Below are 72089 nucleotides of genomic sequence, written 5' to 3' on the forward strand. Positions count from 1 at the left end.
GCTTTTTTATAAACTGAGACAAGTCGGAAGTGATACATTTTATTGTATATTGAAAAACATGTATGTTGTTAATTAAATATGTGTCAAATTAAGACTGATTTTTTTAAAATTCAGTTAGGGTAAGACAGGGAGACAATTTAAGCCGAAGTTTATTCAAGTTAATTTTAACGAAATAAAAGAAGGAGCACAATCAATGCTGTCATGGCAGGAGTTGGACATTTACCAACACCATTGTCTATTTCAATCAGCATCCTTATTTAATGGATAACTTTAGAATAATATGAAGACATTTTACTGAAAGAAGCACTGGCACTCTATTAAAGCCTTCAAGAAAAAGGTCATACATGGTATAGTTATATTATTAAAGTTTTGGAGCTTCTGGGTCTCACTCCCAACAGTTTACTACATAAGAGTAAATATTGGTTTAAAAAATAAGAACAAATATTCGTTTAAAAATATACTAGTAGTCACAAGAAAACTAAGGAGGATTGTATATAAAATAATGGAAGTTTGACATGTTCAATGATGTAAGAATTATTTTAATTTTGAACTCTATTTAAACCTGTTAAACTTTAAACAAAGAATTGCATTAACAAAATTCATAAATGAGGACCAGCATCTTGCAATTGAGACAGGGAAACACAAAAACATCCCAGCTCATGAGCGTATTTGTTAACTTTGTCTTTGTGTGGAGTATGTGGAAGATGATATCCACTTTCTCCTTTTAAATGCAAAAAAGAAAAAAAGAAAACATTTATTAAGAACTTTGTATTACTTATCCTATCGAAAAAAATGTAGCACCGAAAATATGCTCCCATGGCTAGTGGGATATGATAATCAGACGTTCTAAAACGCCTACATTCATGTAATTTAATAATACGTGTCTAGACTGAAAGGAATATTATGTAAAAGAAGGAAATGATGCCAGTTTACTGACCCAATGAATCATTCATAGGCCAAGTGATGGCAGGAAGGAGTGATGATAGCGAAAATGAGTTATTTCCAGTAACTCCTACGTACTGGACTCTTACACATTTCTGAATTTTTGAATTACACAAGTTTTAATTACAGGATTAGATAGGATGTATAAATACGCAGTCACGTTCAAATATTTAACCTTAGTCAAAATGTATTACTCATTATTCTAATCATTATGAAGCTGCTATTTATTTGGGATGTTTGAATAAGCAGTATCTGTTGTACATGTTGGAATTGTTCTACCGCTTTCAGATTTGAAATATTACACCAAATTATCTCGGTCAGGGCTGTTTATTTGGACTGTTTTTCAATGCAGTTGTTGTAGGATTTTAACTGTCGTCACCTTTGGAATTTCATAGTTGTGCCAGTTCCTATTGCAAATCACTATTTTTGTTTTGGCATATCTAGATCTTTTAGCATAATACTTAAATGCCATCTTATGAATATTGTTATGTTGCCTTTATAATCTGGGATAAAGGAATGTAAGGCATGCTGAAAAATGTGAAAAGAACTTTATTATCAAATTTTATGATTTGGTGGTTAAACTGTTTCTTTCCGTCAGATTAACTAGCAATGGAGTTGACAATCCAATACAAGTTATTCCTTCTGAATCATCATGTTTTACTTCTGTGTTGATTTGAAACATCATATATTGGGGTTTTGTTCACTACTTAAGTGAAAATAGTCAGATGAAAAAAAGTGAAAATCTGCGTAGGGGTGTAATCATACATTCCTTTTGGGTAAAAAATAAATGCAGACTAATATTCTTTATTTTGATATGTTTCCTATTAAAGAGTCTATTCACAATAGTAGTCATGACTTGTTTCAAGTTATATCTTTGTTAAGGTGGCACAGTAGTGTTTGCATTCCAAAATTTAGGTTGCTTTTCTGTGTACCATATCTAAGTCAATGTATATAAACAGTAAGAGTGTACACAAACTACAATATCAACTGAACATACTTTCACAAACTGAGAGTTGCATCAGGTGTAGAAAAATATGAAATAATTTTGCAAACAGGTGAAAATGATTTTTTGAGATTTTTTGAGATTTTGTATTCACTGCGTGATAAAATACATAAAACACTATTGGCCGTAAATTTTTAAATGATAGCCAAAAACGTAAACGGTCATGATAAATATTCAAATTCAATTCTGAACATTATAATGGAAGTACTTCTGTTTACTGTGTATGTAGAAATTTAGCCAGTTTAGAAAGTGGAGAAAAAGCTATTATTATCCCATCGGATCAGGAAATACTACCGTGTCTCCTTAATTGAAAGTTTAAAGTAACATTGATTTAACCGGAAGTAGCTTCGATCATCTTATTATTTATGAAGAAAATTTATACGGAGAGACCTCTAACGCTTTTCTTTATTTTTGTTTTGAATCCAGGTTTAATGTCAGTTATTTTTTAGTTTTACGTGTTTAAGACAACACATTCAACTCAAGCACCTAAGATCTTTTACGATGAGATTATTGCCCATTTGTATAGTATTTTCAAATTTTATATCATAATTGAAAATGGTTGTTCTTAAAGAATCAGCTTCGTCGTTCTCGAGAATTGTCGAATTATTTTTAAAGGAAATTGAAAGTTTATATTGACTTCAGAATTAACAAGCTGAACATGACTATACACACCTGTTGAGTCTGAATAGGGACGCTACGCTCTGATCATGCTGATTATGTACTTATTTGTTCGCAAGTTGTCTTTGATAAACTTTTATAACAAATGGGATTATTTAATATTTGGTGCACGTTATAATGCTAATATGAAATATAATTAATGTTTTCCTTTCTGGTTATTCTCTGTTCCTATAGAGTGTTGAAATATTCAAAACGTCACGTTTTCTACTTTAAATTGCATTAGTTCTATCTGGCACAACTCTATGGAAAGTTGGTTATTAATTTTCTTAGACTTGACCTGGCTTTACAAGAGATTTATGCATGCCACTGATGTAGAGGAGACGCGTGTCTATAAAATTAAATTATCAACTATATATCTTTGATACGTTTTTCCACCCACTCGACCTAAACGAGGATTTTACCACCCAAATATTCAGCTCTTATGTGTTTACATGAAATATTATTTATATTTCGTTTTTAGTTTATTTAATGTTTTAGAAATATTAAAACTGTAAATTGTCTATCCTCTGGTATATATTACAATGGTTTAGGCAATGGGTAGTTCATACTGTTAAAACTTTGAATTTTTGATTTAGTTTTCCAAGTATTTCACATTGAGCGCCACTGGTGAGTCTTATGTAGACATTGTTCACATTATAAGCCTGATATATTTGTAGAGTTCAAAACTATGAACATAACATCCTAAAGTTGTTGCATTTCTTATTTTATGGTCTGCTATTAGTCGGCAAAAGTATATCTCAATACCAAAATGTTCATGATACTTTAAATCTTTGCATATTTGAAATCAACAATAAACGAATTACATACATTCATGAACATTATATATTGATAGTGATGGAACGTTTTGTTTTAATAATCTAGTGATAAGGCTAAGCACAAAGTGGTGATCTTTGCACTGGCAAATATTTTTCTTATATAGCATCATGCAACTTAGTTAATATTTACGGAATACAGTTTGACCACTTGGTGAAATATGCGACAATTTTGAGGTCGATTATCCGATTACACCTTAGTCCCCTATTACAACGCCTATCGGGATGTCCGCGTGTTTCCATTTACTTACCCAATATATATAACTAATGGTGTTTTTTTATGAAAAGAAAAGTAGTTATATTATAATGTATATTTTTTTCAGACAAAAGTGATACGACACCAATTGATAACAGTAGATTCTCAGAAATTCAAATGTAAGTCAGAATTATACGAATATATATTTTACAATACTCCTTCAACACACTATTTATAGACCCTCATCCAATCTATTTGTCCCATTTGATATTTGCCAAACAACATTTTGTAGCTGTTCACAACATTCTTTTGCTCTTCAAGATACAGTAGACTGTTAGATGTTACAAGAAATATTTTGAGTTTTGTCTTGCATATCATTTTTTGAAGGTGCTTTGAACATGTTGACCTATTTAAAAAAAAAAAAACGAAAGAGCAAGATTGACATGGCCATAGAAAAAAATATTATCTCATTAAGAAAAATGCCAAACACCTAATTGAATGTGTATTAAAAAGGCCAGAATGTGATTGTGTATATTTATACTATTTGAGGTGATTATAACTATGTACATTAATGTGTGTTCGTGTGTTAAAAATTGGCTATAGAGGTTGAAAGGGGTTGAGATCTCACAACATCTGTTCATGTATGCGTCTGTCCTACGTCAGGATCATCTGGCTATTGTTTGTCTTGTATATGAATTTGGATCCATCTATATGTTTCGGAATTTATTATCACGTATAACACAATTTTAACCGCTGTACCCCTATTTTTGACATGTTTACCTATTATGTCTGCTTGTTCACACATCATTGTAAATACAATGGAATTGTATGCGACTTTCATACAAGTGAGAAGATTAGCTCGATATAAATTAAGGTTTAATCCACCATTTTACTTAAGGAAATGCCTGTGTAAAGTCAGGAATTGTGACAGTTTTTTGGCATAAGTCATTTCGGGGTCTTTTATAGAACCAAATAAGTTATAGGTTTTTCACATTGTTGAAGATAGTCCCATTACTTATAGGTGTAATAAAACCATTGATTTTCCCTTATTACGCTTTGTTTAATTTGCGGAAAAATTGTGCAGATTAGATCTTTGTTTCAAATAAAGCAATACTAAGCATGAGTTCAGTATTATAGAAAAAAATCACAAAACATTTCATTACATATAAGAAAATAACCATCACTGGAAGTTAACCAAACATTAGAATTTAACCAAGAAAATTTCTCCCTTATTTAACCTGTTTATAAGCTTTAGTAACCATGTAACCTCAAGTTTCCAAAATATTCTATAGAAAGATAAAAATAAAATAATGCTGCTTTGAAATACCAAAGACACATGTTTATTACTTACAAATGATTTACTGCAATAAAATGTAGGATTAATTACATACAACTGTCAAGTTCAAGGGAATATGTTTGTCGACCTATTTTTGTATGTAATCGGATGTGACGTCCCATGATTAGGTGGTATTACACTTTATAGGTGCTAATATCTACTTAAGTTGGTTTGGTGGATAATATTATGACAATACTAACTTAATTATTGATCTTCGTCGATAATCCAATATCCCACCAAAAACATTATCTGGTATTCCGTAAATAAAGGCAACAGTAGTATACCGTTGTTCAAAACATAAATCCATGAACAAAAAAACAAAATCGGGGTAGCAAACTAAAACTGAGGGAAACGCATTAACAACGACACAACATTAAAATGTAACACACACATAAACGGACTAAACATTAGACAAAATCCTATGAGAATAACAACTATAACATCAAAATCAAATACAATAATTTGGGATAGATAAGTACCGTGACACGTCTTATAGTAATGTGAATTCACACTCAAAAATAAGAGAAAACAAAGGACACAACGGAAAAATATCGTTAAAATGTAACACACAAAACGACCTAGAATATAACAATGGCCATAAAATACCCTTTCTATATCAAAACCCAATTCATATAATAAGATCTTATAAATAATTTGTCAATGCTCCATCAATACCGTGTAACATTAATAAATTTTAGGAGTGATATTATTACATAGACAGTAAAAGTATTTTCTACAATATCTTATTGTATATTTTTAAATAGATAGAATATACTTAACTCTATTTTTGTAGTACATTTTTCCTTCGTATAATTGCAAATAAAGTTTTGATAGGTGTTATTTTCCTTCTACATAAAAAAAATAAATGACCCTCTCTCTCTCTCGATTACTATAGGCCGATAACATTGCTTAATGTTCTTATAAAGATTATAGCTCATTCATTACCACAACTAATTAGTAAGATTTCCATAAATTATCATGGGGATCAAAACAGGCATGTTAAAAATAGATATATTGGATATAAAATTAGACAAAGTCAAGATACCGTTGATTTTGCAGAAACATTTATCAAAGACAGCGCTCTACTTTTCTTAGATTTTTCACAAGCTATTGATTCTTTACAGTGGGATTTCATATTTTTAGCTTTACAGAAATTTGAATTCAAAAGTTCAATGGTGAAATGGATTGAAGTTTTATGTACTGATATTAAAAAAGCTCAGTTATAAACAATGGTTGTATTTCAAAACATATAAGCATATTTCGAAGGATTAGGCAAGGGTGCCCATGCAGTGCGATAATTTTTGTAATTGCTGTTGAAATATTAGCATCTAAGATCAAGCAAACCCACGACAGTTACTAAATTATTGATTATTCTAGCATCTTTATCGACCATAGTTAAATAGTATTTTAACCAGTTTAAAACAATGCTATATGAATTATCATTAAATAACACAATGTAAAAGGTTAATTGTTCTGTTCTAAGTTATGACAAATTAAATGGGGGATTAATAATGATTAATTAAAAAAATTACATAGAAACTATGAAAACAGGTTGGATATAATGATTAATTGCAGAGAAATTTAAAATTGGACTGCAATACCAAGATTTTATTTAAACAAATTCGGACACAATCTACTTATGAATCTAGATAGTGTTAATTCAATACAGATATAAAAAAATCTACCAGAGTTTTATCTTGATAAAATCAAAGTTTGACTTAAGAATAAAAATAATAATGATAAAATAAATAAATAGCCAAATAACTACAGACTAACCCGCGAAAAGTTATTGGGGGAAATCAGTTGTTAGAATTTCAGAAAAAAAAACCAATATTATTTCAAAACTGGATAGACAGCAATATTATATACATAAATGATATCATTGATGGATATGGAAATATAATTGAAAGAATTATTAGACAAAGGCTAAATAAAAAGACAAATTGAATTACTGAATATTATCAATTTGAAAAAGCTATGACCAAAGAATTGGTTAATATATAAGCTGCAAACTGTTCAAGAGCAACTAATGTACTAACAGATAAGGTCTTGTATATTTATGACAAAGATAACTTTTAACAAAATATTTATAAATTAGAAACAAGTTTAATTAACAAAATATCATTTAAACAAGATAAAGAAATACCAATTTGCTTTTACAAATGAAAGAGACTACTAAATTTTAAAAACAGAAAATAAGCTCAAAATATACTTAAAATTGTTCATAATTATTTGAAAGAAAATTAAAAAAAAATGTTCAGATGGAAACTATTTCCTTTTATTTTCCCAAACATAGTTTTATTTCAGAATATAATAAACACTTTGTTATTACATGCCACTCTCCTGATAAATTTTGGGAAGACATATTTAATCTGTTAGAAACGGTTAAACTTGGAAAACACATTTTAACACTGAACATTTTTATTTGGGGTTACAAACTAAGTTATATAGAATACAACTATACTTTTTTTTCTGACAGTGATTATATGTTTTCAATTCACAAACACACTATCTGTCAGAGTTTAGAAAAACGAATATCCATATATTTTCTGTTTTTCAAACCGAGCTTAGAAATAGGCCCATTCTACAAAACATTTTTGTTTAACCTTGGAAAAAGGTATATTTAACATTTAAACGGTTTTGGTAGACGTAACACTATGCTCGAAAAATGGCTAAAAAGGAAAAAGACAAATAGACACATAACAGTACACAAAACACAACATAGGAAACTAAAGACTTAGCAACACTAAGCAACACGAACACTTAATATGTATCGATATTCGATTCCTAAAACAATAGACACACATCAGAGGGACTGCATCACAAGGCATTCGGAAAATCCATCATCATAACCTGATTTTGTAGAATACATGTAATTTGCATTTCCATAACAATAAAACAGAACATACCTATCCAATTGTCATAATTTCCTTTTTGATAAGTGTCAAAGGTATATGTTAGGTTTCAAAGTGTGATATAACAAATGTAATATTCCAATATTGTCTATTTAAATTTCTACAACCTTTATTACATTTCAGTGCTGGTATTATAATTGGAATTATTGTTCCTGTAGCAGTTGCAGTTGTGTTTTTTGTAATACTTTTACTGAAAAAAAGGAAAACAAACGACACACGTGAACTTGGTAAAGGTATATTGTGTATGATACTCAGCGAGGATTACTAAATTATATTAGAAAGAACTGCATGACGAAAAAAAAAACAAATAGTATTACTAATTCCTAGTGTTTGATATTCTACCATACATGTAGTTACATAATATCATTTGAATTAGTTTAATAAAAAAAGATGATGTGGTATGATTGCCAATAAGACAACAGTGCACAAGAGACCAAAATGACACAGAAATTAACAACTATAGGTCACCGTACGGCCTTACACAAGCTTACTTTAACGTGCTCATTTGAAAATACTTTTTTTAGTAAAGAAAAAACTTATCAAAGACAACGACAAATATAATAAAGTAGCTAATAGTGAGCTTTCTTACGCAGAATATACACATTATGATCCTATGTGCAATATCATTAGAATAAGCTTTCATGATCTTCTTATCCAGTAATATTAGTTAAGTCGTCAAAAGCAAGGATTAGTAAAAAGAAAAGAGCTATTCAAATTTCTGAAAGTTTGTTATTTCTTGAGCTAAAGGTTTGTTTTATTTTTATCACATATATCAGCATTATCGACAGTAAAACCATTTCAACCTAAACTTTAATTTCAGTTAATGTGCCATTACTCCCTGAAGGTACGTAATTATTTTGTCTAATCGCAATGTCGTGTTTAACAACTTTAAAGCTTCTAGGTACACCAATATATTGATACATTTGGAGAAATGTTGGGAGAATTTTTAGCAAAACAAATTAAAGTAAGAAAGTATAAAAGTGGAAATTTAATCATCTTAACAAAGTTTGCTACAATCATAATGTTTTATGAATTGAACTTGGAAGATGGTCACGTTACCATAAATATATTTCAGGTTAGATCTAAATAACATGATTGTTTTAAAATCAGTTAAGCAAACTGTACAGCTATGGGATCTGTAAATTGTTTTTATAAAACCATTTTATTCAACAAAAGTATTGTTTAAATCATAATGATCATTTTACCATTGGAAAGAAAAGGAGACAACCTTTGCAAATATGTCTAATGCTTGGTCTTTCAGACGGAAACCAAATTGATATAAAACAAAAGAAATGATTTTTTTTGTTTATAGAGAAGGTAACAAAGCCAAATTGGTATATTTGAATAGTTGAAGCTGTGTCTATAGGCTTTAATAAAAATAATAAAAGTTCGTAATTTAGAATATAATGCTTCTAAAAAACGTATTTGAAATTAGATTATAGTATTGGACTTTTAAACTATAGATTACTTGTAATTTTCATAAAACAGTTGATTGTGGTAGGTTGAAATTCCAGTGGAATTTTTTTTTTGAAAGCCTGCATTTAAATCTCTGACCCCGACAACAGTGTTTTGGTGAAAACTGGGCAATTATTTTATCAAACGGAGATGGTCCAGTGCATGTCCTGAAGACGTACAAAGTTAATATATGTAATACATCATCTCTATTAAGATTTTATCAATGTTTGGTGCGTCTGAATGATAATACAATTAGAAGTACTTTACCTAAGGCTATACGTGATCTAAAAAATGTATTACTTTAGAAAACTCCATTTTTGTGTGTAATATCTGGGATTACGAAAATTTTACTAGAATGTTTTAAAATGCCATCTGAAAACCGAACAGACAATAGTTTTAAGTTGAATAAATGCATAACCAAAAGTCAACGATACTCAATAGCTAGTAAATTCATTTTTTTTAAATACAACTGGCATACATGTATCAGAATCGTAATGGTGCTATTAGATAAATTTATCGATTTACAAGATATAGATTAGTAACGCGTCATCTCTAGAATGGATTTCATTTTTACGTTTCTAAAAAGTAGCTGGCGTTATGTAATGGGTATATACTATTGGCGAAATAGAAATCTGACTGCTAATAAATTGTTCTGCTCTTTGGTCGAATTGTAGTCTCTTTGACACATTCCCAATTACCATTCTCTTTTTTTTTTAATTCAATGAACAATTTCAGATAACAAAAGGATATATTGCAAAGAAAATTTGATTCTAAACGAAACTAACAATAAAAATTGGTTATAATGAAACAACTCATATTGGTCAGTTATATCTTTGTGTAGTTCTCTGTGCCTTACTCGTATGCAAGTTACTAGCTGTCTAATGTGGCTTACAATCAGTAATATCCACAAAATGTTGGGGTTTTGTTTTTGCTATTTTAGGTGTTAACACATTAATAGTCCCCAGTCTGGGAGAACATTATAGCTTTACAAATAAATTGAATATAATTTATTTTTGATCAATTGAAAGCTGAATGACTGGTATTAATCAACGAACACATTTGGACTTTAAATTTTGAACGATATAAATTGTGTAAAACAAGGGTTTATTTTGATACTTTCGAAGTTGGGGGAACCAGTACTCATAAATACAATAAAAGGTATGTATATTCCATAAATCCAGATTTTCATTCACAATTTTACTTATAACTCCTAGACACAATAAGCTGTTGTCTTGGAATGCAATGTACCAATCACTGTCTTAATGAATATCCATATAAATAATTTGATTTTCATTGAAGTAACCAGTGAAGCATCTAAATTCTGATTTCAATATGTTATCATCTCTTTATCAAGATTTTCACCAAAAATAGACTAGAAGTTTTGTTGATTTCTTGATAAGCTCCTTGATGCAATTTGTATGGTACAGCTAATAAAAAAACAAAATATCCTTGAATCCATTGAAATTTGTTTTTTAATGTACGATATTAATCCAGTGCACACAACACATTTATTTATGGAACAACATACATCAGTCTACACTATATTCAGATGGATCCATATGTTTCTTGAATATTGATTATAATTGCGAGGGCGTAAAGTAAACCTCAGTTTTTTTTGGAATCAAAAGCATCCTATAACAAAAATCAAAAAAGGAACATGTCATACAGTAACAACTTACATTGTCACCTTAATATTCAATCTTTGCACTGTTATTTACAGAACTCAAAAAAATATGTGTAATCAAGATTCAAGATTGTCGTTTGGTTTTTTGCTCACTCTAGTTTTTCTGTTGTTTCGTTGTTTTCCTCTTATAGTTGATGATTATTTTAGCCAAACTGATCGTCAGTGCTTTTATATTGAATCAAAATTTAATATATAAAAACATTCCAATTTTCGTATAATAGTCATTCAAAAAATTCGAGCATGATGGTCGTAACTAAAAGAACAAAAATGTTGAGGGATGGTCGTAACGTCGGTTGTGATTGTCGAGCCCCTTATCAAATAGGACAGAATAGGCAAGTCAAGATTTTAAAAGTGGCTTTTATTATATGAATATATCATATGATATTTTTGTGAATTTATTTTTTAATTGTTTCATACAACTTATAATAAAGCAATTTTTGTCCGTGTTACACTTATCAAATCAATTTAAAAGGTATGAAGAGAGAGGAAACTGTAAAGTGCGAAACGAGAGAAAAGTGGAACGAATCGAACGAAACAATACAAGATTAAATAAAAAGACACTGATACTCAAAATATAATGTATAAAAAAATCAAGAGGAAAAAAGTTGTAAGCGGTTGAATTCAATAACCATATCAATTTCGCAAATTGAAGAATTCATTTTAAAACAAGAAACACAGCTCTGGTTATGATCATTTTAACTTCAACAAAATGAACATCACAAGAAATAGGAGTATCCTTAACATTGTTTTAAGGTTTTGCATCTATTGAAAAAAAATGTTTTAATAAAATTGAGAATGGAAATGGGGAATGTGTCAAAGAGACAACAACCCGACCAAATAAAAAAACAACAGCAGAAGGTCACCAACAGGTCTTCAATGTAGCGAGAAATTCCCGCACCCGGAGGCGTCCTTCAGCTAGCCCCTAAACAAATATATTCTAGTTCAGTGATAATGAACGCCATACTTATTTCAAAATTGTACACAAGAAACTAAAATTAAAATAATACAAGACTAACAAAGGCCAGAGGCTCCTGACTTGGGACAGGCGCAAAAATGCGGCGGGGTTAAACATGTTTGTGAGATCTCAACCCTCCCCCTATACCTCTAACCAATGTAGAAAAGTAAACGAATAACAATACGCACATTAAAATTCAGTTCAAGAGAAGTCCGAGTCTGATGTCAGAAGATGTAACCAAATAAAATAAACAAAATGACAATTATACATAAATAACAACAGACTACTAGCAGTTAACTGACATGCCAGCTCCAAACTTCAATTAAACTGACTGAAAGATTATGATTTCATCATATGAACATCAGGCACAATCCTTCCCGTTTTAAAACTATTTGAGGATGTACTTACTAGCTGAAATTAAAAAAAAATCTAAAATTGAAAATTGACAATTTAAGTCGAAAGAGCATTAGTAAGTAGTCGAATTAAGCTAAAAATATTGATAGGTTATGAAAGTCGTTTTCGAGACTAGACCTTATCCGCGAGCAGGCCCGTACCTGAATTAAAAAACAGCCTTGATCTTGAGAAGAGGTATTGTCATTTGGTAAAGTTAAGCTGATAATCATAGTTATTCCTGATACAATGACGAAGTTCAGGCATGACTATTAACGATGGTTATAGTATATCCTGAATACGTCTATTGGTACCATGCCAAATAGCCTTCGTTGAAATTATACAAACAAACAATAGAGCAAATAACACGGATGATTATTATCATAGCCGTGTTCTAAACGTCACGTACATGTGGGTCATCAATTTATTTGTTGAATGAAATCAAATCGGTAACTACTGATTGTGCCGTATATAAGGGGTCCAAATGAGTTTTGAGCGAGTATTTCTTGGCATGGAATGGAATACCGAACCAATTGGATCGCAATGAACTTTGTGTAAGCTTTTAACGTAGGAGGTTGTTGATATCTATTCTACACTGCTATCCGCTTTTCACACTGGACGTAAGAATGAAATCAAATGCATGTATCAGTAACTTGTAGACAGGATCATATTAAAGATAGAACTTTCTGCTTTAACTCAGCGTGCTGGTCTTTCAAAGCTGAATACATTCATACAATATATATAGATGACATGAACATTATTTTCAACCTGTATATGTAGTTGATAGTTGCCGAAGTACATGAGGTTCTACCTTATAATATTATCCTGTCTACAAGCTACATATATTTGATCTTACTCTTCAATTTAGCGCGTGAAGTAGTGTAAAATATATATCAACACTATTCATTCTTTCGAGGTTAAAACAATGTTTATTGCGACACCATGGTTTCAGTTCATTCCGTACCAAAACTTAGAACTAATATCAATGATGTTCCGACATATATGATCGTCATGCAATCGATACAAAATAAAATAACACGTTGAAAACTGCAGGACTCTGAAGCGCATTTGTGGATTTACGAACGTAATGCCGAATATTTGAAAGCAAATGGTGTATAAGAACTGCAATAGTTGACTAAAAGTTGATTGTTCAAAATTGTACGTTCAATAATTTCATCTGCCGACATGTTTTGTCTTATAGGCATGTTTTTTTTTTTATTAGTTGCTAGTGGCTTTGAACTAGCTGTCAGATAACTGGGAGTACTCTCAGATCTGTTAATAGTGTCTTTTTGTGTCGGGAGGCATAAGTACCCGGCAACGTCCACTTGTATTTTTTGTCTATCTGATGAGTTAATCCTTTTTCAACTGATTGTTATAGTTCGTTCTTATGTTGTACTGTTATACCACGGTCCCAGGTAAGGGGAGGGTTGGGATCCCGCTAACATGTTTAAACCCGCCACATTATTCATGTTTTTGCCTGTCCCAAGTCAGGAGCCTGTAATTCAGTGGTTGTCGTTTGTTTCTGTGTTACATATTTGTTTTTCGTTCATTTTTAACATAAATAAGGCCGTTAGTTTTCTCATTTGAATTGTTTTACATTGTCTTATCGGGGCCTGTTATAGCTGACTATGCGGTATGGGCTTTGCTCATTGTTGAAGGCCGTACGGTGACCTATAGTTGTTAATGTTTGTGCCATTTTGGTCTTTTGTGGATAGTTATCTCATTGGCAATCATACCACATCTTCTTTTTTATATGATTGTAGTTAATAAAAATTTCGTAAATAAAAATTAAAATAAAAAACAAAACTGAGGGAATACAGGTGTATTGAACTATTGTATGCCTTAACGTACAGAAAAAAATATATTAATACTCAACCCAACATACTATTTGGCTGACTGCGAGTTGATCAGGTCGCATTGTTACTCCTAAATGATGGGCGTTTGGAATACATCAGAACTGTGTATATCTTATAACACTTCAACTTAATTTCTGCATACCATGATCAGAGTAACAAATAATAATGTTTGTAGAAAACCATATATGACATCTGAGTTTATTCACATTGTTATGTGCACAGTACTTTTGAAATACTATCAATCACACATTTAAAATTACGACCATCATGCTCGAATTTCTAAATGACTATTCTACAAAAAATGGAATGATTTTATGTATCAAATTTGATTTCAATATCAACGCACTTATGATTAGTGTGTATGAGATAAACGGTTTAGCTCAAACAAACCTTTTACTCCACAAAAATTGGAAACGAAAAAATTATCCATAGAGTTCTCTCCAATTTTCGGCTGACTGCAACTTTACGTTTCGACCATTTGCTTACCACCAGAGATCTTATTAAGTCTGTTTAAAGGTTTGGTTAAATTTTGAGTTGAAAGGCAATCTTTGTATGCTGTGTTTATGATATTACTCTTACAGATGAAAAATTAAATACCTGAACGTATAATATGCCCTAATGATGCCTTGTACCGATGATAACACATAGTATAGAAACAAAACACAACCTTATTATAAAGAACATTAAATCAGATAACAGTGGAGAATATTGTGTGAAAAGTGGAAACTTTTCCAGAACAATACAGCTTATAATTAAAGGTATTTGAGGTGGTTAAGAATTGTAATAATAAATAAGATGTTGCTCTATATTATATTAGTTTTCAAGTATAGTCAATTTGCAGCAATTTTGTTTTGTACTAGCTAATGTGTTAATGAATTTTCATTTCAAACACATAATTTGAGTTAGAAACCAGTGACGCGTTTTAAATACAATTTCAATATGTTATCATTATTTCAACAAACATATACGCTGTTAATAATTTTTTAGAACCTCTTTAAAGAAATCTGTCCGCTTATATAGAACAAAAAAACCAATATCCTTGAATAAGTTCTTACTTAATGATAATCATTGCAAAGGGGTAAAATAAACCTAAACTTTTAAAAAGCGTCACCATTCTATCTATCAAAATAAAAAAGTATCATTTCACTGATATTTGAAGTTATCATGAAACTGCAGACCACCCGGATCGTGACGAAACGGCCATTAGCAGTGGAATGGACCCCAATTAATCAAAGATACCATACTTAAAATGATGTATAGAAAATGCACATTAATGAACTAAAATAAAAATCCATACAAGGCTCAAGATTTGCAACAGGTGCAAATATTCAGCGGGGTTAAACATCATCTTGAGATGTCAACCCTCCTCTATACGTATATTAAAAAGTAAAAACACAAAAATACTGAACTCCGAGGAAAACTCAAAAAGGAAAGTCCAAAATCAAAAGGCAAAATCAAAATTCCAAACACATCAAACGAATGGTTAACAACTGTCATATTCCTGACTCGGTACAGGGATTTTCTAATGTAGAAAATGGTGGATTATACCTGGTTTTATAGCTAGCTAAACCTATCACTTGTATGACAGTCGCATCAAATTCCGTTACATTGTCAACGATTCATGAACAAAACAAACATACTCAAAGAGTAAAAATGTCAAAAATAGGGGTACAGCAGTCACTAGTGTGTTATCATCTTGATATCACTATAAAAACAACAAATGTAACGAAGAAGCACAAAAAGGCATACATCAAATTTAACATACTCATTTTGCTTATCTTATACGACTTTATTTGAATGGGAGATAATTGGCCACTTCCGGTTTGTTTTATGTCATTTTGAGTCTTCAGTAATCGGTTTATGTATCTAAAAGACAAAATATATGGATTCTGAGTAATTTTATATGAAAAAAAATGCAAAAAAAAAATACCGGTTTTCTCGAGGTCACTTGCGGTTATATTAAAATAATCTCATATCAAGACATTGCAGGGGCATCATCTCCTATAAGATGCATTTGATTGTATCAGATTTAATGTAGCATACCTTCATGACAATAAAGCAGACATTTTGTACTTGTTCTTTTATATGTATCTTACAAAGTGTCAGAGAAAATGCAAAAACGAGCAAAAGTCGCAATTGAGAACTTGACCTTGACCTTTGACCTTGTCCTAATTTTCTAATTTAGGACCCATGGGATTCAAATAAAAACATTCCATGGTTATACGGTAACGGTTTATGAGTTAAAAAACATACCGACAAATTTTTTCCGTAAAGGTAGATAACTCCTATAAAATTTCATCGAATCGTTTCGATCCAAATTAGCCAAAAAATTCTGAGGATGTTACGAACAATGTGTTAAAAGAATTTGGTCGATATCTTTTTTTTTACGAAGGAAATGCACACATTTGATGATAAAGAGTGAATAGCGAGATAACTTTTACAAAGATAATAGTTCGGCTTAGCAGGGTGAAATTTAAAAGCATATAGGCTATACGATACAATATGAGAAATATCTGAGCGACATCTTGCGAAACAAACATTTATCGCAAGAACAAAATTGTTGGCGGTCTTTCCCCTCTAAAACATGATTGATAGATTGATTGATTGATTGATTGATTGATTACACACGTGAGATAGGGTAGCTTGAATCAAGCAAACACGAAACAAATGAGATATTGCACCCGAATTAAGCACAAGGGACCACAACATGCATGTAATAGTTGGTTGGTTGTCGGTTAAACACATGGACAACGCGAAAAGGGAATTGAGAGTCAAGTGCTCGTGTTTTAACACGGAATACGTAAACTAGGCATTGACAGCTTAGTGTCCGTGTTTAAAAACTAGAGACCCAGCCTCTAGGAACACGTGGAAACGGCATTGACAGCCTAGTATCCGTGTTGAAACACTAGGGATCCAGCCTCTAGGAACACGTAAAATAGGCATTGAGAGCTTAGTGTCCGTGTTTGAACACTAGAGACCAAGCCTCTAGGAACACGTGAAAACGGCATTGACAGCCTATTGTCCGTGTTTAAACACTAGAGACCCAGCCTCTATGAATACGTGAAAACGGCATTGACAGCCTAGTGTCCTTGTTTAAACACAAGAGATCCAGCCTCTAGGAACACGTGAAAACGGCATTGAGAGCCTAGTGTCCATATTTAAACACTAGAGACCCAGCCTCTAGGAACACACGAAAACTGCTATGTGAAACATTTTAGTTCTATTCAAATTATGACATGTGTAGGAACATGTAAGGATATATACACGATTACAAAAAAAAATCCTTGTATCTTCCTTTATAAAAGTTTTTTTTAAGTAGGCTTTCCAGTATGTATGTCGTGTACTATAAACTTGTTGATCTTATTGTGTGTGCATTGTATTCAATTTTATATTTAAAGGAAATCGGACCTGACATGCATGGTTTTAAATGTACGTGCACATTTTATATTTTTTCGAAAAGGGGAAACCCCTATTTCATTTAAGGAAGTACCGGATGCAGCGATTGTGACGTCACGTGCACCAAGCAGATATACTCAGACAGTTTATTTTAATCCTTTTCAGAGAGAGACGAGTTCCTGACCACACCTATGTATAAAGAATATGCTCACGGATTAAATTTTCTTTCATTAACAGGTCATTGATGTCGGACCATGCATGCGTTTACATATTTACAGGTACTCACAACAGATTTATTTAATTTAAATGCATGTTTGATTCTAGGATTTTACTACTATTTTCGAACTTTGAAGGGAATTCTATGTCATAGATTTTAATTTCTCAACCCAGATTAGAACGTCAGGCAGACTGCACGTGATTTATACTGCTAACGGAAAATATATTTTCTAGATTAATTTTACAGGTAAACTTTTGTCCAATCGCTGACCACTGGTCGACTCATTCATTGCATGCACACAAAAGTAGTGCTGGTGCTGTAGTACTTTAACAAAACTTGTTTCGATTATTTGTCAGAAAAACATGTACATGATTTGGAGCAGCATTTATTTTGCAGCAATAGATTTGTATTTCAGAAAGAAATTTATTCATAAAAAGAGAAGGATTAGCATTTTTATAATAAAAAAATAATGGGATTCCTAAAAAAAAAAAAAGGCGGAGGCGGTGGTGGGGTTGGGAGAGGCTAGATTTTTAGTTGTGGGCATTGGATGATTTATAAAGATAAATTGAATGAACGCATCACGAGAGCTGTAAAGTTTGAAGCTATAATTAGTCAATCTGTTCGTTTTTTTTCATTTCAGTGGCACGAAAACCCCCGAAATACTATGCGTATGATTTTCACAATTTTTCTCGACTACGTTTATGTCGCGACTAATATTTTGCTCACATTTCTTTTTTATTTTATCCCTAACTTTTTTCTGAGAAAAGCAGTTTGAAGTGAAAGTTTAAATTTAAAACATGACTTGACATTTGACCTTGACCTAATTTTCAAAGTTGGGACTCAAGGACCTTCAATATAGCGATTTAAGGTTGATACCGCTTACGGTTTAGGAGTTTATATGCATATCACTTATATTAAATGCATAAGGGGAAATAACTCTCATGTGGAGACTCCGGAGTACTTTGGTGCATACCAACTCGTCATCTTGAAGATACAGCAAGCACTTTGGTCAAATAAATTTGTCGTAATCTTTTACGGTTGCGAAGGAGTCGTGGACACAAGAAAAACAGTGTTCGGGGAGATAACTCTTACACCGTAAAGTGTACGGTTTGACAGGGTCAGTTTCAAAAGCGCAATAACTGTTCGATATCATACGCGAAAAAGTCAAAGCGACATCTTGCAAAACCATCATTTTATGCAAGAACAAAATGTGCCGGAAGAACAAAATAAAAATTTCAGAAGAAAACCAATAGGTTTTTCCACGGAAAAGTGGAAAGACCTAATAATATTTAAAAAAAAACTAATTGATCAGAGAACAATTGAATGTCTTTCCACCACAACACTGTATTTAAATATGAAAGTTGTGAAATTAAGTTTAAAATGTCAAGCAATTATAGCTTATTGTACGCTGATTCCAAAAATATATGTTTTCTATACAATATTTTGTTTAAATAGGGGAGATTTTTTCTTACTTCCGGTTTGAAAAATGTATTTCCGATAATATTTGAATGTTTTCTTGACACTGATTCCAAAAATATCTGGTTCTATAAACTTTTATATTAATAAAGTACAATAAATAGCTACTTCCGGTTTACAAGGTTTAATGGTTTGATACCGTTTGCCAAAGGTCTTATGGCTTTATATTGTATACATTTGAGCTAAAAGCAAAATTCAGAATCTAGAACGTCAAATTCAACTATGACCTTGAGATCAAATTCAAGGTCATAAACCAAGGACCTGAAATCAAAAGACCATAGGTATAAAATATATTGGTTAATCAGTTATATCACCATATGCGTATTTTTAAATACAAGAGGGAGAAAACTCACATTTATGCCAAAGTACCCTTGCAATCAAAATTTACGTGTTACTTCATGTCGCAACTAACAATTAAGAAAAAAATAATTTGTCGATATCTTATACGGTTTCTGGAAATGAGTGGAAATAAGCCAAATTCAAAAATAAGAATATGACCTTGAGCTTTGACCTTGACATAATTTCCATTTTTTTGGACCAAGGACCTCAAATCAAAAGATCCTAGGTCTCTATGACTTATGGTTTACAAGATAAAAATGCATATCACGTATATCAAATGCATATAGAGAAATAACTCTCATATCGCTTCGGTCAAATTAGGACAAATCATGCGGAGGATATAACGAGCAATTTTGTAAAATGAATTTGTCGTTATCTTTTACGGTTGCGATGGACAGGTGAACATAAGCAAAACAGTGTTTGAGGAGATAACTCCTACAAAGAAAAGTATTTGGTTACGCAGGGTAAATTTCAAAAGCGCATAAACTGTTCGATATCATATACCAAATATTTAATCGACATATTGCGAAACAAATATTTATCGCAAGAACAAAATTAGACGGAAGAAAAAAAAATAATCAGAAGAAAAACAATAGGTCTTTCCAAAGAAAAGTGGAAAGACCTAATCCTAATAATCAGAACAAAAACAATAAGTCTTTCCACAGAAAAGTTGAAAAACTTAATAATCAGAAGAAAAACAATAGATATTTCCACAGAAAAGTACAAAGACCTAATAATATCAGAACAAATACAATAAGTCTTTCCACAGAAAAGTGTTAAGACTTAATAATTGTGTGGTTCAAAGTATGACGGGATACATAAGTACAGTTTCATGTCAAATGTATAAAACTCAGTAAGAGTAGTCCATATCGCATGTAAGAATAGGTAACACATACGACAATATTTATCTATGTCAAGTCTACCCGTAAAGGATGCAAGGTTTTCAGTACTGGTGTAAAATTGCGCGTTTGAAATTCGCACAAGAAGACATAAGATAATGGTGTCGTTCAAAGTATAACGGCATACATAAATGCAAAGTCACGTAAAGTAGATAAAACATATCTATCATATCGCATGCAAGAATAGGTAACACATTAAACTTAGCAAAATGATATTAATACATATTTTAACAAAGGACTGCTAGCAGTTACTAAAATACAAGGTCCAGAGCTCTTTTTGAACGATTATATCTTCATCTGATGAAAATCAAACCCCTTCCGTAAAGACTTAGTTTTATTAACTGTTACAGTAGAAATTTTCTTGTAAGATTTAATTTCGTTCATTTCTTGGAAAGATAATATCCACGAAATTAAAAAAAAATCATAAGAATTAACGTACTCATAATACCACTACCATTTACTGAAAACTACAAAATTGATTCCCCATGAAATCTTACATAGAGACAAAACCACGAAACTTTAACCTCAAGAAAATTTTAAATGCTTCTAAAGTAATAACAAAATGTATAAGAAAGCATACCCGTATCTTCCTACCAACTGGTTTTAGAATAAATGTGTTTATTTTCGATACAAAGAGCATTTGAGTGAATCAATATTAATACCAAAACATGCAATTTATAATTACTTGACAACCATATCGTAACTGTATCCCTTCTAACTAAGTCTGTTTATAGGTTTTGTTAGCTATTGATTTGAATGGCGACATTTTCATGCATTGGAGATGATATTACTAACTAATGAAGATTAGAAATGACATACCTTAACGTATAAGATGTCTTTATGTTAATTTATTTCTACTAATTATGTAGTTGTACCCATAAAAATAGTTTATGTTTTGACTTATTTGTGATATCGAAAACCCTAGTGTATTAATTTCCCAGTGAAACTAACATTTCTTACTTTAAATCAAATACGCTGTTACACACATGCATATATGGCTGAAACAAACACATTCTCTATTATTTATGATAATTATCTAAATAGATTGTTTTCTGGAAGGCCCTTCAAATGTTAAGAACATAGAACATGTAGAAGGAGACGATGCAATATTAAGCTGTAAAGTCAGCCTTACAAGTCTACCTGTGGAATGGTTTAAAGATGGCAATGCTGTTGAACTAGACGATAATTGTACAAAGTCCATTGAAGGGACAAAACACATTCTCAATATAAAACACGTTAAATCAGATGACAGTGGAGAATATTGTGTGAAAGTTGGAAACGTTTCCAGAAAACTACAGCTGACAGTTAAAGGTATTTATGAGTGGAAAGGGGGGGGGGTACAAACTTTATATCAAATAAGATGCTTTTCTTTATAATATTATTTGTATAAGTAATCGTGTTGTACCAATATTGTTTTGTACCAACTAATGTGTTAAGTAACTTTTTCAAACACTTAATTTAAACAAGAAACCGGCAAAGCATCTAATAGATATAGAAAGATGTCGTGAGAGTGCCAATGAGACAACTCTCCATCCAAATGACAATTTATAAAAGTAAACCATTATCATGATTATTGATGAATTTACGGCTTTCAACACGGAGCCTTGGCTCACATCGAACAAAAAGCTATAAAGGGCCCCAAAATTACTAGACTGTATAAAACTATTCAAACGGGAAAACAAACGGTATAATCTATATAAAAAACGAGAAACGAAAAACACGTATAAATAACATAAACAAACGACAACTACTGTATATCAGATTCCTGACTTAGGACAGATGCAAACATTTCAAGCGGGATTAAACGTTTTAATGGTACCAAACCTTCTCCCGTTTAAGCTCACCTGGCCTGAAGGGCCAAGTGAGCTTTTCTTATCACTTTGCGTCTGGCGTTCGTCGTCGTCCGTCGTCGTCGTCCGTCGTCGTTAGCTTTTACAAAAATCTTCTCCTCTGAAACTACTGGACTAAATTAAACCAAACTTGGCAACAATCATTATTGGGGTATCTAGTTTAAACAATATGTGGCGTGACCCGGCCAACCAACCAAAAATGTCCGCCATGGCTTAAAATAGAACATTAGGGTAAAATGTAGATTTTGGCTTATTACTCTGAAACCAAAGCATTTAGAGCAAATTTGACATGGGTAAAATTGTTTATCAGGTTAAGATCTATCTGCCCCCAAATTTTCAGACAAAGCGGACAACCGGTTGTAGGGTTGCTGCCCCTGAATTGGCAAATTTAAGGAAATTATATCCGCTCCTCAACTACTTTTTACATTAATATTAACTTCTAAGTTGCCTTGTCTGGAAATCTTGTTGTGGTTCCAGTTTGGCAAGCGTTTTGGAGACGTATCCCGTCCGTCCTCTGTTGACTTGTAATCTGTGGTGATAAATCTTGCCGCTTAACGTTGTATCCTTTCAAGCTTGTTTATTCTTGTTACCGTGAGGGGGTCCCATACTATTGCTCTCTATTAAACTATAAGATCCATTCCTAAATATTAAAGGTATAGATCATTGTTCTAATCTGACACAAATTTCAATAACTGCAATGCTACACAAGTTGAATATATATCATGTATATGGTAACCCACGAGAACAGCATTATCTCTTTTGAAACTGTGTTTAATAACATGATTGGTCAATGTCATTAACTTAGATGGAGACAGACATTTGACCTGAAAGCTTGTTTGTGAGTGCAAAAGTAACCACCTATGACATATGGTTAAAAAATGAATACCAATTACATGGGTCAACATTGTCAAGGGCAGAGTTGTCATAAAAACAATATGGCAGAGAAGTGGTTTCAGGTTTCATATAAAGCGACCTGAGTGACATAATATAAAACAATCAAAGAAGTGTTCATATTTTTCTAATCTTTAAGGAGAAATAAAACTAGTAAAACAATATTACACTGTTTACTATTGTCTAAATCTACAGAAATATAAGTTTCTTCAAGTAACAGAAACACATATGTCACTAGTAACTTATTTTATGAGTTTGTGGGGTATAAGAGCTTGCTTACAACAGGCTCTTCATAAGCATTTGGTTTGAAAAGGATACTAGTAGTCTGTATTCTTGATTTAGAAAAATGTAATTGCAAGAAAAAAAAATACTTAGAATACTTAAGATCACTCAGGTAGCCTTTATAAGTACAAAAGAACAGCCAGTAGTCATTGGATATTGTACATGTATATCATTCAAATAGTCATGGCCTATTTATTAGTACAAGAAAAAAAGTCAGTAGTCATTGGATAATGTAGATCATTCAGGTAGTCTTGACCTATTCAATTGTATTAAAGAAACAGCCAGTTGTCATCTTCACTTTACACACACAAACATACAAATATCAATTATATGCTTCCGAGACATGTTGCAATGTTAAACATTACGGAACGTGAAAATCAAGACTTTCTTAAAAGATATCACAATATTTGGGAGAGTGCCGTAATTTTTTCTCAGAGCTTTCAGGTCTTTGATTAAAGTCATATACTATATAAAGTATATCCAAAAGTAGCATATAACATAGGTTTTGCCGAATATAATGATAGTAGCAGGACTATAACACCTTTTCAAATAGCCGCTTTGATTGGGCTAATTTAAGAATAATGTCCGCCATTTTTAATTTTACCGGAAGAGTTGCCTTATCTCCCTATTTGAAATCTAAGATAAATACTAGATGAAGCTTTGTGCTAAATGTCATGCTAGTAGCAGGATTTGCACAATTTTTCACGATGCCGTCATACTACAATTAACATGCAAACTCAAGAACTCAATTAAAATTATTGAACGATAATGTCTTCATTATCAGTGATTGTGATATATGGGTGTTAACGGAAAAAAGAATCCTATAACTTTCTCCCATTTCGGTAAATCTATATGGGTACCTTTTAGGTTGAATGGCGACATTTAAAGCTTGTAAATAATATTATTTTAAACGATTACTAGTAACTTACCTTTACGTATAAGATGTCTGCATGTTAATTTATTATAACAGATGTTGTCCTGGTACTGATGATAGAAAAAGTTTTGACTAGTTTGTGACATCGAAAACCCTTGTGTATTAACTTTCCAGTGAAACCAAAAGTTCTTACTTGAAAACAAAAACGATGTTACAAACATGACTGAAACAATCACGTGCTCTTTTTTTAATGATAGTTTATATAAACAGATTGTTTTCTGGAAGACCCTTCCAATGTTGAGTACATAGAAGGAGAAGATGCAATATTAACCTGTAAAGTAAGCCATACAAGTCTTCCGGTGGAATGGTTTAAAGACGGCAGTGGTGTTGAACTAGACGATAATTGTAAACAGTCCAATGAAGGCACAACGCACATCCTTAGTATCAAGCATGCTAAATCAGATGACAGTGGCGGGTATTGTGTGAAAGTGGGAAACTTTTCCCGAAAACTACAGCTGAAAATCGAAGGTATTTGAGGTTGTTAAAAAACTTAATTTTAAAAATATGTCGTTATATATTATATCAGTTTGTAAGTGTTATCGTTTTGTACCAATATTGTTTTGTACCAATAATGTTTTATACCAACCAATGTGTTAAAGACCTTTTTCAAACACATAATTTAAGCTAGTAACCATCGAAGCATCTTAATTCTGAATTCAATATGTTATTATGTGTTTATTATGATTTCCCTTAAAAACGATCATTTGTTACTTTATTGATAGCCTCTTGTATGTAATGTGTATGAGTCCGATTACACAGAAAAATAAAGTAATAGTTACTGTAGTAATTCACATGCAAGATCAAGAATTAGAATTAAAATTATTCAACGATTATGTCTCCATCATATGCAAATCACACCAAATCAGTTCCGTTGAGGACTTAGTTTTATACAATCATAGATAAAGGCAAATTATCTATAATTATTATCAAATGATCTATAATTATTTACATGAGAAGAAAATAACCTATATTATATTATGGCTTGAGAATTTTTTTTATTTGTCTTCGATTAAGAGACCCTATGAGTGGTCAATATTTATACAAAAATATGCTTTCTTTAATGAATTGACACTATACTATAACTTGATTCCATTTTACTTACTAGTCTGTTTAAAGAAATGGTAAGCTTTCATGTTGAATGGTGACATTTTTAAGATTGTCAATAATATTATGTCAAAAGATAACAAATAAAAAACCTTCACGTATAAGAAGTTTGTATGTTAATTTCTAATTATGGATGATGTCCTAGTACCGATGGTCAAAAAACGTTAATGTTTTGACTGGTTTGTCAAGTCGAAAAGCCTCGTGTTTTAATTTTTCAGTGAAACCAAAACGTCTTACTTTTAAATCAAATACGATGTATCACATGAATGAATCAAACATGTTCTCTATTTTATATGATAATTTATCTAAACAGATTGTTTTCTGGAAGACCCTTCCAATGTTGAGTACATAGAAGGAGCAGATGTAATATTAACCTGTAAAGTCAGTCCTACAAGTCTACCTGTGAAATGGTCTAAAGACGGCAATGCTGTTGAACTAGACGATAATTGTGAACAGTCAAATGAAGGCACAAAACAAATCCTTAGTATCAAGCATGCTAAATCAGATGACAGTGGAGAATATTGTGTAAAAGTTGGAAACTTTTCCCGAAAACTACAGCTGAAAATTAAAGGTAATTGAGGTTATTAAAGTACTTAATATTAAGGAAGATGTTGTTACATGTTATATACGTTTGTAAGTGTTATCGTGTTGTATCAATATTGTTTTGTACCAATATTGCTTTCCACCAACCAATTTGGTAATGGAACTTTTTCAAACACATAATTTAAGCTAGTACCCATCGAAGCACCTTAATTCTGAATTCAATATGTTATTTTCTCCTTATAATGATTTCCATTAAAAACAATAATTTGTTGCTTTATTGATAAACTCTTTTTATGCAATTTGTTTGAGTCCGTTTACACAGAAAAATAAAATAAAAGTAGTAATTGACATGCAAGATCAAGAATTCAATTAAAAATTATTGAACAATTATGTCTTCATCATACGTAAAACAAGCCAAATTCCTTCCGTTAAGGGCTTAGTTTTATACAATCAAAAAGGAAGGCAAATTATCTATGATTATTATCAAATGATCTTTCATAAATTAGATGAGACGAACATAACCCATACGATATCATGGTTTTAGAATACATTTCTTTGTCTTGGATGCAGAGACCATGTTTACCTTGTTGAATTTTACATATCATGCCCGACGATAAATAAAATGTTCTTCCTTACTTACCTACTAATATTAACACCAAAATATACTTTCTTTAATAAATTGACCACACTATACTATAACTTGATCCCATCTTGATAAATCTGTTTAAAGGTAAGGTTAGCTTTTATGTTGAATGGTGACATTTTTAAGCTTGTCAATATTATTATTTTGAAAGATAACAAATAAAATACCTTCACGTATAAGATGTTTGCATGTTAATTTCTAATTTCGGGTGATGTCCTGGTACCGATAATAAAAAAATAGTTAATGTTTTGACTAGTTTGTGATATTGAAAACCCTAGTGTTTTAAGTTTCCATTGAAACCAAAAAGCCTTACTTTTTAAATCAATACGCTGTTACACACACGCATGAATCAAACACGTTCTCTATTTTTATGATAATTCATCTAAACAGATTGTTTTCTGGAAGACCCTTCCAATGTTGAGTACATAGAAGGAGCAGATGTAATATTAACCTGTAAAGTCAGCCCTACAAGTCTACCTGTTGAATGGTTGAAAGACGGAAGTGCTGTTGAACTAAACGATAATTGCGAACAGTCTAATAAAGGCACAAAACACATCCTTAGTATCAAGCATGCTAAATCAGATGACAGTGGAGAATATTGTGTGAAAGTAGGAAACTTTTCCCGAAAACTACAGCTGAAAATTAAAGGTATTTGAGGTTGTTAAAAAACTTAATATTAAATGGGATGTCGTTATATATTATTTAGGTTTGTAAGTGTTACCAATATTGTTTTGCACCAACCAATGTGTTAAAGAACTTTGTCATACAATAATTTAAGCTAGGAACCATCGAAGCATCTTAATTCTAAATTCAATATGTTATTATCTCTTCATTATGATTTCCATTAAAAAAGTTTTTTTGTTGATTCATCGATAACCCCTTTGATGCTATTTGTATGAGTCCGCTTACACAGAAGAATAAAATAATATTTTTGAATCCATTTAAAATATTTAAAAAAAAAACTGTAACAGGCGCAAAAAATGCAGCGGGTTTAAGCATGTTTTTTGAGATATCAACCCTCCTCAATACGTATATTAAAACTCAGTAAGAGTATTTCATATTGCATATATGAATAGTTAGGAAAATCAACTCAACAAAATGATATTGATACATATTTTAACAAAGGACTTTTAGCAGTAACTGAAATGCAAGCTCCAGAGCTCATTTAAACGTTTTGAACGATTATGTCTTCATCTTATGAAAATCCAACCAAATTCCTTCCGTAAAGGGTTAAGTTTTATTTACTGTAAAAACAGAAATTTTATTGTAGGATTGAATTTCGTTTATTTCTTGGAAAAATTATATCCACGTTATTAAAAACCCAATGAAAATTTAACCTACATATAATATCACTACTATTTACTAGAAACCACGAAATTAATTCCCCGTCAAAAAACTTTAATGTTTTGAATGGTTTGTCAAGTCGAAAAGCCTCGTGTTTTAATTTTTCAGTGAAACCAAAACGTCTTACTTTTAAATCAAATACGCTGTATCGCATGAATGAATCAAACATGTTCTCTATTTTATATGATAATTTATCTAAACAGATTGTTTTCTGGAAGACCCTTCCAATGTTGAGTACATAGAAGGAGCAGATGTAATATTAACCTGTAAAGTCAGTCCTACAAGTCTACCTGTGAAATGGTTGAAAGACGGCAGTGCTGTTGAACTAGACGAAAATTGTGAACAGTCAAATGAAGGCACAAAACACATCCTTAGTATCAAGCATGCTGAATCAGATGACAGTGGAGAATATCGTGTGAAAGTAGGAAACTTTTCCCGAAAACTACAGCTGAAAATTCAAGGTATTTTAGGTTGTTAAAAAACTTAATTTTAAGATGAATGTCGTTATTTATTATATAAGTTTGTGAGTGTTATCGTTTTGTACAAATATTATTTTGTACCAATATTGTTTTGTACCAATATTGTTTTACAACAACCAATGTGGTAAAGAACTTTTTTAAACACATGATTTAAGCTAGTAACCATCGAAGCATCTTAATTCTGAATTCAATATGTTATTATGTGTTTATTATGATTCCCCTTAAAAACGATAATTTGTTGCTTTATTGATAGCCTCTTGTATGTAATATGTTTGAGTCCGAGTACACAGAAAAATATAGTTATAGTAGTAGTAAAAATTAGTCAACGATTATGTCTTCATCATATGCAAATCAAGCCAAATCAGTTCCGTTGAGGATTTTTATAAAATCATAGATAAAGGCAAATTATCTATGATTAATATCCACTGATCTATAATAAATCACATAACACATATTATATCATGGCTTTAGAATAAATTTCTTTGTCTTGGATGCAGAGACCCTATGCGTGAGTCAATATGCTTTCTTTAATAAATTGACCACAATATACTATAACTTGATCATATCTTGATAAATCTGTTTAAAGGTAAGGTTAGCTTTTAAGTTGAATGGTGAAATTTTTAAGCTTGTCAATATTATTATTTTGAAAGATAACAAATAAAATACCTTCACGTATAAGATCTTTGCATGTTAATTTCTAATTTCGGATGATGTCCTGGTACCGATAATAAAAAAATAGTTAATGTTTTGACTAGTTTGTGATATTGAAACCCCTAGTGTTTTAAGTTTCCATTGAAACCAAAAAGCCTTACTTTTTAAATCAATACGCTGTTACACACACGCATGAATCAAACACGTTCTCTATTTTTATGATAATTCATCTAAACAGATTGTTTTCTGGAAGACCCTTCCAATGTTGAGTACATAGAAGGAGCAGATGTAATATTAACCTGTAAAGTCAGTCCTACAAGTCTACCTGTGAAATGGTTTAAAGACGGCAATGCTGTTGAACTAGGCAATAAATGTGAACAGTCTAATGAAGGCACAAAACACATCCTTTGTATCAAGCATTTTAAATCAGATGACAGTGGAGAATATTGTGTAAAAGTTGGAAACTTTTCCCGAAAAATACAGCTGAAAATTAAAGGTATTTGAGGTTGTTAAAAAGCTCAAGATTAAGGAAGATGTTGTTCTATATCATATTAGTTTGTAAGTATTTTCGTATTGTACCAATATTGTTTTGTACCAATTAATGTGTTAAAGAACTTTTTCAACCACATAATTTAAGCTAGTAACCAGCGAAGCATCTTAATTCTGATTTCAATATGTTATCATCTCTTTTATTGTGATTTCGATTAAAAAAGACGTTTTTTGTTGATTTATTGCTAACTTCTTTAATGCTATTTGTATGTGTCCGCTTACACAGAAAAACAAAATAATTGTATTAAAACAATTCAAAATATTTTGTTAATAAATTCGTAACAGCCGCAAATATGCAGTAGGATGAAACATGATTCTGATAAGTCAACCCTCCCTTATACGTATACCAAAACTCAGTGAAAGTAGTCAATTTCGCATATAAGAAAAGGTAACATAATCAACTGAGCAAATTGATATTGATGCATATTTTAACAAAGGACTGCTTACAGTTACTAACATGCAAGCTCCAGGGCTCAACTAAGTTTTATTGAACGGTTATGTCTTCATCTTACATGTATAGAAATGAAACTAAATCCCTCCCGTAAATGGTTAAGTTTTATTTACTGTAAATACAGACATTTTTTGTAGAATTTAATTTCGTTTATTTCTTTGAAAGATTAAATCCACAAAATTAAAAACCCCATGCACATTTAACCTACATAACATATCAATACCGTTTACTGGAACAAACGCAATTATTCCACATGCAATCTTACATAGAGACAAAACCACAAAATTTTAACTGTACACACATTTTAAAATGTTTCTAAGTAATCATAAAATGTATGAGAAAACATGAGCCGTATCATCCTACCAACTGGATTTAGAATATATTTGTTCATTTTTTATGCAAAAACTCTATGAGTGATTCAATATTAATGCCAAAATATGCAATCTGTAATAACCTGACAACAATATCGTAACTGTATCCCATCTTACTAAGTTTGTTTATAGGTTTGTTAGCATTTGAGTTGAATGGCGACACATGCAGGCTTTGTGAATAATATTACTCTATCAGATTTATTTAAGAATGGCATAATTTAAAGTATCAAATGTCTTAATGTTGATTTATATTTACAAATGATGTCGTTAAACCGATGATAAAAAATAGTGTATATTTTGACTAGTTTGTGGTAACAAAAACCCTAGTGCATTAAATTTCCAGTAAAACCCAAATTTCTTACTTTAAAAACAAATACACTGTGCATCAAATACGTTCTCTTTTTTATGACAATTTATCTAAACAGATTGTTTTCTGGAAGACCCTTCCAATGTTGAGTACATTGAAGGAGCAGATGTAATATTAACCTGTAAAGTCAGTCCTACAAATCTACCTGTGAAATGGTTGAAAGACGGCAGTGCTGTTGAACTAGACGATAATTGTGAACAGTCAAATGAAGGCACAAAACACATCCTTAGTATCAAGCATGCTAAATCAGATGACAGTGGAGAATATTGTGTAAAAATTGGAAACTTTTCCCGAAAACTACAGCTGAAAATTGAAGGTAATCTAGGTTATTAAAGTACTTAATATTAAGGAAGATGTTGTTACATGTTATATACGTTTGTAAGTGTTATCGTGTTGTATCAATATTGTTTTGTACCAATATTGCTTTGTACCAACCAATGTGGTAAAGAACTTTTTCAAACACATAATTTAAGCTAGTGGACATCGGAGCATCTTAATTCGGAATTCAATATGTTATTTTCTCCTTATTATGATTTCCATTAAAGACAATAATTTGTTGCTTTATTGATAAACTCTTTTTATGCAATTTGTTTGAGTCCGTTTACACAGAAAAACAAAATGAAAGTAGTAATTGACATGCAAGATCAAGAACTCAATTAAAAATTATTGAACAATTATGTCTTCATCATTCGGAAAACAAGCCAAATACCTTCCGTTAAGGACTTAGTTTTATACAATCATAGAGGAAGGAAAATTATCTATGATTATTATCAAATGATCTATCATAAATTAGATGAGACGAACATAACCCATACGATTTCATGGTTTTAGAATAAATTTCTTTGTCTTGGATGCAGAGACCATGGTTACCTTGTTGAATTTTACATATCATGCCCGACGATAAATACAATTTTCTTCCTTACGTACCTACTAATATTAACACCAAAATATACTTTCTTTAATAAATTGACCAAAATATACTATAACTTGATCCCATCTTGATAAATCTGTTTGATAGTAAGGTTAGCTTTCAAGTTGAATGGAGACATTTTTAAGCTTGTCAATAATATTATTTTGAAAGATAACAAATAAAATACCTTCACGTATAAGATGTTTGCTTGTTAATTTCTAATTTCGAATGATGTCCTGGTACCGATGATAAAAAAATGTTAATGTTTTGACTAGTTTGTGATATCGAAAACCCTAGTGTTTTAAGTTTCCATTGAAACCAAAAAGCCTTACTTTTTAAATCAATACGCTGTTACACACACGCATGAATCAAATACGTTCTTTATTTTTATGATAATTTATCTAAACAGATTGTTTTCTGGAAGACCCTTCAAATGTTGAGTACATAGAAGGAGCAGATGCAATATTAACCTGTAAAGTTAGTCCTACAAGTCTACCTGTGAAATGGTTTAAAGACGGCAATGCTGTTGAACTAGACGATAATTGTGAACAGTGTAATAAAGGCACAAAACACATCCTTAGTATCAAGCATGCTAAATCAGATGACAGTGGAGAATATTGTGTGAAAGCAGGAAACTTTTCCCGAAAACTACAGCTGAAAATTAAAGGTATTTGAGGTTGTTAAAAAACTTAATATTAAATGTTATGTCGTTATATATTATATCAGTTTGTAGGTGTTATCGTTTTGTTCCAATATTTTTTTGTACCAATATTGTTTTGTACCAAAATTGTTTTGCACCAACCAATGTGTTAAAGAACTTTGTCATACACATAATTTAAGCTAGGAACCATTGAAGCATCTTAATTCTAAATTCAATATGTTATTATGTATTTATTATGATTTCCATTAAAAACGATAAATTGTTGCTTTATTGATAGCCTTTTGTATGCAATTTGTATGAGTCCTATTACACAAAAAAAAGTTATAGCAGAAATTGACATGCGAGATCAAGAACTCATTTAAAAAATGTTGCACGATTATTTCTTCATCATTTGAAAATCAAGCCAAATCCGTTCCGTCAAGGGCTTAGTTTTATACAGTCAAAGATAAAGAAAAATTATCTATGATTATTATCAAATGATCTATAATAAATAAGATGAGAAGAACATAACCCATATCATATCATGGTTTTAGAATAAATGTGTTTGTCTATGATGGAGAGATTCTATGAGTGAGTCAATATTTATACCAAACTATGCTTTTTTTTAATGAATTGACCACAAGATACTATAACTTGATCCCATTTTACTAAGTCTGTTTAAAGATATGGTTAGCTTTCATGTTGAATGGCGACATTTTTAAGATTATCAATAATGTTATGCTAAAAGATTACAAATAAAATACCTTCACGAATAAGAAGTTTGCATGTTAATTTCTAATTACGGATGATGTCCTAGTACCGATGATAAAAAAAAGTTAATGTTTTGACTAGTTTGTGATATCGAAAAACTGTTAGTCTTTTAATTTTCCAGTGCAAGCAAAACGTCTTACTTTAAAATCAAATACGCTGTAACTCATGAAAAAATCAAACAGGCTCTCTATTTTTTATGATAATTTATCTAAACAGATTGTTTTCTGGAAGACCCTTCCAGTGATGAGTACATAGAAGGAGAAGATGCAATATTGACCTGTAAAGTAAGCCCTACAAGTCTACCTGTGGAATGGTTTAAAGACGGCAATGCTGTTGAACTAGATGATAATTGTGAAAAGTCCAATGAAGGCACAAAACACATCCTTCGAATCAAGCATGCTAAATCAGATGACAGTGGGGAATATTGTGTAAAAGTAGGAAACTTTTCCCGAAAACTACAGCTGGAAATTAAAGGTATGAATAAGATGATGTTCTCTGAAATGTTTGTTTGCATATGTTGTTTTTGTTTTTGTTTTGAACTTATATTGATTTGTATCAACAAATGTATTTATTAGGATCCACTCACATACTTGGCGCTTGATTTTGATTTCAATGCGTTAGTATCTCCTCCTCAGTAATAACACCAGAATAGTTCATTTGTTTTGATTTTTCTGTTGATTAAGTTTATATGTGTCCGCTTATCAAGTTGAATTAAATATAACCATTTAATATATTGAAAAACTTTTTATAAATCCATGGTATCTTTTTCTGAGCATATTATTTGTGATTGGTTTGAATAAGTAGGTTGAAAATAAAATCTGCAACAAAGAACAAGTTCTAGCGGTTTATGTCACGCTTAAAGGAGAAGGGACATAAAGGTTTTGGCCCAAGATAATTAAACGGTGGACAACTATCTCAAATTGGAACATAATGTTTTAAAAAGCACAGGGTTTAATTAAAGGGTTACGATCCACTCCCGTTCTCTTCATCCTTGGCAGATTGAGATAACATTTGTGATATCAATATCTTATGAAGACGAAACGCGCGTCTGGTGTATCAAATATTAACCCTGGTACCTTTGATAACTTTTTGTGCCATCTATCGGAAGATTTAGGTCACGCCCATTCCGAATACATTATTCTGTACCAATGGTAGCACTTGAACTCTTCAATTTGGAGGTAAAACACGGCAGAGTCTAGATTCTACACACTTGGTAAAGCTGGAAACGAAAATATACGTCAACATTCATGCATTTGTGCATGAAACATACATAGGAACTTCTATTAGTTGATTAAAAACATTGAAGTTGTCGCTAAATATAGTCGTATATTAAGTGATGTGAAGACTTGTTTGACAGTAAACACGTGGCAATTGTTTACAAACACTTTTTACATCTACACGTGATCACGTTATAGGCGCTTTTTGATTGGATGCAGCGAGTTTCTACTGCAACCAATACAAATCCTTATCTTGTGTCTTCGAAATGTTATCTCAATCCACCAAGGGTGAAGAGAACGGGAGTGGATCGTAACCCTTGGCTAGCGAAGATGAGGGTCAAGAAATTTGAATGAAAAAGAAAAACATTGTTTTATCTGAAAACGTCAACATTGCGTCATAATATGTATTGTTTTCACAAAAAGATGACAAATGCAGAATTATGTAGTATCCCATCGTTGTTACCTTTTTGGAAACATAATGCGTAGCCTAGAAACAACAAAATAGTTTAAGAGAAGCTTTTTTACAACTATTGACCTTATCTCACCAGATATAAAGTTGTTCCGTGGGTGCGCACAAACTTTTCATTCTACAATTTACTAAAAAATTGATGAAAAACAAGGAAAAACAAGAATTTAAATAAAATATGCAAAATTTATCATAGTTTGTTGCATTGTAACTCATTCGATGTGATTTTTATTGTTTTTTTTCGAAATACGTGTACGAGTTCGGACAAATATAAGGATGTGTATGAAAACTTTAACAGTTGCAGTAATTTTGGGCCAAATAAGGGCCTTATTGCCACTATTCTTTTTAACTGCAATAAAAACTGTACACTTTCTGTCAAAATTCCTAGTAATCTTTTGTAATTAACACTTACTAATAAGTTAATCATGTACGTATCATGTAAATATAACGGTATTTGATGAGACTGCTATTAAAGAGAGAGGGTTAGCGCTATAAAGCCAGGTTTAATCCACCATTTTCTACATTTGAAAATGCCTGTACCAAGTCAGGAATATGACAGTTCTTGTCTATTCGTTTTTGATGCGTTTTGTTATTTGATTTTGCCATGTGATTATGGACTTTCCGTATTGATTTTCCTCTGAGTTCAGTATTTTTGTGATTTTACTTTTTATTTGCAGTACTGATAACAACAAAAACAGTAGTAATATTGATATGATATAAATGTGACGTCATTTTGTGCGTTGAGGCTTTGGCTAACTCGGCTGTGTATTTTTATGTGCTGGATAAAGTTGATTTATGTTTTATTCTGTAGTAAGTCTCCACTTCGGTTTAATCATGTATATATATTATATAGTCATTTTATAAAATTTACTGTTTGCAAAAGTATAAATTATTCTTAATAATATGAATGTTCTTATCCCATGCAGAAAGTCCTAGCCGTGTTGGGCATAACTTTTTTGAACTTTTGGTACTCAGTGCTCTTTTACTATGTACTTTGGTTTTCGAACTGTTTTCATTTGAGGTTCACTGGTTTGTCTTTTGTGGAAGAAACGCACATCTGGCGTATTAGATATTAAACCTAGTACCTTTTGTTACTTATTATTCGTGTGTTTTTCTGTCCTATATGTTCTCCCATTTATTTGTATTGTAGTCCTGTCATGTAAGGTTGTCATTTTAATGTTATATTTAACATTGCCATACAAGCGGAAGCTTTTTCATGCCACCAAACCAGGCTAAACCCACCATTTTTTCTTTAAATGTTCTGTACCAAGTCAGAAAAATGGCCATTGTTTTATTATAGTTCGTTTCATTCGTGCGTGGTCCATTTTAATGTTGTGTTTCTGTTGTGTCGTTGTTCTCCTCTTATATTTGATGCGTTTCTCTAAGTTTTAGTTTGTAACCCGGATTTGTTTTTTTCTCTCAATCGGTTTATGAGTTTCAAACAGTGGTATGCTGCTGTTGCCTTTATTTATATACAACAGTTGATACTCCATTCAAATCATATTTATGTTTCTTAAATAATGATCACCAAATTTGTTTAATAAACAACAGTTTTTGAATAAAATGTATGAAACGTTAAAACATGAAAAAAGACATAACGTTATAAAAACACTTCTTAGTGAGTAAAATGAAAAAGAAGTTGGTTTAAAGATTAACATAACATTTTTAATTATTGTTTTTATTTACAGATTATTTTCTGCAAGGCCCTTCCAAAATCGAGTGCATAGAAGGAGAAGATGCAATTTTGACTTGTAAAGTACGCTATAAGAACCAACCTGCAAATTGGATGAAAGATGGCAAAGAAATAACATTTAACGAAAATTGTACAATGTCCAATCAAGGCAATACATACAACCTTATAATGAAGAAAGTTATATCAGAGGACAGTGGAGAATATTGTATGCACGTTGGAAACTTTTCCAAGAAAATACAGCTGAAAATTAAAGGTATTGAGTTTATTAAGCACAAGACGAAACTTGTATTAACTAATATATTGTTATGTCATAGTTTTGTTGGCAACCGTTACCGTTTTGAACTTATATTGTTTTGTAACAACTAATGTTTCACATTCAATCACATATTTCAATCTTAAAACCATTAGCAGCAAAGTATATAACTCTTGTTCAAAATAATCAAAAAGAGGGTCGATAAATACCAGATTGACAATCAAACTCATAGATCGAAAATAAATTGACAACGATATCAGACTTACAATTTGGTACACCTGACACACATATGGGCTCCATTAGAGGCAACTAAAAAGAAAATTTGAAATACAACAAATCCAAAATATTGCGATAAGGTATAGGACCACTTATTACGCCCGTTCTGATAATTTTAATCGATGTAAAAAGTAAAATCACAAAAATACTGAACTTCGAGGAAAATTTAAAAAGAAAAGTTCCTTATCAAATGGCAAAATTAAAAGCTCCAAACATCAAACGAATTGAAAACAACTGTCATAATCCTAACTTGATACAGGCATTTTTGTATGTTGAAAATAGTGGATGGAAAATGTTAAATATAAATTTCCTGTTTACAAAACTTTGACTTTTTCGAAACCGAGGATTTTCGTATCACAGGCATAGATTACCTTAGCCGTATTTGGAACAACTGTTTGTAACATTGGGTTCTCAATGCTCTTCAATATTGTACTTGTTTGGCTTTATATCAATTATAATCCTGGTATCTTTGATAACTATTTACACCACTGGGTCGATGCCACTGCCAGTGGACGTTTCGTCCCCAAGGGTATCACCAGCCCAGTAGTCAGCGCTTTGGTTTTTACATAAATATCAATTATATGGTAATTTTTATAAATTTCCTGTTTACTATACTTTAACGTTTTCGAACAACTGAAGATGTTCTTATCCAAGGCATAGATTACCTTCGCCGTATTTGGCACAACATTTTGGAATTTTGTGTCCTCAATGTTCTTCAACTTTGACTTGTTTGGCTTTATAATGATTTTGATCTGAGCGTCGCTGATGGGTCTTGTGTAGACGAAACGTACATCTGGCGTATTGAATTAAAATCCTGGTACCTTTGATAACTATTTATAGCTAGCTAAAACTCTCACTTGTATGACAGTCGAAGAAATGTCATTATATTGACAACGACGCGTGAACAAAACAAACAGATACAATATGCAAACTTGTCAAAAATAGGGGCAAAGCAGTCAACATTGTGATCATCTTAATCACTATAAAACAATTAAATGTTACAAAGAAGTACAGAAAGGCATATATCAAATTTAAAATAATCTTTTTGGTTTCTTGGTATACAGTTTTATTTATCTATGTAAAACATGTATAATCCAAACATAAACAATTGAAAGATTTAAGGTACTGGCTTAGAATCGCGCGTTTGACGTTATGTAGGTCGATATAATATATGTAAAAAAACCAGTAGTATACCGCTGTTCGAAATCGATAAAGTAGTATTAAGTTAAATTCAATTGGCAGATTAATTATATCTTTCAGTCATAACCACATGTATACCATTTTTCCTCAACATTGAGATATTTATCTTACAATTGTGTTTAACAAAATAATCTGGTAATATACATGTACAAAATGATAGATTGAACCTTGTTTTATAGACTGTAGTATGACAATTGCATGTAATTTCATTACATTTACAACAATGGGTGAGTGCGACAACCACATCAAATACTCTGCAGTCAATGAATGTTTTTTTTAGATTATTTGCCAGTTATCCATCTTAGACCCTTTAATTTGTTATAACCTCAAATTTAAAGCAAAATAATATAAAGAACAGCATTCCAATGTCCGCTGTAATGAGCATGAACTATATTTCGACGGTTTTGCAAGAGCGGGATATGATGATATTTCCAGAGCACCTGAGGTCGTCTGTATGTTTCCGGGTGTGTGCTTCTAATTTGGTTTTATTTTTCAGAGTTGCTTCTATTTTTATATAATTGTGTGTTTTGCCTGTGTCTTTGGTTCTCATTTATGCATTGATTGTGCATTGATTGTACTGCTGTCTGAATAAAGCTGCGATAGTAGATTTATTTGTTTCAGTGGTTTTCGTTTGTTATATTTATAGAAGGCTACATTTAAATATGTCCGTATGTTATCATTGTGGTTATTATGTACACTTTTTAGGCTTATATACATATTCTCTAGTGACTGTTTAATGAATTGAATCATCATCCCATATGGTATATAAAATTGTTTAGTTGGATTGCTGACAAAAAATATAGTTTGTATATAAAAATGATAACATCTACACTTCTAGACCAGTCTACCCCATCCGCTGTATAAAATGTAACTTCAATGGTCGAAGTATTGCCTTATCATGGAAGGCAATTCTAGAGATAGACATGTAATCGAGTGGTCTAGAGCGCTGGACATGAGGATAAGCGATTTTGCTGTGGTGAATGGAAGGTGTGAGTTAAGGGACAACAATTTGTCTGAATTAAAATTTCAAATTCTCTATTTTTCCGACTCATATATCTATAGACACTGATTTCGAATTTGATAAAAAAAGACATTTTTGTCAACATAATTTGATTAATTGTCTATGTAAATACTGGTTATGAAAGGACAACTGTGGAACAAAACATACGACAACAACCAATTGTCCTTAAGTTTGAAAGCCATACAGCTAGAAAGCAGGTTACGGTTTGACCCAAAGTCTTTAGCAATTTGTATTAAAATTCAAAAGTTTGTTTTTTTTCTAAAAATCGCCGGATTTGGACTTAGATCGGGGATGAAACAATTATCTATGTATATATCCGTAGATATGGATATGTAAAAACCCTTCAGAACCCTGTACTTCTTCGCCTAAAGGTGTTTACATATATACATATCTTCGGATATGAACGTAGATAACTTATAATATCACTTGAGTAGCGTGAAATGAAAAATGATCATAAATATATCAAATTTGAAAAAAGCGATAAGATAAGATAACAACAGAAAATTTGTAAAATATATTACCATGTAGAATCTGCAAAATCCGAATTTGAATGTAATTATTAATAACCCTTTTTTTTAGACATTCTTGATGAAGTTATTCCTAAACATATACGTGGTAAGTTTATTGATTTTATCATCTTTAGTACAAACACAAGAACATGCACATGTATTATTAACTTGATAAGGGCTTGTTTTGAGGATACATCTATAATTTTCAATTTGTATGTCCATCTGACCACCTTTTAACGCAAAATTCCAAAATTTTTGGTCTTTTTCTTTTTTAGCGATTTCTTTGACAGTATGTTTTTACACTTATGAGTTTGGATGTTCCTTTGGTATATTTCGCCTTTGCCATAAGAACGACTTGCGATGTATAGATTATCGGGTTTTCTAAAAATTGATATCGTAAAATATCTTTTGGCGAGTGAAAGCAGCAAACCACCTAACAATTTTCACATTATGTCGAGCTGCTGATATTTGACGATATCTATACGAAGAAAACCCGATTATCTTTTTATCGTTCTATTACTAGTCTTTTTCCTCTTCCTAATACAGTTTTACGTTTGACGAAATAAAGATTGATAACGTCTCCTCTCTCATTGTGACGTCGCTGATAACTTTTCCTCTTACATTGTGACATTGCTGATAATGCCTGGTCTCGTTTTAAAGCCTTGGTACGAGAATTACGGAGCCATAGACGAGGGTGATATAGGGGTAGGGAAAGGGCGAAAATCTGATTTATTGGCGTCAATTTTAAAAATAACTTCAAAAATATGTGAACAGTTAAAGTGTTTTTTTTATTAAAGTGCCTCGGTGGTCAACTAGTCTGAGGAGTTCACCTACTGTATCACAGAGCTTTTATTGCAGTTTTATATCTGTTCTTCATCTCATTGTGAATCCTTGGCAATTAGAAGCACGAAGTACTAGCCTGTCAGCACTGGGGTTGTAAGTTCGAAACTTACACGAGGAAGGTGTGATGGACTCTTACATGAATAGGATTGTCGTTTTTCCTGTTTAATCTCAGAGGTTCTCTCTGGGTAGTCCTGCCTCCTCTGAAAAAATTAATACTGCAACGAAATAGTCCATAGTGATGAAAGTGGTATTAAACATCAATCAATTTATTATGTAAAATATAAAATATGATATATCCCATCCTCAATTTTACGGAGATATTCTTTGCAGTGCCCGGAAATATTGAAACGATCCCTTAAAACTATACGGTTTGGGCTTTGCTCATTGTTGAAAGCCGTACGGTTACATATAACTACTTATTTCGGTGTCATTGTTTCTTTTGGTGAGTGTTATCTCATTAGAATTCTTCTTTATAAGTTATGACATTATTCTTGTGTGTATGTATTAACTTCTTTTATACAGCTTGTATTTTGACCAAAAAGTAGCAATCATGTTTATTTGTATGTTCATATTAGGGCAAACTTGGCACTTAATAATTGTAGAACGTAAATTATAAACAAACATTGTACATTTAGTGTAAATATATAAAATTTCTGATAGTAATTACTACAGAACTGGGGACAATTCACATGCACTGAACAACAAGGTGATAAATAATAACAAAGCAGATATTCAAGAGTAATTTTCTTAAAGTGTAATACCGCTTCTGATTTGTCTACTTAGCCGTGGTTTAGCTGGCATTTTTGAAATCACTGTTTCAAATAATGAAATATTTGGAATACACAACTTTAAACTAGTTCAACAGGAATAACACAACAATCTACAAAAAAAAAACGAATATGATAGACATGAACCAACAATAAGAACATAGTTTGGAGTGGCACAAACATAATGCTGCTAGGTTAAACAGGATTGTATGCGCGCAACCCTCCCCATAAAATTGGAGAGAGGTTTAACAGCACAACATAAAAGCAATCTATAAATCATGTTAAAAAGTGTATGATCCGATTGATACAAAGTAGAACAAATCTAGGAAAAACACACACATCACTACGCAGGGTATCTATACATATATAATACACAAAGTACAATTTGTAGACAACTCGCAGTAACTGTTACTGAAAGGTACACTAAAATATCAATCCGCACACATTCAACTTTCAATAAATGTGTTCTAAAGACGTCCTCAAAATTTAGAAAAAAAGATTGGCTTGTGCAATTCCAAAATATAAGTATCGACAAATTGCAGCACCTTGAAAGTACATATGAGTATACTCATCATATTATGTATGGTTTTAATTTACCGAAGCCACCATCCATATTTAACACCCAGTCTATGATAGAACCATGCAAAATGCCTATAAGTGGGTCCACATGACATGTTAACCAAATGAAATTAAATTTTGCACACATGTTATGATAGTCAAGAGAGAAAAAAATCGAACTTTAAAATGTGTTTTTAAGCTATTTGTAGATTTTACAGCGCCATCTACTGGAAATGCCTGAATTTCCAAAAGAATCTACAAAAATATCACAATTTTGTTACTCTGAATATACTAGATAAGGTTATGTTTAACTGGTATTTGAATTGATTTTTATAACAAGCATCATTCGTCCTTAGAAACTTGACAAAATGTTGAAGCTTGAGTATTGCTAATTTTTTAGGCTGACCGGTCCAAAAAGGGCATTTTGGGCATATTTTGAATACTTGTTAAAAAGATCATCAAAAGGACATGAAATCGCATAAAGGATTTATAATTTTTAAATGTTTTAAATATTTCTATACCGGTTTACATGTGAACTACAAGTTTTATTATTTTTGAGTTGGGGTCTCTTACATCCTTACCATCATTGACCATGGCAACGGGTTATAATCATATATTTTCTACAATAATCTGTGTAATTAAACATGAAAACTAATTTATCTTTTGACAATATCTGATGATATTTGGCATAAAGGTGTACAACAATAAGACAGTTTGTCTCATGAAATAAAAACTGTCAGTTGACCTTGAACTTTGACCTCAAGGTCATAATATTTGATTTTACCCCCCCCCCCCCCCCCTTGTTATACTAGAACACACTTTTTTCTCTTCAATTACGATTTTTTAATACTTGACACACAATGTCAGCACCTAAATATGATGTGTTGTGTACCATGGATAATGACCTTAATATTTGACCTTCAAGGTCAAATAAAAGGTCAAGGCGAAAAAGTTATTCTATATGTCAGCCTAAAACAAAATATTCTGTCTTGACATGTCAATATGAAGGAGAAGTGTACTGCGATTGCTTATGATACATCAAATAAAACTGGAGTGGAAGTAAGCAATTTTATTTTATAGGCCACAGATCGGGCAAGACCTTTGCTGTACAGCTAAGGGTTTTCCCTGTGATCATGTTCTGCTCCCCATATAATGATGTTACTGTTTAGACTTATCTTTTAAAAAAGTTTAGAACCCAATCAGTAACCCATATTTAATCTGTATTGTCTTCTAGTTCATCATTGGGGTCATGCCTTGCTCCTTACATACAATTGATGGTTAAATAGCTTGAAATATGTTCAAATTGCTACCTTAAATCATATATATTTTTTCCATTAGATCTGAAAGTACACCAATGATGTTTTTGCTGGAGTTAGCTCCCCTTATAAACACTGTCCAGATACCCACCTATAAACTATATACTCTAATAATTGTATAGCATGACTATACCAATTAAGTGTACCATATAGTATGTTACTCATTTCCTAACCCCTCGACTCATACATTGTTAAATTAATTGGAAACAGTGCATAATTTCACTCACGCACCATTTATTTTAATTACAATTGGAGTTCTTTTTTTGTAAAAAAGAACTCCAATTGTACTTCTACAGGGAAGACATAAGTTTTGATTCACTAAAACAGTTATATTGAGTAATAGTAAAATTTAAAAAAAAATCATAAAAATGTTAGCTTAATGCAGAAACTTTAAATACTGCAAATTCAGAACTTAATGTTTGTAATAATATTATAATTGCTTCTTCATGGTAACTGTCAAAATGTGAGATTGATGGAAGCAAATTTAAATTACACTGTAACAGAATATTGTACAAAAATTAAATTGCAACTTTGGGGTTATATATCAGCCTATGCCGTATAGAGCTAACTAAATGGTGTCGGGTTTCACAGTTTGTTGCAGAAAGTGGAGCGACCAATGGGTGTACAATTTTTTGGCTGGTTAACTTCTGATATGAAATGTTGTATCCTTGACATATACCCAATATCTATTCTTGTTGTCCCTCTCAGCATCACATTGCAGCTGGGGATATATAAATGCTGTTCGTTCTTCTATCCTAGCATTGGTTCGTATTGTAAAGTATATAGTATAATTAATCGTTATCTAATCTAAAATTTTTGCCATTGCTTTCTAAAGATAAATGGTCAAGGCTGAAGATGAGCCCAGTTCAAACAATTAGAAGTTGGGGGAACATTGGTTGTTTTATTCATATTGCAATTATTTTTGTCGAGCCTGCAACTTTTGTTGCAGAAAGCTCGACATAGGGATAGTGATCCGGCGGCGTTGTTAGCCTACTTCTTGAAAGCTTTATATTTTAGAAGGTGGAAGACCTGGATTCTTCATACTTTGTATATAGATGCCTCATGTTACGAAGTTTCCGTAAGTCACATGTCCAATGTTCTTGACCTCATTTTCATGGTTCAGTGACCACTTGAAAAAAAAGTTCAGATTTTTTGTAATGTTGAATTCTCTCTTATTATAAGTTATAGCATAACTATATATTTGGTATGTTCGTGCCTTGCAAGGTCCTCATGCCCGTCATTGATCAGTGAACAAGGTTAAGTTTTTGGTGGTCAAGTCCATATCTCAGATACTATAAGCAATAGGGCTAGTATATTCGGTGCATGAAAGGACTGTAAGGTGTACATGTTCAACTGGCAGGTGTCATCTAACCTTGACCTCATTTTCATAGTTCAGTGGTTATAGTTAAGTTTTTGTGTTTTGGTCTGTTTTTCTAATACTTTATGAAATAGGTCTACTATATATGTTGTATGGAATGATTGTAAAGTGTACATGTCTAGTGGGCAGATGTCATCTGACCTTGACCTCATTTTTATGGTTCAGTGGTCAAAGTTAAGTTTTTGAGTTTTGGTCTTTTTGTCTAATATTATATACCAAAGGTCAACTATGTATTTTATGATCTATATGTCAGTCCTGCAGGTTTTATTTGACCATGACCTCAGTTTCACGGTTTATTGCACAGTGTTAAGATTTTGTATTTTGGTCTATTTTTCTTAAACTATAAGTAATAGGTAAACTATATTTGTTGTATGGAAGCATTGTTAGCTGCACATGTCAGCCTGGCATGGTTCATTTGACCTTGACCTTCTTTTCATTGTTCCTTAGTTTTGTTCAACTATCTTGGTTAATGTTAAATTTATGTGACAGTTGTAATAAAGCTTTATACTTAGGACTATCAACATAATAACAATGATTAGTAAAGGCGAGAAATTTCAGTGTGTGACCTCTTGTTGAATTTATAGAAGGTCTCTTTAGTCAGTTTGTTAGATTTCCCAAATAATAACTAAGAAAACAATGAAGATTTGATAAATAATGGCTGTTGTTTGAAAGGCCCAAGAAATGTAAAATTTCTTCAAAAAATTAAAAAGAACCTATTATAATACATTTTACCACATCTTCTTACTTTCATATTGTATGCTTTTTATACGACTCCAAATAAACACATTTGGTTAAGATAATGGATCTCTATAATTTAAAAAAAAGGTTCAATACCACAAAGGAAGGTTGGGATCACTTTTAGGGATGATGATCCCAATCGTTTAGGAAAAAGGGGCCACAAAGGGGCCAAAAACAAGCATGTTTATAGTTTCATGATAATTACTTGTGTATTAGTGTTTTATTTGTCTGAAATTGTACCACAATGTTTAATTTTACAAATAGAAGGTTGGGATTTATTTTAGGGGTTATGGGGCCAACAGTTTAGGAATAAAGGACTAAAAGGGGATCAAAAACTAGCATTTCTATAGTTTCCAGACAATAACTTGTGTTTTAGGGTATGGATCTCTCTGACATTGTACCACAAGGTTCCGTATAACATATGGAAGGCTAGGATCGATTTTGGGGTTAATAACTCAAGTATGGAAAAATTAGGGGTCAAAAAGTGCCAAAACAAGCACTTTTCTAGACAATAACTTGTGTTTAAGAGTATGCATCTCTCTGGAAAGTACTACAATATTCCGTTATACAAAAGAGAGGCTTGGATTGTGTTACGGAGTTGTTGCTCCAAAAAGGTAAAACAAAAGGGGGGGGGGGGGGGTATTTTTTTCCAATTCATTAAAGGGATTCATATTTTTTTTCCCAAAATTTTCCAAATTTCGAATTCAATTGCACAATATTACACAATAGAATTGTTCGATCTTTGACCACATTTATGTTGTGTCTGAATTATATATTTTATATCAAAAATTTGATTTCCATGCAAAATCAGGCAGTATCAGTCATGAGTATTGTGTCCAATATGCCCCAACTGTTCAATGTTCGACATCTCAGATCGTATCAGGCTGCGCTCAGCGAAGCATTTTATATAAGCAAGGTGGGAAAAAAACTGAAAAATACCACGGTATAAAGGCTGTGATTGTTCGTGTCAGTGTAAAAGTGTAATGTTGACATAAAAATATATAAAGTATTTCTAAAGTTTACTTTAGACATTACCCTTTTACCATAAAAAAAAAATTTACATTAACAAGCTAAGTTTTGATAAAGTTGTTGGTGTTAAAGAAAAGAACCAAATGTTGACGCCGCTGCAACCAACGAAAGAATATAGGATCGCTATATCTCACTTTTGCAACACAAATAGTGCATCATTGATATAAATTATCAGCATGACAAGATGTAAAAACAATTCAATGGCTAAACTTGCCCGTTTACTTCCTATTGGTGATATTGTCCTTCAATGGCGATTTTAAACAATTTGCGTGTTTGCGTATTATTTTGAAATGGGATAAACTGTAATAGTTTAATATATAGGTGTTTAGAAACTATAGGGGCAAAAACAAAGGACTACAAAAAGGTCTGCATGGCTCAAATTGTCAGATCTTATAGCCTTATAATGACGATTTTTAACCTTTGTTTTTATTTTTGCCTAGTATCTTGAAAATTTCAATCTAAAGATGTCAACTTTTAAAAGCAAGAAAAAAATGTTTTATAATTATTTGATAATAAGAAACATTTAAATACATTAGATTGTTTTACAATCATGACAATGATGAGTTAACTCTAGTAAAATATGACAGCATACATTAGTTTAGAAGTCTGTTATTATAATTTAGGATTTCTTTGTATTATCATCAATTGGTCATATAAAAATCAATGTTAATTTGAATGTATTTTGTTTTAGGTAATTACACCTAGTTAAAAAAAAATCTTTTCTTTTAAAAATATTCTTAAACTGTAAACTATATGAATGTACAGATTGTTATCCTATAAATGTTTGTTATCAATTTACAACTGCAAAATTTTTACATTTTTCCACAGAATAGTACAAGAAATCCTGATTGTTTTAGTCTAAACATTCTCTTTATACTTCGTTGAAGGCTTTGTTTTATATTTATCTTTATGAAAAGAAAGAAAGTATTGAAAGGCTTAAGATTTATCAAGCGCAGAACACTTAATTTGAAGAAACATCTTTAAAAAAATTTTCTTATTCAGATTTTTGAAAATGCATTTTTCTCAGAATTACCTCCATTTGTACCATAGAAAATCAATATTTATGGCATAATTTATGTTGATTGTAATGTCTTCTTTGTTAGTTGAACATTGTTAGGTATAATAATGGTTTAGAAAAAAGAAATAAATTCATTCACAAAATTTTCTACGGATTGATATATTATTTTCATTGATTTCAGAAATTTGAATATTATATGTATTCAAGGAGGATTTTTAGAAAGTACTAAAACAAGAGCCCAACCATCGTATATGGTTAAATGCGTTAATGACTATGTCTCGTAATATAATCCAATAGATATATACTTTTATGTTTAATGTACTGAGAATTGGTAAGTTTAAAAAAAGTTATGTTAAGTTTTTTTCAAATAATTTGTACTGGATTATCTCATTTTTTACCAGATAATTCAATATATATGGCACTATAAATTGTAATTGAACTTTGGTAATTGTTACTTTGAATTAATTTGTCAATGAGTGTACTGCTTTTGAAACAGAAACACTTACATTCCAAAAATTATCCACAAAATACTAGTGTAAATTCATTAATTTATAGAGAGAAAATATAAATTTAGGCATTTTTTTAGGAGAATTCTACAATATACTTGAAAAATACCCCAACAAGCTAAAATGCATAATTAAGTATTCCAATTGATAAAATAAAGTGAGTTATCTTAATATTTTTAATGGACCAGAGGCTGGATAGCTTTTAAAATATGTACTTTTTATGATTTTCTGAAAATATTTTTTACTGGATTATCTCCCTTGTAATACTCCACAAACTGTTTCTTAAAAAAAGGTATGCACTGATGAGTTTCTAAAGCTTTAACACTTGATTATTCAATAAATCATCATTCTCTATCTCATTATTTTTCGCATTTTTAAAATTGAGGGTGTTGAAATTGGTCAACTTCATAGAAATATACTGCCTCAAACATGTGAAAACTGGTTCCCGGTACATTACTGCATCTTCAAGCTGAAAGACATGGGAACCAGATGAACTATTTTTAATATGAACTTCTTTTATAATGATGTTTAAGCACACAAAGTTTTAATCGAATCTGATGACCCCCCTTGTGGACTGTTTTGCATGGTTTTATGGGAGACTGGGTTAAAACCAATAAAAACAATATTCAACCATCTAATTTTACCGTTTAGAATGAGGTTATTTATAGGGTTGGTTAGAACACTCACATTGTATCAAATGTTCGGGCTCGGTTCACATCATCAGTAAAAAATATAGAATGTGCTGTTCTGTTTCAAAAGTTTTTTGACAGGCACAGCACATCTTACAAACTAAAACTTTGTATATTTTAAAGAATTAAGTAAAGGTTTAGTAAGTTGTGGTAACGAAATCCCTGACATAATAATTTACTATGTATTCATAGATTAAGCTCTTTAGAGTCTAAACGCCACTAAAGACACAAACACACCTAATGAGTTGGAGTATATACACACAGCAAGGCAGTGACAAAAGAACATCGCCGTCCAAAGAAAAGAAAAATTAACAATAAGGAAAGCAAAAACCGTCCCGTTAGTCGTAAATTTTTGGGTTGTGTTTTTGTTTTAAGTTCACTAATAATTATCGAGGAATGAACAGTTGTTGCTGTTGATATTTGATTTATTTTGAAATGTTCCTTTGGGTAAATTTCGTCATTACTTTTCAGGGAATTCTCGATTTTTTAATTTTAATAAATCACCAAGATAATGGTATGCGTTGTTGATTTTATTAATGAAATGGAATTAAGATGGATCTGTTCTAATTTTCTTCCTCTTTCTTTATAACAAAATCAAGGAACCAGGTTATCTCAAGTATGAAAATATTTTATAGGAATTCTTAAAAGAAGAATGATGCTTTGAAACCAGCACAATTCATACAACCGAATGTAGCATTATTGGTGTTATTGCAACTTGAGATTTAAACTTAAATTCCATAATATATTTTTGCAGAGCAGTTTGGAAAACGCTTGGAACAGTGGAAGAAGGATGATCAACAGTTCGTAAGTACTGAAGCAGAGAAACATGTAATGCAAGAAATTTTGAAACAAAGTTCCGTTACCCTGGTAGGAAACTCCGGCATTGGAAAAAGTTTTCTTTCTAAACACATTGCCCTGTTAATGATGGAACATGGCTTTACTGTAATTCCATGCAGTAACCCTGAAGATATTGGTAAATGGTTCAAACATGGTAAGAAAACATTATTTGTCTATGATGATGTCTGTGGCCGGTACACTCTTAATCAACAAACTTACGATGAATGGAAACAAATTCTTTGTTACATTACATCACTTCTTAGAGACCAATGTTGTAAAATATTGTCGACATGTAGATTGGAAGTTTACAAAGATGAACGTTTCAGCAATCTGTCTATTTTCAAAATGTGCAACATCGATTTAAGTTCGGACGAATTCAAACTTAGTGCCGCTGAACAAAATGCTATAGCTGAGGAGTACTTTACGGACAATACTGATGAAGTGAAGGAACTGTCAGAAAAATATGATTTTTTCCCACTTTTGTGTAGCTTGTATCATAAACAGAACCTCCAGAAAAATGTAAGCATTAGCTCTTTTTTTAGCAATCCTTTTGATTTTTTTAAAGATCAACTTGAACAAATGTATGGCGAGAGTGATGCTGGTAAGATGCAGTATTGTAGCTTAGTAATTTGTGTGATGTTTAACAACACATTAACAGAAGAAAACTGGTCCATAAAAGATGAGAAGATCGGACAAGTTTTAAACGATTTCCTCGCAGAATGTGAACTATCTAAAGACACACCTATCAAAAGTTTAAAGAAATCCCTTGAAACACTTGAAGGTACCTATGTAGTCAAGGAGGACAGTACATACAAAATAATCCATGATAAATTGTTCGATTTCCTGGCTAAGTACTTCGGGCAGAAGATGTTACAGCTCTTTTTTTGTCATGCGAATACCGATTTCATTGCTGAGAGATTCATTTGGAAGATTACAGAAAGCATGAGCACAGAAATAGAGTTTGTGATAAAAATACCAGATAAACATATAGATAAATATATAGAAAGATTGCTGCGAGACTGGAAGAACGGTTATGTCTACAGTGTGTATCATAACAGAAACATGAAATCTTCTTCATTTACAGAGACATTTGTTACACACTTAAATAAACTTGATCAATCAACGCAACATGAACTTGTTTGTACTAAAGATATTCACAGTAAAGATATAGCTCTTTCAGGAAGCTGTTATATTGGTACTATTGACCTCGTTAAATGGTTGATAAGTAGGAATAGTGACGTTAACTACAGTATAGATAATGGTTGGTTTCCCTTATTATTTGCTAGTCAGGAAGGACATGTTGATGTTGTTAAGGAACTGTTACAACATTCAGCTGATGTCAATAAATGTAACAAAAAAGATGCATCACCACTTTATATAGCAAGTCAGGAAGGACATGTTGATGTTGTTAAAGAACTGTTACAACATTCAGCTGGTATCAATAAGTGTACCAATGAGGATACATCACCTCTGTATATAGCAAGTCAGAATGGACATGTTGATGTTGTTAAAGAACTGTTACAACATTCAGCTGATGTCAATAAGTGTAACAATAATAATGCATCACCTCTGTTTATAGCAAGTCAGATTGGACATGTTGATGTTGTTAAAGAACTGTTACAGCATTCAGCTGATGTCAATAAGTGTAAAAATAATAATGCATCACCTCTGTTTATAGCAAGTCAGATTGGACATGCTGATGTTGTTAAAGAACTGTTACAACATTCAGCTGATGTCAATAAGTGTAACAATAATAATGCATCACCTCTGTTTATAGCAAGTCAGATTGGACATGTTGATGTTGTTAAAGAACTGTTACAGCATTCAGCTGATGTCAATAAGTGTAAAAATAATAATGCATCACCTCTGTTTATAGCAAGTCAGGAAGGACATGTTAATGTTGTTAAAGAACTGTTACAATATTCAGCTGATGTCAATCAATGTAGAAATGATGGCACTCCACCACTACAGATTGCTTGTAACAACAACAGGATAGAGGTTGTACATGAACTTCTTCAGTGTGATGATGTTGACATTGATCTCTGTGGTGAAGATGGATGTTCTTCACTTTATATGGCAAGTCAGGAAGGACATGTTGATGTTGTTAAAGAACTGTTACAACATTCAGCTGATGTCAATAAGTGTGACAATAATGGTGTATCACCTCTGTATATAGCAAGTCAGAATGGTCATGTTGATGTTGTTAAAGAACTGATACAACACTCAGCTGCTGTCAATAAGTGTAACAATAATGATGCATCACCTCTGTCTATAGCAAGTCAGAATGGACATGTTGATGTTGTTAAAGAACTGTTACAACACTCAGCTGATGTCAATAAGTGTGACAATGAGGATACATCACCTCTGTATATAGCAAGTCAGAATGGACATGTTGATGTTGTTAAAGAATTGATACAACATTCAGCTGATGTCAATCAATGTTACAATAATTGTATATCACCTCTAATTATAGCCAGTTATAATGGACATGTTGATGTTGTTAAAGAACTGTTACAACATTCAGCTGATGTCGATAAGTGTGAAAAGAATGGTGCATCACCTCTGTATAGAGCAAGTGAGAATGGGCATGTTGATGTTGTTAAAGAACTATTACAACATTCAGCTGATGTCAATACGTGTAACAAGAATGGTGAATCACCTCTGTATATTGCAAGTCAGAATGGACATGTTGATGTTGTTAAAGAACTGTTGAATCATTCAGCTGATGTCAACAAATGCGACGACAAAGGTCAAAAACCTCTTCATGTGGCACATATGAATGGTCATTTGAAAATAGAAGAATTACTTTTAGGAACAAGTGCAAGTCAACATTTATGTCACAATGATTAATTCCACATTGCTATTTTCGTTATTTCGTGTTTTGACAAATGCTCATATTGCAATTTTGTCTGTATATTTCCTACTTGAAGCTAAGATATGTTAAGGAGTCTATGGTTAACTAATTAACAACCCTTTAGACTTTCACCTGTATCTTTTTGTTAATTTTAAATTCCCAACTAGATGAACAATGGTATGTGCTCTAATGAATCGTGGATTATATACTAGAAAATCCGCTAAATTATAAAATATTCTCTATGTGTTTAAAATTGATTAACTCCAAAGATAACATTTAATTATTTGTACTTTCCTAAATTAATGCTAGAAAACATTTGATAACGTGTTACTAAGTTATCGAACCGTACTGCTAGTAATTTTTACATTAGTTTTGAATTGTTGGTTTAGTTTGATGTCTGACTGATGTGTTCCCATTATCTTTTTGTTGTTCAGTTTGATATTTGATAATGTCGACTTCAGTGAGCCATATATAATGTAACAGTTAGTAAACAATTTAAAAAGATATGCTATGCTATTAAGTGACAATTCTAAAAAACTGAGATTATTATAAAATCTTAAACAAAGATAATGCTCCAAATAAGCCTAATTAATTACACAGAAGTAGAAATAGTCATCATTATGCCATCATTCACGATTTACATGGGAAACGTATGCCAATCACAATTACCAATTGTTGAAATAATTATCAAGTGTACACAGCTAGTGTCAATGGCAATGTTCTCTGGTATACTTAGGGCAGTAAATGGTGTCATATTAAAATATACGTTTTTTTTCAAAAACAATTGTCTTTGCTTTAAAAGTAATACACGACACCGCAGAAAACATTCTATCACATTACTGAATGATAGAGTATAGTAATAGATAGTAATGAAAGAAACTAATTAAAAACTAATACTGTAAACCTCTTTTTGTTTGTATAGATATTTAAAGTGTAAAAGACCTACTTTTTTTTCATTTTCTTTATGTAAAATTGTTTATTGAAATTTAAGCTAAATTAACAATGATGATTTTGATTTTGAACAATTTTGGTTAATGAAAGATGACTATTTTTCTTGGGACAAAAACTAAAGATTATAGAAATTGACAACAGAAAAAATACCAATAACTCAAGATCAACAAGATTGTTTTTGTTTGTTGTATGTTGAATATTGTCCATTGTTGACATGATAGGTTTGCATAGCGCTAGGTGAGCAAACCAGCTTTTTCTGGAGCCTTTCAATTTCTAAAACATAATTTAAAATGCTTTCTCATGTATATTTACATCTTTATTTCTGTTATCTCTCATTGAGTAATTTCCTGATAGTTTGTATGAACTACTATTTTGTTGAGTGTATTTTTTGTAGTATATTGTTTCATTTTATTATTTTTGTTATTATCATTACACATGTTACATATCTATTGTCTGTTTATTGCATATGTTATTGTTTATAATAATATTGTGTGTATGATATATGCCCTCCTTGTGCCCAAATTTTACATTACATATATTCTTTTCTATTCTTTTCTATATTGTATAACATTAAGATATTATTGTTTCTTTCTAAAGAATTATTAGTATGTGTCTTAAATAGCTTTGTAAAATATTTGCAGAAGACAATAACAATCAAAACCAAGGAGTAAACAGTCTCACAAAATCAAAGGACATTAATTATTATAATGATTTCTATTATCATTATTATTTGACTTATTGAGTCCTTCTCATTGCATTTAAAGAGGATTTTTCCTGAAAAGGACAAACACTTTTGATTTGTCTACATTTTTGGTTTTAATAGAAAAAGATCAACAGACTTTTTTTATTCCGGATGTATATTTTAGACTGTTCGACAGACTTGAAATGTTAGAATGGGTGTACTCAAATAGTTAAAACCTTTCTATCTATTTTTTCAACAGCAACATAGAAAAATGACAAACGAGTTCCAGGTTGTGTTTCTTTTATGCAAATTGAATAATAGAGACCTTGAGGATCATTTGAATTGACGGGTTTTTCTTCGCGGTGTAGATAATCACCTCCGTGAACATCCGCTTTAACCCCTGTTTCGAGACTTGAACCATTGTGATGGAATTTTAATATAGAGTGCACTGACGATGCAGGGGTAGAGTCATTTTCAAAAGGGGATTCCAACCCAAGATAAAGGGGGAGGGGTCCAACTATATGTCCCTATTCAAAAGCATTGATCGGCAAGAAATAGGATGTTACAACCCCCGGAACAGCCCGTGATCTCTCTGAGATGTTCATCATTTCAAAACAAAGCTAATACGCAAATCTATTCAATTGATTGTTAGGGATAAAAAATGCGAAAGTGTAGCAGGTGAAGAGAAATTGTCCTTATAAATCCTTGTGTTTAAATATGCGGCTGTGTGCGGTCCTGATTGTAGAACCAGCAAAGCTCTTCGGACGCATGTAGTTTTAACGTTTTGCTTACATATTTTCTTTTTACAGAAGACACCTTTTAATTATTTTGTATCTGTATTGTTGTTTTGTTTTTGTATTATGAGATGACCCCTTGTTTTTGTCACCTGTAATCGTAAGTCTAAAATGTAATCCTAGGTATAGACCTAGTTTTTGCAAATATCTAGAAGGTAGAACATTACAATTGTACATAAATTTGTAAAAATATGCTTATTGTGACTCATTGTTATAAATTTCTTGACAAATTGATAAGACATGCATGTGACAAGTGTCAATTGCTAAAGTCTATTTCTATTTTTAGATGTTCTTTGTGTTTAATGACTTGTTGAGCTTGAATGGCTCATGAATATTTACTCCACATTTTTTTTGGATTTATTATAAACAATTTATACATTTACATAAAAAGAAGGTCAATGTGATTTACATGTGTGTACTTCATTGACTTTGTTAACTTGAATATCATGTTTAGGAGCTCGGTGACTTTACGTAATCAGCCGATCATCACAATTGAAGTTGATGCATAATAAATACACTGTGAATTCAAAGGTCAGCACACATACAAAATAAGTAAACATTTATCATTTTTATTGTTTATGACTTGTCTAATTTTTAAGTTTATTTGGCATAATCTGTAGATAGTCATTTATACTTTTTATAGGATCTGTATCCTGTAGATAGTCATTTATACTTTTTATAGGATCTGTATCCTGTAGATAGTCATTTATACTTTTTATAGGATCTGTATCCTGTAGATAGTCATTTATACTTTTTATAGGATCTGTATCCTGTAGATAGTCATTTATACTTTTTATAGGATCTGTATCCTGTAGATAGTCATTTATACTTTTACAAGTACTAGTATATCACTTTTATTATTTTTTACATGTCATATCAATATATGACCAATATTTTGACTGATCTAGCTACTGTTGATACCGAATTGATTTTGATACTTTGTTTTAATGTTGATTTTTGTTAATGTGGGTACAATTTGAAATGTAGATTTTCTATGTAGAAAAAACTGTATCCTTCGCTGCAAAACATGCAAATTATTTAAAAACTGTTTGCTTGAAGTATTAGATTTGTGTTACAAAAACTATAAAAACAGGAAAATAAACATCATTTCCTGTATGTATAGAATACTTCAACAGAAAATTACTTAGGTCATTTACTTTCACATTTCTGCCAAAATTAGAAAAAGACACTTGTATGTACATGTAATAACGTGTATTTTAAGAATTCAAACTTTCATAAAATGTTCTTTTAGCCATGATGATTTTTTTCTAATACCATTACAGTAATAATGTAAATATATGAATCAGCGCATAGAAATAATTTGTAGATCGAGACTACTAAAATATATGTTTTGTAAATTATATCAATAGCGTGATATCTTAAAAATTGTTTTCCTTATGCGCAATCATCCCTATAAAATATAAATAAAAGTTTGATTATGATTCAAGAGATGACCTAACACATGTTCTGGATGAAATGTTTTAGTATTGTTTTTTTCTTCTTTTTGTCGAGCCTTCGACTTTAGTCGAAAAAGCGAGACTAAGCAATCCTACATTCCGTCGTCGTCGGTGTCGTCGTCGTCGTCGTCTGCGGCGTTCACAAATATTCACTCTGTGGTTAAAGTTTTGGAAAATTTAATAACTTTCTTATATACAAACTGTACTTGATTCCTACCAAACTTGGACAGAAGCTTGTTTATGATCATTAGATAGTATCCAGAAGTAAATGTTGTATGAAAATAAATCCATTTGTTCATATTATACTTTTAAATGGACTTAGGTTTTTCTGCCAGGAAACAACACATTCACTCTGTGGTTATTTTTTTTTTTTAATTTAATTACTTTCTTATACTATTTTTAATTTGTACCAAACTAGGAGAGAAGCTTGTTTATGATCAAAAGCTAGTATCTAGAAAGGAAATTTTGATAATATTTGGTACCTGTGTATCTGTATTTTACTTTTAAATGGACATAGTATTTCTTCCAGTTAAGATTACATACAGTCTGCAGTTAAAGTTTTCAAAACATTTATTCGATTCATAAACTATCCTGAAATTTTTACCAAACTTGGACAGAAGTTTCTAACCATCAAAAGATAGCATCAAGAGGAATATTTTTATTCATTGTTTTCCTCATTTTTGTTAGGGCTGGGAGTTACAGCGAAAGTAGGCGAGACACTGGGTTCCGCGGAACTCTTGCAATGTTTTTTTATTGATAATGGTCACAACATGCACTCATTGAGCCATTCTCTCGTATACTGTAATGAAAAGAAAAGAAAAAAAAGACTGTAGATAGATATTTTTAGTACTTAAATATAGAAACTTTTTTGGGCTATTTTTTTAAATAAGCAATCAAAGTAGGTCGAAAAATATATTCCCTTGAATTTGACAGTTGTTTGTAATTATTCCTATATTTTATTGCAGTAAAATATTTCTGTGTCATAAACATATTATCTTGGGTATTTCAAAACACCATTATTTTTTATTTTCGATTTCTATAGAAAATTGTGTAATCTTGAGGTTACATGGTGACTAAACCTTGTACACATATAAAATAAGGGGAGAAATTTTATTGGTTAAATTCCAATAATGGTTATTCTCTTATATGCAATGCAATATTATGTGAATTTTTTTCTATAGTACTGGAAAGGATAAAACTTTACTCATGTGCCAAGTATTTCTTTATTTGAAACAAAGATAAATTCTGCAAATTTTTATAAAAAGTGCAAATTTATCAAAGACTAGTAGGGGGATATCAATGGGGGTATTACACCTTTAAGGATTTTGTTCCATTTTAAGTAGGTACTTCAAAATATCTGAATTAAAAATTCTTGTTTTTGGAATCTTTCAAAATTGTTATTTGACAAAATCTTGTATATCTTGATAGAAACTTTTTGGGAACTTTATGCATTTAAACATATGATACATGTACATAAAAAGTAAGTCAATATGGTTTACATGACTGTGTTCACTTTATTGACTATGTTTACTTGAAAATCATGTTTTTGAGCTCGGGGAATAAAGTAATCAGCTGAACATATAAAATAAATTTGATGCAAAAATATAGAACGTAACTGTGAACTCAAATGTCTGCTCCAATACAAAATAAGTAAAAACAAAATAGTTTTCTTTATTGTTCATGACTGGTTTAATCTTAAAGTTTGGCAACGTTTGTAGTAAGTCTTTATACACTTTTATTATAGTTTGCATGTCAGATCTATATATAACCAACCATTTAACCAACCATATAACTGATATAGCTACTGCTGAAACCGAATTGATTTTAATATTTTGTTTCATGTTAACTTTTGTTGAGGTGTGTGTGTTTATAATGTATATTTTCTATGTAATGACACTGTATCCTTGGCTGCAAAACATGCAAATAATGTAAAAACTGTTAGCTTGAAGCATTGCATTTGTGAAACGAAAAGCAAAAAGAATAGAAAACATCATTGTCTGTAGGTATTGAATAACATAAAATCCACTTAGACTGTACATTTAAAATATTTTTCAAATTTAGAAGGAAAAAAAAACTTTTACGTAATAACTAGTGTATTTTTATAATTTATGATTTTAGAAAATGCTCTATTAGCCATGATGATTTTATTCTTCAAAACAATAAAGTAGTAATGTTAAAAAGTCAATCAGCACATAGAAATCATTTGTAGATCTAGACTTATTTAACGTAAGTGTTTTGTATTCCAACAGCGTAATATCCTTGGTTTCCTTGTGTTCATTCCTATCTATTGTATATATTATACGGTTTTGTTAATATTCAAGAGATGCACTCACCCATTTGTTCTGGATGAATGATTATTGTATAATGTTTTTTTACTTCTTTTTTTAAATTGAGAATGTTCACAGCATACACACAATGAGCCATTTACTCCTATACTGTAATGAAAAGAAAATAAGAAAGATACGGCTGTAGATATTTACATGCGAGAAAATTGAAGTAACATCTTCAGCCGTGAACTCAAATAATTTCGTTTTGGCTTTTTGACTGTACCTTGATCATTTAAATTAAATTTCTCAATATTTTTTTTAAATAATCAATCCATACAAACAGTCAACAATTATTTTTTATGGATTTTGGCACATTTTTGATAGGTTCTTGAAACCATCTGTATCAAAAAAAATCTTGTTTTTAGAAAATTTTAATATTGACTTCTGACAGTATTTCTCAAATTGTCAATGAAAACTGTGGAATTTTCAACACTGGGAAATGATAGACTTCTATACATTTATTCTTTGTCATAAATATACGAATGAATTGATTTATATTTTTTTGTTCATTTGATTCTGAGGGTTGATAAATTATTGCCTTTGATCTAAAGATGTATATTCAAACGTCCCTGACATTTTTGTTACACATTTATCATTTTCAATACATTTAGAAGTTATTTAAATACCTTGGTTTCAGCTACCGAAGGCAATGCTTTTTTTAAATGACATGCCTATGTTTAGGCCTCGTTTTGTCATACAGCTCTAGATGTCTTTCTTTTCTGTCAATCAGGGCATATAATCTTTTGTGATCTAGACTCATTAAATATATGTTTTTATATTCCAATATCGTTATATCCTGGTTGTTTGCCTTGTGATCATTCCTATATAAAATATTTTAAACGGTTAAGTTATTATTCAAGAGATGCACAAGCACATTTGTTCTGGATTAAATTAATATTGTATTATGTCTTTTACTTCTTGTTTTTTAATTGAGAATGTTCATAACGTAATTCAAAATGCGCAATGGACAATTTACTAATATAAACTGTAATGAAAAGAAAATAAGAAGGAACGGCAGCAGATATGTATTTTTCACGTTCAAAAAAAATATTGTTACATCTTCAGTCGTATACTTTACTATAGGTAAATATTTTTTGGCTTACTGGTTGTACCTTAATGAGAGTCAAATTAATCAATATCTATTAAAAATAATAGTCCATACAAATAGGTAAAATTTTAATTTTCTTTTGAATTTGGCAAATTGTGAGTAGGTCATTACAATAATCTGAATTAAAATAATCTGAATTAAAATATTCTTGCAAAAATTTGAGTGTTACAATGTCTCGTATGTCTTTAATGAAAGATGTGTATTTCAAACTCTGGAAAGAAATCACAGATTCCAGGAAGCAGTAAATTTACATTGAAGTGCAAGAATTATACTGTAGATGATAAATAATGTTTCAGTTTTTCATATAGAATATTCTTTTTCTAATAAACTTATAATCAAACTATTGATTTACATTTTTTTTTACATTTGATTCCTATCTAAAGGGTTCATATTACTAATTTTTGTGAAGAAAAAAAACCCACATCAAACGATTGGTACAACTGTCATAGTCTGGACTTGGTACAGACATTTTCCAATGTAGAAAATAGTGGATTAAACCTATTTTTATATTTAGCTACATTTCTCACGTGTATGAAAGTCGCCGACAATTCCAATTTATTGACAGAGATGTGTGATAAAAATAAACTGACATAAATGGTAAAAAAGGCCAAAATAGCGGAACAACAGTCAACATTGCGTTATAACCTTTGTTCGTTATAAAAAAAACAAATTTGTCAACAAAGAATTGAAAGACAAAAAACATTAGCGAAAAAAAACAAAAATAAATAGTTTACCATAGCACAATAACACAATGACGGGTTGTATAAGAACCGAGTCACCTCAAGTTAAAGTTACCAAAAGTAGATAAAACAGTAAAAGTAATATACACAAAGGAAAAAAAGAATACCGTAGCACCTTATGAAGATGAAAAACAACTTCAGTACTTAGAAACTATGATTAAACACCATCGTGTGTTATTTGTGAAGTGTATACGTAATATGTATCAGCAAGGTCTCTGTACCTTCCGATGAATTGTTTTTATAAAATTGATGAGACGTTCTATGACACACTTCTGGTTCATCAACTTTCTGATCAGATACTGAGCTTACAAATAAAATAAACCTTGCTTGCGATGCTTTGTTATGTTTTACAAAGAATTAGTAGCAGCTGAAAGCTCTTGAATACAGAATTAGTTTTGAAATGTATATCTCACATGTAGGAGGTGAAGTTATTATTGCTACTAAGATTGGGAAAATTGAAAATAAAGATCTGATTTCTTTGATTCTCTTGTTTTTGACAAGAATATCGAAAACACCTTAACGAAAATGTTACCCATATATATGAGTCAATTTGCACTGGATATATAAAGGAATAGAAAGATGCTAAAGAAACACCTCTAGTTAATACGCTGTGTGTTGTACAAACCATTCAGGTCGACTTCCATTGTTAGAAAACATTAGGGAAGATTATCCGCTAACAACTAATTTAATGAATGGAAATCTGTTTCACAGATGATAGCGAATATGTATCAATTGACATTACACAATCCAATCCCATTTCTCCCGTGTGTAACCTACAAAAAAAGATTTGATACCAGGTTTGTATCTATATGAGCAACAGGACGGTTGTCACATGTTGAGCAGGATATGCTTAACCTTACAGATTTTGCTGGATTTCGTATCACTCAGACTGAGTCTAGTTTCCTTTGTTGTGCTTAGTGTTCTGTGTTTTATTGTTATCTTTTTTCTGTTTAGCCATAGCGTTGACAGTGTATTTTCGACTTGTGAGATTGAATGTTCCTTTGCATCTCATTTAATTTGAAACTGTTGAACTGCTGATTCCATGTATGGATTTCACTTTTATAGATCATGTAATTGACATTATCTAGACATAATGAAAACTGGATCATGGTAAACTAAGGGATGCACTTCACCTGTTTTTGGCACAAGCTTTCACAAAAAAGTGAAAACAACACGTTTAATCATTTCTTGCGTTCGAAGCCCTTTTCTGGATTTACCTTTAACAGGAACGCTCAAAGCCAAACATTTGAAATCCGAAGATGTATATGCACCGAAACCATTGAAGAGCTATATGTCAAAAATACCTAAAATAAAAAGCCAAATCGATCTAAAGGCAATTTTGCCTGAGGGAGTTGAAACATTAGTTTCTTATTAATTTCAAAATTTATAAACGGACAATTTACGTAAAGTTTGTTGAATAAAGGCAGTAGTATACCGCTGTTCGAAACTCATTAATCGATAGAAAAAATCGAATCCAAGTTTCAAAACTGAAACTGAGGAAAACGCATTAGATATAAGAGGATAACAACAACACAACATTGAAATATAACACAAACAGAAACGAACTAAAACAAAATTAGACAAAATTCGATGATAATAACAAATATAACATCAAAACTAAATACATGAATTTGGGTTAGAAAAGCACCGTGACACGTCTTATAGTAATATGAATTCATACTAAAATACGACGAGCTGAAAAAGGTTGAACACTTTCCTACAGGCTCAAAAAGTGTACAATTGACCAGCGTTTGTTTGATAAAAAGTAAAAACACAAAAATACCGAACTCCGAGGAAAAATCAAAAAGGAAAATCCAAAATCAAAAGGCAAAATCAAAAGTCCAAACACATCAAACGAATGGATAACAACTGTCATATTCCTGACTTGGTACAGGCATTTTCTAATGTAGAAAATGGTGGATTGAACCTGGTTTTATAGCTAGCTAAACCTCTCACTTGTATGACAGTCGCATCAAATTCCATTACATTGTCAACGATGTATGAACAAAACAAACATACTCAAAGAGCAAAAATGTCAAAAATAGGGGTACAGCAGTCAATATTGTGTTATCATCTTAATATCACTATAAAAACAACAAATGTAACGAAGAATCACAAAAAGGCATACATCAAATTTAACATACTCATTTTGCTTTTCTTGTACCAATTAATTTATGTATATAAAAAGTCTACCAGTAAAGGAAAGAAGGTTTTCATTGCTGGTGTAAAAATGCGCGTTTGAAATTCGTACAGGTAGACATAAAAATAATTTTGTCGTTAAAAGTATGAACAAAACAAACATACTTGCATCACTATAAAAACAACAAATGTAACGAAGGATCACAAAAAGGCATACATCAAATTTAACATACTCATTTTGCTTTTCTTGTACCAATTAATTTATGTATATAAAAAAGGGGGTCTACCCGTAAAGGAAAGAAGGTTTTCATTGCTGGTGTAAAAATGCGCGTTTGAAATTCGTACAGGTAGACATAAAAATAATTTTGTCGTTAATGTTGATGTATATATAACCCCGTGAACTTGCGGCATGAGTCCGTGAAGTTCGGCACGGGTTACATTAAAGTCTGTAGGTCTATAATCGACACTATGGCTGCTTTAAACGCAAGACCGTATAAAATGTATACAAATTTATTAACAAAAGTTTACAGTTCGAAAGCTAGGGGAAGACTGCCCAAGCAACAGTTTAATAAACATAAATTAAGTCAAAGATAAGGGTATTAAAACATTATAAAAGGTTCTCATAAAATATAAATATAATTGTCCAATGTTATGTAATGATAATAGGATTATTGTCCTCCGGCTGAACTTAGTAAAATAGCGATAATTGCTTTTGTAGTTCAAGTGCTAGATACATGTATTATCTCGCACTTTTGACATCCATCGGATTAATTTGTAAAATAGTAAATCTATAATCTCTTTGGATACTTGAAATAAGAAACATTATATTTAAGAACAAAACAAGAAATATTCTGCTAAAACTAAAATGAGAAATATTCAATTTAAAACTAAAACGAGAGTTTATAGAAATATTCATTCTTAAACGAGAGTTCATATAAATATTCAATATAAAACGAGAGTTCATCTAAAGCACTTTTCGAATTATTGTAAAAGTTCCTGAAGTCACTTTTCTTCCGGTTATATATACAATGATTGATATGTGCACATAGTTCACTGAACCATGGTCACATGTTTAATTGACACTTTGCAACTTTCAATAATCATGTCCATTCCTCAGATACTACAAGTAGTTGAATAACACTATGATGAGTTAGGTATGCTGTATATAATCTTCCCTCTGACATGGTTCATGTGAACTTGAACTGATGCGCATTGTCCATGTTTCAATTTTAAGTTATTGTTAATAATAGGTCAGTTTCCTTGATACTACACAATGCTAAGTAAATTGTTATACAGTATTTAGTGCAATAAAGATGATTTAATTGTTTAAAAAAAAGAGTGTTTTGATATTATCCACGGGCCAAACAAAACAGTCCGACTGTTAACGATACTGTACCTTTGAAGAATAAATCTAAGGTGCAAATATCATAGGTTTTGCCTGGAAGTAACGGTTAGGTGGTCATATAGATGGAGATATACGGTTAAGATCCAGGCGGTAGGGCCAGCCTGGGGTGAATTAAGGAAGAGATCAACAGAAACTTAAAGTCATAAGAAACCTCAAATTAAAAAATAATATGTACATGATGTATATGTTTTTTTATAACTAAATGGATAGTTTTCATTATACAACTTATGTACTTTGTTCTGATGAAAATTCTTTAATTTGTCCACATTAATAAGAAGTTTACTTATTTTTAATTGCTTGCTTCCAGGAAGCAATTCGCCGACATATTTTCCATATGCAAAGTGACCCGAGCGTAACCCTCCTCGTAAAAATCCGGGGACCACAATACCCATGGATCTGTCATTGAAATAAACAAATATCTGATTATACATGTTAAACACGTGCCCAATACCCATACTTTTTGTGATTTGTTTACTATTAGGTGACAATCGGTAAAACTCGGCTTCAAAGCACGGCATTTAATGAGCAGCCATATTTGTTAAATCATAACAAACAGGAAGAAAAAAAATTGACGATTATATGATATATTTGCGAAAATAATGATAAAATCATGCACAGAAGACTAAGTTTACGATGTATACATGCATTGGTTCAAGAATTGGACAAACATTCACCACTCACTCATTTCATATTTTTAAAGAAAAGCCAAAGTGCTGATCCGGCCATATTGAGTGGACCAATTCGGAAGTACCAGGGCAGTGCAATTTGAGGGGAGGGGCTTTTCTTGTCCATGTTGAAGAACTACGAAAGGAACCCAATGAAAAGTGTTCACTTAAGACATGTTTAAGACTTTCTGTGTCCCTTCCCACAACAGATCGTTGAAATCAGTACGCATTGATGATAATAGATAACAAAATATGTAGAATGTATCATAACCACTACTCAGGGCGCAGAACCCACAGCCAAGAGATAGGCGAATACGCTTCGTTCGTGCATTTTGTCTTAAAGGATAATAGTTATGCTAGGTAACCTTTTTAAGTAGTGCTATTCTGAACATTTATATTAAGGTTATAAAAATAAGCCTATGGTTCAACAAATAAAATAAACTACATGTATTTACATTGGATAGCTTACATAAAGTACAGTAACAACATGATGAACCAGTTCTTCGATGAATTATTGAAACTTAAGTTCAACAAAGACCTTTATAGAATATGTATTTACTATACTTCTAACTGAATGTGTCTTATCACAGAATATTACTTACTATGAATTCCATGTTAGATAGATGCAAGATTGATTGATTTATTTCAAGATTAACAATAATCATCAATATATTTCCATAGTCTACATCTTCAGTCATGATTTTCACATCATCAGCAACATATATTCAATAATATTGTTCAAATTTGCAATCTATTTTAACCTTATACAATAATTAGTTTTATGTTTTCAAGAAAGACTTTACAATTCAATACTTGTAAAGATTTCAACTAGATCACAGTCAATTGAAATATGTTTTCATCATCATTTTTCACACACAGGGAAAACAAATTCCCCCTTAAATCATGATCAACAAAATCAAGTTCAACATATCACAGATATATCAATAGATTTCTGAAGAATGAGCATCACCCATAAACAAGTTCTTTGTACATATCTGAGCTTTGTTTACTATACTGGTCTTGGTTTGATACTAGAGATAATTGCTGTTCACACCATCTGAAAAAAAGGAATAAATCAATGTTTTGCCAATTCTAAAAGGTTGCAAGATAAGTCCACATATTTCAGTTCTTTGACCAGTTCTCAGCTATGTTAGCTGTTGCAATAGTAGATACAGTGAATTAAGTAATTTTCGTGGGTACCAATTTCCATGGATTGAGAAAAACATGCATTTTTCTGGATAATTTGATTTTGTGGATTTGCCAAACTTATTACAAATCTGTAATTCATTAAACATTTAAATTATAACTAGTGGTAACTAGTACCCATAAAATTCCAACAAAAGTGTTACCCAATGGCAATGAATAATAATAAAACTACAGTAAACTTTTTAAAAGTTGTACCATTTCTATTGCTTGTAATTATTTTTATGCTGCTGTAAGATCTCCTTTCTTATAGATCACATAACAACATTTGTGTTGCCTTTTTTATTAAATAATAACTTTACAAAATGAAAATAAATGTTTATTGAAGTAACTGTATGGTAAAATGACATTCTTTTTTGTGAGTTTTCTAATTTTTTTATATAAAAGAATATGATGTATTTCCATAAACTCAATAAAATCGTCACTAGTTTATGATAGATATTTCAATTGTTTGTTCATGTTTAATCATTACATGGACTTCATCAAAATAATGACTTTACAGTCAGAAACCAGGTTGAAATAGAACAAAAGAATTAAAGCCCTTTGTTAGAGAAGGCGATAAATGCTTACTATAATGTTTACCAAAGTGACTAAAAATTTAAAATTTAATAAAAACAGACAAAATTACAATTTTCTTCTCAATTACAAAGTGTTTTTATTTTCAAAACACCATTTGAATAAGTTTTCAATTTATCTAGTACATAGTTAAGCAGAACAATTAGATATCTAGTCGACAAAATGGGTATCTTTCAAGTTGGATGTAGAAAATGCATAACCTGCGATTTTTTTCTTCAAAAACCACAGACGGAAAACATATCAATCTTTTAGTTCATTAATTTTCGTGTCTACCCTTCCGTTGTATTTTTATATTTTTGTTTGCTGTAAACCAAACACATCAACTTTTTTTGGCAATTAAACAAAACTGACATCATGAAACTAACTATCTTTCACAGTCGTCATCAGTTTCTGTTTCATTCCATAATTATTACCTTTTACATGCATAGATATCAACTGGTGACATTCCACAGCTCTCTGTATGTTCAATCATTAATGTTCCTGAAATAAATGTAGAAATGGTCAATTGTGAAACAATTATCAGACATTTTCATCTTCACATACATTTTGAAATCTGTCAATTCTTTCCTTTTTTAAAGAACATGACCTTCTAAACAGCAGTAGCCTCACCTTATACAACTCCCACTTAATAGAAATGAAAATCTGCAACTTATCACACTTACGTAACAAAAAATTTAAAAATGAACAAGTATCAAATTAAAAGGTGTGGTGTAAAAACTTACTTTAATACCACATCTTTTTTTTTATATTCAATGTAATCAAATATCATTTACTGTGGGTTAATTTATTTTTGTGGTTCTCATTTTCATGGATTAAGGAAGACTTACATTTTCATGGATATTTGATTTTGTGGTTTTTCCAATTTCTGCCTACAAAGCCTATTAAAAATGTGTTATTCGTTGAACATTTGATTAATAATTTTGTGGTTAATCTTTTACCACAAAACCCACGAAAACTTTCCTAATTTTAGTGACATTCTGCATCAGTCTTTTTTAGTCGCTTATGATCCAAAATTTTAGAAAAACTCTTGGCAATCTCGACAATGATAAAATAGATTAAATGAATACTTACCCATGTATATTCTAGACAAACTATAAGACAAATCTCTAGCAGCAAAAGTCAAAACATCCAAATTTTCCTAATTTGTTGTAACAAAATGCAAAACTGATTTCAAAGCCATCTGTAACTTCTCTGCTTCTTTCGATAACTCTGAAGGTGTACTGGATAGTGTATTCCGGCTAAAGGGGTGTTCTAGTTTTAATTCAAATGATGCATAGGATCTAAAATTATGCCACAACAATAACCCTCAATAGCAGACAGGCATAGAAAGGATCTCATGAGTTTCAAATTAATCAATGAATTTGGGAATCCAGAGCAATCATTCAATATGATACCCCTTGAAGTCAAGAAAACTATACGCATTCGCATAATTACTTAAACAAACCCTAGATTTGTGATTTCGTAGCAAGGAAGTATATTCAATATTATAAAACGACCTAGACGGTTCTCCATTTCTGCATGGATACAATATAAAATATCAGTTTTATAACAGTGACATATAACATGTAAGAAAAACTCCACTTCAGTTCTTATATTACAGAAATAGATTTATCGAAATTCAGAGAACTCTCGCATTTTATCAAAACTAGGGAATTCCCTCTGACGTGTTTCCATAGGTTATATAACACCATTAGATTGTATGGGCGCAACCATTTTATGAGCATAACATGGTATTCAGAATTAAGAGTATGGCTAATTCTGATTGGTTGATATGTGAACCCGTAATTTTTTATTATTGGAGATTTCGTGCATTCTGCATTATATCATAGGCAAAAACAAAATTCCTTAGCCTTAACGGAAATGAGCTGTCTTTTTAACGCTAGGACAGGACACGTTTTTTTAACTGCAAAATTAATAGGCATGGGAGATAAGTACAAACTACTTTAAGAAAAGCAACGCGAACCTATATTTTTTTAACCAAAAAATACTGTCCAAATATCTTTTCTGTGATTCTAGCAAGGTTTCGTTTAAAAAATCAACTTTCTAAAGTCTGTATCTCAAAAAAGGCTATCATTGTCGCCTATGGGTAAATTAATTGTTTATATCAATCTATACAGTCGACATTGCTTTATCAGAGTTCTCTAAAAGTGTCAAAAACAGTAGTTTTACTTGAAATTTGATGTGAAACCGTATTTTTTGGTGATAAATGAATAATCGATAAACTAGTTTTAAGCTAGAGTCTGTTTCATATTTGTATTGCGTTTTACCTTGGAAAAAAGGGTGGGCTCGACTTTTTACTTACTGTGCAGAGAATATGTCATTTTCTGAACTTCTGCTAATTTGTGTTTGAATAAAACACGGTTACGTCTAGAGTTTGGACACAAACATCGATTTTTAAACATGACAATCTCGACACAAGTGCTGTTATTGAAATAACGAATATTAGTGAAAATGTACAGAAATGGTCCCCTCCGAACATTGAAATGTTCACTCAAATGGCAAACTATGAAAATTTAAAGACATGACATTCTGTAGTTAATGAATATTTTTCGATGTTTAAACACCAATATTGACACATTTTCATATTTTGAATGGCTATATTTAGATATAGGAAGATGTGGTGTGAGTGCCAATGAGACAACTCTCCATCCAAATAACAATTTATAAAAGTAAACCAATATATGTCACTGTACGGCCTTCAACACTAAGCCTTGGCTCACACCTAACAACAGGCTATAAAGGGCCCCAAAATTACAAGTGTAAAACCTTTCAAACAGGAAAACCAACGGTCTAATATATATTAAAAAAAAACAGAAACGAAACGAGAAACACGTATAAATTACATAAAGTATGTATCTCAAAAAAGGCTATCATTGTCACCTACGGGGAAATTAATTGTTTATTTCATTCTATATGTATAAAAACACTAATCATTCTAAATATAAACACTGCTTAGTTCTGATTTCCATGTTGTTAAAAACACGCATGTAAGACGAGGGAAATATCGAAACAAGACGATTATGAGAAGAACAGTATAGGACAGTTGTTTAGATTCAATCCGTTTGTGGGTTTTTTTAAGCAAGACAATCTTAAGAATCTGAGATGTTCCTTAATGTTTAGAATAAAACGGTTGACGTGAGGGCATGGCCCGGAGTTAATGGTAAAAGTCTGCAGACTGCTTGAAAGCAATCGTATCATTAAAACACACTGAACATATTTTGATGAATTTATTGGCTGGTCTTTTATTATCTGTTCTTTTCAAAGGGACTATTTCCTTTATAGGTATATTATGTCTTGATACCGATACAAGAAAAAAATGTACAAATTCTTACCTCTGTAAGAAAATTTGGTAACCCAGTCTCCTCTATATATCCCTGACCTCCAAAACTTTTCGAACCTTCTGAACTTATTGTCATAGCCTTAAATAAATTAGAAAAAATTAGGATTGTTGTAATGTGAGGATTACATGTATCAAACAACAGTTGATGTATATTTGGAAAATATAACAGACTTTTATTCTGGTAAAGAGTGAATTAGTACCTTTATTTTATAAAACAAATTACCTGTGTCAAATGGCAAATTGTTTTACTGAGAAAAAAATGAAACCTTTTGCTATCATAAAACAAAGAATACATCAATTTTCAGGGATTTGTCAATTTGTAAATAGGTATTTGCTACTTCTTCACTAAGCATGTAGCATTAAGAAGTAAAAGAATGATTGGACCCTAGTCAGAATAATGTGTCAATGTACAGTGACATAATTTTTTTGTGGACTGTTTCCTTGTGAACATGCACATTAAATATCTGATTCAGTTTGTTAGTCTGGTAACATAAACTCATCATAGATACTAAGATTAAAATGTTGTATGCCAGATGAGTGTTATGTCTTAAAAGACTCATCAGTGATGCTCGAACCTAATAAATGGAGAATGTGACCCTTTGGGCCAGGTGAGCTAATAATAAGTGAAGTTAACTTACTTTTGTTTAAGTTTAAAGCAGACAGACCTTTCCTAATACAACAGTCTTTGTTGTCACCTGATTGCAACACTTTCAACGAGAATGTGTCCATAGTACACGGATGCTCTATCGGCAAAAAGAGTCATAATAAGCATTGGAAGATTTAGATATCAAGTAGGTCCCATAAGGTTTTGATTGAATTTCATGCAATCGTTACCTGAAAACTACCTCAACTAAAAATTTTAACCTGAAGCAGGACAGACAGACGAATGAACAGACGCAAGGACCAGAAAACATAATGCCCATAAATAGGGCATTAAAATACCAAAGTAAACACAAAACAAGAAAAATGACTAGTGGGAGTATCTTAGATGCACCTACATATACAAAATAAAACATACGAATACATGGGGTAAGTCCATCAATTTTGGAGATACAGATGTGGACAGACCAAGATAATGAGCAATGACCTTTAAAAACACAACAAGTCTAGATAGGCAAAAATTATATTAGGTTTACCTGTGTATAATTTGATAAGAGGTGTGAGTAATCTTAGTAAGTGTTATTCATCTTTAGTAGCTTAACCACTCTCTTGTTTACTTAACAGTAACACTGCATAGAATAAAAACAAGGTGGCAGCTCTCACTTCAGTCTGTTAATAGTAAAATGTATATCTTAAAATTGAGAATGTAAATAGGGAATCTTAACCATTCGTCATCCACTTTAATATTTCATTTATGAGAAGAAATAAATGCACTAGTTTCAAAAAAATCGAATAGGTAAAAATGAATGATCTCTTTCATGCAGACTTCCATATCCCCTAAAGATTGCACAAACAGTTGTCTACTGTTGAATATGTATGTCGACTCTTTTGTTTTTGCGTGTATTTGTATTCATTGATATATAAATAGGTACATCTGAACCAGTGACAACTCTACAACAGATTATATCCATCTGATCACCATGAGTAAGGGTGATACAAGGCTGAACACTCATTCTGTATACATTATTTGTCTTATTAACAGCTTAACAATGTTAGGTCCTCCACAAAGTTTTGCTCTTCCCAGGCAATTAGAACTCATGCTACTGAGACATTGTGGCACCAAATTGCCTAGCACTATGTCCAGTGTGCTAGACCTCATCTCGACTTAAATCGATCATTTGGTGGTCAGTTGATACCTTTAATTTTGTTTTCTCTAGCGTCGTAACAAAGTACATGATATATAAGGCATACAAATGGAAATTAAAGATCAGCTGAATTATATATATATTTCATATCTTCTTTTCAAAAATTGAATGGTTGATTACTTTAGATTGTTTGGATTTGATATAATGTTTAGGGACAATCTAATATAAAACTGACCATCCAATGAATAATTAACTCCAATCTAGTCAGGGTTTGGACATGTAGTGGATAATTGTACAGTGGATTACCAAAAGCTTCTCTCTTTGAACTGTAGTCTTTAGATAACATTATTAATCTGAAAATAAATGTGACTTAGTCTATATAAACAGAAGCTCACTTGTCTTTTAACTGTCATGATGAAATATCTCGTTTCTGAACAAAAACAATCTGTTTTGGACATGA

At 31.4% G+C, this 72089-nt stretch overlaps 2 protein-coding genes and 1 long non-coding RNA gene across 3 annotated transcripts; 2 read left to right on the top strand and 1 right to left on the bottom strand.

The window, feature by feature from the left end:
• Positions 1–14856: 14856 nt before the first annotated feature.
• Positions 14857–31341, top strand: LOC139526305 (obscurin-like protein 1). Its single transcript, XM_071321435.1, has 7 exons — positions 14857–14980; positions 24717–24974; positions 25924–26181; positions 27187–27444; positions 28344–28601; positions 29509–29766; positions 31067–31341. Exons 1-7 carry the CDS (start codon positions 14857–14859, stop codon positions 31339–31341), a joined length of 1689 nt encoding a protein of 562 aa, XP_071177536.1.
• Positions 31342–36840: 5499 nt separating this feature from the next.
• LOC139526306 (ankyrin repeat domain-containing protein 50-like) lies at positions 36841–52493 on the top strand. The gene is made up of 2 exons (XM_071321436.1): positions 36841–36958; positions 49561–52493. Exons 1-2 carry the CDS (start codon positions 36841–36843, stop codon positions 52491–52493), a joined length of 3051 nt encoding a protein of 1016 aa, XP_071177537.1.
• A 12324-nt stretch (positions 52494–64817) lies between these two features.
• Positions 64818–67766, bottom strand: LOC139527391 (uncharacterized). The gene is made up of 3 exons (XR_011665349.1): positions 67616–67766; positions 66958–67024; positions 64818–65822 (listed from the first exon to the last, which is right to left on the bottom strand). It is a non-coding gene; the product is annotated as an uncharacterized lncRNA (long non-coding RNA).
• Between the last annotated feature and the right edge of the window lie 4323 nt (positions 67767–72089).

Source organism: Mytilus edulis, chromosome 6, assembly GCF_963676685.1.
Source record: "Mytilus edulis chromosome 6, xbMytEdul2.2, whole genome shotgun sequence".
NCBI classification, from domain to species: Eukaryota; Metazoa; Mollusca; class Bivalvia; order Mytilida; family Mytilidae; genus Mytilus; species Mytilus edulis.

Excerpts from the sequence above, each read along its gene's own strand:
- LOC139526306 (XM_071321436.1), top strand. The coding sequence starts at position 36,841 with ATGTCCAATCAAGGCAATACATACAACCTTATAATGAAGAAAGTTATA. Across the intron at positions 36,959-49,560 it reads AATACAGCTGAAAATTAAAG|AGCAGTTTGGAAAACGCTTG; the intron begins GTATTGAGTTTA and ends ATATTTTTGCAG.
- LOC139526305 (XM_071321435.1), top strand. The coding sequence starts at position 14,857 with ATGATAACACATAGTATAGAAACAAAACACAACCTTATTATAAAGAAC. Across the intron at positions 24,975-25,923 it reads ACTACAGCTGAAAATCGAAG|ATTGTTTTCTGGAAGACCCT; the intron begins GTATTTGAGGTT and ends TTATCTAAACAG. Across the intron at positions 27,445-28,343 it reads ACTACAGCTGAAAATTAAAG|ATTGTTTTCTGGAAGACCCT; the intron begins GTATTTGAGGTT and ends TTATCTAAACAG.